Source organism: Buteo buteo, chromosome 4 (genome assembly GCF_964188355.1).
Source record: "Buteo buteo chromosome 4, bButBut1.hap1.1, whole genome shotgun sequence".
Taxonomy (NCBI): domain Eukaryota; kingdom Metazoa; phylum Chordata; class Aves; order Accipitriformes; family Accipitridae; genus Buteo; species Buteo buteo.
In genome coordinates this window covers 25,381,304-25,453,392 of record NC_134174.1, presented here as the reverse complement: position 1 = coordinate 25,453,392, position 72,089 = coordinate 25,381,304, and the positions used below count along the sequence as shown (strand labels likewise).

Here is a 72,089-nt window from a genome sequence, read left to right as displayed (position 1 = left end):
AGCACCGTACGCAACGCCGATTGCTTTAGAACGCATCCTATACGCTCAATTAGGCGGTATTGCTCAGCGCAGCAAGACCCGAGCCGCTTTGGTTGCATGAACTAATAATGGATATTGCTGAAGTTTACAGTGAAATATGGACATTTCGTTTGCATCAAACGGCGGTGTCAAAGGTTCTTTCGAGCACTCTGCTCAATGATTTCAGCGTAGCCGTTGATGTGAGCTCAAGTATTGTAGTACTTCGGTTTGTATTTCTGCAATCTTCACTTTATGCTGCAATACAACAGTGAAAAAAAAACCCAACCGTGAAACCATGAAAACACAAGATGAGCAATAAAAAGTGACACGTATTCCAAAAAGCAAAAGGAAAAAAAAACCCCAAACCAAAGAGGGAGCAGTTTACCCTACTATGTGTAGCCATATGTATTGGATGTTAGTCCTTCTGTCCAATGGGAAGGACTGTTCCCACAGACCCATAAATGAGTGGCACTGCTAACCTGCAAAGCTTCTCTAGTGGGTCCTGTGGAAGCATTTTACGATGGCACCAGCACCACAGACTAATACAAACAGGAGAAACAAACAGGAACTTTCCAGCCCATGAGACAGAAACTCAGGAGGCTGGAAATAACAAATTGTTTTTACAACAGTGAAAATGAGTACAGTGAAATTTTAGCTGCAGTTAATGGCCAGTCATTGATTTTCAGTTTGCTTAGAGAGTATACCTTGCTTAACACGGTTTAAAGGTCTGTGCCACATTACGCTAGAAGTCTCAGAGAACAAGACTGGCTTAAGAGGCCCAAGCAGGTCACGCCGTGATTCTTCTGAGATATAGTATAACAGTTAAAGGTTTTTGTACTGATGTCTTTCCTGTGGCCAGCTTATTCTCAGAAAAGCACATGGCCTAAATATCCTTGCGCCATCCTGATTTCTGCCTGCTTTAAGATTCTTGGGGCTGTTTGCAACCTTTGTGAATTAGAGCAGCCTTTGTGAATTAGAATAATCTCAATGTTTGCTAAATTTAGCATGAGGTAAGTTCTGGCCCCACACCAAAGTAACCCAGGATTGTGACAGCTTCAAGTTCCTCCTCCAAGACCTAAACTAACCTTCTCTTCTTCTTCTTCTTCTTCTTCAAATCAATAGGAATAGTGAAAAGCAGAGTGGAGAGTAAGGGGCCTGGGGTGTGGTTTCTTTTGGGTTTGATTTTTTTTATTATTAAAACTTAATTGACTTGTAGGTTTCTGTGACAAATAAAGTTCCCAACCAGATTTAGAAAGGAGTTACCAAAAATCGCATGATACAAGCAGCCAGAAACAGCGCCATTAATGGCATGGTCATACGAAGAGGCCCCGAAGTCTTTTTTGGATGTGAATATCCACTGCTTTAAACAAGTTAACTCTACAGACCAAGCTGTGATGACTTTAAATTTGTAGCTGTTCCCTTTTAATAATAGTCTGGCTTGTAAAATCGCTTTCTACAGCTCCGCCAGGAAGGTAATCAGAGGGAGTTGCAAAGTAACATATTCGTGCCTTGCTTTGTAGGCACGAAGGAGACCGCGTTCATATACGCAGTGACGTCGGCGGGCCTCGTGCATTCGGTGACGCGATCGTGCAGCGCAGGAAACATGACCGAGTGTTCCTGCGACATGAACCTGCGGCATGGCGGCTCGGCCAGCGAGGGCTGGCACTGGGGCGGCTGCTCTGACGACATCCACTACGGAATGTCGTTCAGCAGAAGGTTCCTGGATGTGCCCGTTAAGAACGTAACGGGCAAGAGCGGGAGCGGACTGGCGGCGATGAACCTGCACAACAACGAGGCTGGGAGGCAGGTATGTGTCACCGTTCCGAAATGGCAGCGACTGCTTGTTCGCCTTCGTTGACAAAATGGCATCAACCAAACGAGGCCTGTCCTTGACTGCAGGCACAGATGGGGCCAATGGCAAGAACGGCACTAACATCACCAAAGCATACTTGTACAAACTCGGAATCAGAGCTGGTTTTAAACAACTAACTAACTCAACTAACTAAACAGGTTAAAATAAAATCCACAAAATAAGAATTAGATCTGGAGTGCTAATCAGAGTTATCTTAAATAGGCATTTGATATTCTGTAGCAAACCCGAAATAGTCTTGTTATCAGCGTAATACGTTAGGAGTTTTTTCACTGATTATTCTGTTATTATCATGACCCGCATTTTTAATTCTCTCTAATACTGAATGAGCAGGCAGACTGGACACGAGGCATGGTTACCCATCCACAGTCTGGGGTCCGCGGCTGAGAGCAGAAGTCTAAAATTGCTCAGAGAGGAAATAGAGAGTTAACGTTTTCTTTTAAAAAATGGGATGGAAATGACACCTCTATTTTAAAGTAGCCTGCTGGTTAGGGCACTTGTCAGAGAAGTGAGAGGAGACTGGCTTCGGACAGCTCTTCTTCAGCGCAGAGGACTTCAAACCCACGGCTGCGGAGGAAATGTGGGTGTGGGGGTGTGACATTGGGTCCTCCTGTCCTGTTCTGCAGAGGGTGATAAATGGGGGCAGAAACAGAGAGCCAATACAGGGAGATGTGAGTCTGTAATGTAGTGCTTGGGGCTTACATCTGGAATGGCCGAGACCTGGATTCTGGTTCTTGCGTTAAAATCACTTTCTCTGCTTTACCTTGGAGTTTTTAACTTCGTAAGTGTTTAATGGCTCTCTCTGGCCCCGTAATGCTTTAAATCTGTTCTGCTCAGTGACAGAGCTATAACTAAAGAAAAGAAATGGAGACCCTCTGGTTTTGACTACACATATTGATGGACTCCATTGTAACTCAGTAATTTCCTGTAGCCAGAAGCAGCACCAGTGGGTTTTACTGAAAACAACTTTCCTATCCGCCGTAGACTGGGAATAGCCATAGTAAGCCATCATAAGAGCCATGGTGGTATCATTGCAAACTATTTTAATTTGAACTAATTTTTACAGTTTACAAGGTAATATATGCTATTTAATTTAATTAAGTTATATAGTTGGAAAACCAGAAAATCTTGCAGGGACATAGGCCCTTTTCAGGACTGAGGTAGAAGCAGCAAACTTTAAACCTAAGTAGATGCTGAGAACAGTTACTGTGAGTTTAATTAGATGCCAGTCAGCTAAATCATCTCCACGGAAAGGTGGTTGGTATTGTGTAGTAGGAGATGTTAATAAGAGGAACAGAAGATTAAGTGATTATTTTCTTAGGAAAAGAGCAAAGGGTCATTTATCACCTTTGTAGAGAGAGATAGTTGAGGGAGAAGGTAATAATCTCCATAAAATTATCTCTCAATTTCATGATTTTTCATATACAGTACAGATAGGAAATTTTATTTTAATACTCACGTTTGTCATTTAGACAGTGCCATTTTCTTGGATTACAGTGACAGTGGAAGTGTAGGGAAGAAGCCTGCAAGGCTCCAGAGGAACTTCAAAGAGAAAGAGAGATGTGATTTCTGTGTTTAGGCGGCAGCGACACAGGTCTTCTCTTTGGTACCCTGTTCTCTTGTCTGCCTTTAGCTTTATGTTAGCAGCAGCAGTAGTTTGCTGTCCTTTTGTCTTCAGTGACAGTGTTCTCTTATGATCTTCCCATACCATCCTTGTGCTCATCACTCATTCCTGCAGGCGTGCCAGGAGAACTGCCTGGGGTCCTGTGCTGTGAACTGTACTGAGGAACCATTCAGCTTCAAACCCCCCCCCCCCCCCAAACACAGACACACACACACATACACACACAGTGTAGAACAGCATCTTTTCTTTTGGTGTTGCTTTCTTTAAAGTTGGATCAGTTCCCTGATCTCATCTATAGCGGTCACACAGACAGCTGGACCACCTATGTCATGGGGACAGGACTGACTGGCAAAGGGGAAAAGTACGTTCAGCTGAAGATATCGTATTTTCAAACAGTGAGCTAAAGCTACAAGGGGCTGGAGGAGGTGGTTAAGCGAGCCTTCGTTTTCCATGAATAGTATTTTTGACAGGATCCAAGTTATCTTAGATGTGGGTTATATGCATGAAAATATAATTGATTCTGAGTCCACATCTTCAGTGTAATGCAACTGCAGTATCTTCTATTACTATTTATGTTGAGTGGTACCTCTTACTATATATAATTTCATGAAACCAGAGTTTTAGAGTAGGCTGTCAGTCTCCAGGAATGTGGTAGAATCTGGCCCAACAGGATCCATTAGGTCCTGAGGACCTTTCGGGGTTTCAGGCTTTTCACAATACTGAGCTCTCCAACAAGGCTCTCAAAGTACGCTGTCACAGGCTTATTTGGTGCACACGATACGTACACTCATTCCTTTCCAAACATGATGTTTTTTAAAAAAAAAACATCTGCTGCAAGCCTGAAAGGCCAGAAGATCCTTGTTTCACTGATTTTGTATCAATGGCGTATTTGTTGTTCATTATCTTGGAAGAAAATATGCAGAGTATTTAGTCAGCCTCTGTGCCTGAATATTTTGTAACTTAATGGCAAACTGTAGGATAAAGCAAATATTTTGACCACTGTCCAGAGCGAAAGAGAATGTTTACTGTTGGTACTCAGGACTTCTAGCAGCAATATTAGTGGAAGTAAAGTTTAGCCGAACTCTCATTTCTGTAGTTTCAAAATCCTTAACTAGGAGATGTTGGAAAATGTTGACCTTCATGTTTTGGGGGTTACAAGAAGGATGTTTTGCAATATATTTTGGTACCTTATGACCTTTTGTAATAAATACTGTCATGTTCCTGGTTCTGTGTCTTGCAAGAGCACTCTTCCAGGGACAATACTTCTGTGTTTGTTTGGAGTTGCTAGTGGAACTGGTATGTGCAGAATCCTCTTGTTCTTTTCCCATTTCCGTACAAAATGCTATTTTACATTTCTACATCTCGTAGTTAAATCCAAGATATATCAATTTTAAAACAGTAAGGATCCTTTGATTGAGTTGTCCACTGTTTAGGAGACTAACCTGAACCTCAGAAGATCCAGATTTCATTCTTTTTTCTGCCACGAGATAAATGTTCTTTATCTTTTAGCATTGTAATGTTCAGTGTGCTTAGATGTGCATATGTGAGTTGGGCACCTCTGCTCCTTATATAAAAGGGTGTTGGGCACCTCTGCTCATTATAGAAAAGGGTGAGGGCAGTCAGGCACTATGGGTTGACTTTTATTGTATTAGTATTTTTTTTACTGATAGAAGAATTCTGCTCAGTTTTCCACTTGTGGAAGTTTATTTGACTTGCGTTCTCACATTGAGGTAGCTTGGCTCATCCGAGAGTTTATTTTTACTGATATTTGTGGGTTGGTAACAGACCCACCAACAGTCTGCAACTGTTCTTAAAAAGTGCTGTACCCCCGGTAGGACATGTGCTTGTCTTCATAAACAGTCCTATTAGTTCTACCAGTGGCTTAAATTAGGCTGTTTGATTACAGGCGTCGGTTCCCATTGCAAAACAAGTACTGGCAGCCCCTGTCTCACAGCTGAGAACAGTGCCTGCAGAGAGCTTCGCTTGGAGATATTAAGCATTAATTAGCACTAAAGCATATACAAACTGTGATTCCACTGAAACTCTCCTTCGCTGCAGACCACTCTCTGCTTTCAGCCCATCCACCTCTTCTAGCCACACATTCCCACCCCACACCGCTCCCTCTGTTAATTGCATTGGATCGGTGGAAGGAAGTCAGTTTAAAAATGATCTTTTTTTCAGGTTAATTTTTAACATAGACCAGCGTTCAGCACTGTATCCAGTTCATCACTTAACCCTGCACTCTTGTTGTGCTAGTACCACTGGGGCAATAGGGGCAAGAGGAACCGCTCGGGTGGGCTTGTGGCCGAACACAACACTTGTGGATCCAGCTCAGTTCCACACCGATCGTTTCTCAGAAGCAGACAGTCGGTTTCATGACCAGCCTAAGAAAACTGAAAACCTGTCCCAGCTTGCACAGAAGGACATGTCTACCCACCGTGTTTCTGTGAGTAACAGTGCTCCTCTGAGGTTCTCTATGAAATTTTGTTCCTTAGGGAGAATCCTCTCACAATTTCAGGAATAATGGGAAAGATTCACCATGTGAATTGAAAGGTGTGAAACCGAGCACTGGTTGTGGAGTCAGTCTGGAAGTCATGCTCCCAGTAACTCTGTGCATCCCGGTAGCTCTGCTGAGATGCAGGCGTGCGTTGCGGCCACATCCCACCAGAAGGCTGCGTTGGCTCTATCAGCGCCGTCTTAGGTTTGCTTGCAAGAAAACAGCAAGAGAAGATACTTAGTCCCTAAATTTTGCCAGATGTTCAACTATGGGAGTTTGTTCATTGAAGTTCATGTGGCAGCCTGAGATCCAGCGGCATGTTTTGTGATCAGGCAAAGCAAGATGTCAGCTCCCTGTGCTGGCAGTAGAGGCAACCCAGAAAACTTGACCATCCTAGCAGCTGGGAAGCAATAGCCTGGGGTCATGCACAATTGTGATGATGCCATAAGTCATTCTAAAACAGAGTGCATCAAAGCTTCATGTGAGAATCCTGAGCAACACAGAATAAAACCACAAATGTTTGTAACTGCTGCGGATGTTCTTGGTGTTTCCACACTCAAACACATTTGTAGTTCTTGCATTCACTTGATCGTACGTACACTGCTAATATATGCTGGATTTTTATATTTTTATATCAGCCTGAGACTCCAACACGTTTCTGCTCCTGTTTAGAAACTCTGTCTCCTTTCAGTTTTCATTAATTCATCCTCAGAGAAAAACTCCGAGTGTCATCTGCTCGGCTACTTGCCCACATAGAAGTAACTCACCCCTAGCACCTAGCAGACATGTCCAGTGCTTCCTCTGACAATTTCTGGATCCTTCTGCCTCATCCAGATTTTACTATGCCTGATTCTAGCAGACTGGGAAGTACATTTCTTTCCCCAAGCCAAATTGTTTATTTTCCCTCTGTTGTTTCTTCCCTAGTTAGTGCCCTGTCATACTGCAGTGAAAGTGAGGATTGCATCTATAACCTTACAAATCTTATAGCACAATGTGATTTCAGACTACTTTGAGATTCTAGTTACTTGCCTTGATGCAAATAACTAATAATTAGAAATTGGAGAATACTATTAAATCCCTTCTGTTTGTAAATTGTGTGTAAAATTTATCTTTTGATATCGTGTTTCTCTTTTCCTTGACATTTTATTAGGTGATCTGTATTCTAACAAAGACTTTCTGTCTTTGGATCTCAAATTCTCATTTGCCTCAATCACTGTTACATCTGCATATTCTGACTACTCAGTGATTTCCTTATTGATAGATTCTTGAGATACAAGGTCAAGTCTGTCTATTAAACAGAAGCTAGCCTGTGAAGGAGAGAAGTTAAATATCTACAAGAATTACTGCTGGTTGATTTGCCACTGAAAGAGTCTGTGTGTGCTCTGGGGTGATGGTCTGCTTATTGCAGTGTTCTTATTTCTTCCAGGATAGGGACAAATCTCCAATCCCAAAAGCAATCCACAGCATCTGGAAATATCGCCTGTACTGGTTTGTAGAGTTACATGCAAATACCAACTCAGGCTTGTGTCAATATCTTTGGGGCAGAACGTGCCAGGAGGCCTCAACTCCCACTGAAATCAATGGATTTACCCACATTGGACTCGTCCCAAACTTCAGTGACCATATTCACTATGATGAAAAGTCCTCGTTTAACACGCAGGGTAGAAATAGCTCATTTTATCTGCTCCGTGCCTTGACTAGCTCTGAGACTGTGAGGATGGTGTTTGTGCTGCCTGAGCTACAAATAAGCAGTCTGGGACTTGAGTTTGTTTCTGGTCCGGCATAGGGTCAGTAGGGCCCGGTAGGATTTCAGGGCTCAGATCTCACTGCAAAATCAAGGCTTAGGAACAGGCACAAATGAAACTACTTTCTCAGGGGAAACCAGAGGAGGGTGTTAGCTAGATTTGTCTTCTGTTTTTTTCTTCGCTAAGACAGTTTGAGAAAGATACAGATTGACAGCAGTTAATGTTTGTGGGAGCTGTGGGCTAAGTGAAGGTTTAGGGTGAAATTTAATAAACATCATGAGGCTGGGAGGAGGGTTTGTCTTCCCCATTGTGTGGGAACTAGTGGTTCCTCCACAGAGGAATAATTTGAATCTGTATTTGCCTTGCTGCATGAGAAGTTTCAAGAGAAACTTACTATGAGTTAATTTAAAGTTTACACTTTCTGTTACATTTCCCAATTGCCTTGATAGTGGAAGTTAAATATGGGGGGAAAGGTTAGTAAAATGCAAGATGGTAACATGGGCTTTCCACGCCATTAACCAATGACCCATATGAGTCTACAGGATGGTTCCAGAAAGTACATTAATGGAAAGGTAAAACAAAACAAAAAGTATGATACCTTGTCCTTTTGCTGTATCTGTGCATGCGATGATTTTTCTGCACACTTTTCCAAACTCTGATGTGAGATGTGTCACAAGTCTAATTGTATAATTTTATACTATGACTATTAGATATTCCAGCAGGAAGTATTATATTGATTGTCTGCTGACTATTTGAGTTGTAGTCCCAGATAAAGAAAGTTACTGCTTGTTTACAGATTCCAGTTCCTCAAGGCTTAGTCTCCTGTAAACTGAGCCAAAATTCATGTGTGTTGCAAAAGCTTAATGCAGGCTGCAGATTCCCATTGTTGCTCAGTTATCATGCAGCCTAGTGCTCGCTTCTGCATGGGCATGGAAAAGTAGCCCATCTAAGGGCGTTTTAATGTTGGTAATAACTGTGGAAATATTGCAAAAACATCAAAAGCTATAAAAGTAATATGAATGCAACTATCAAATTGTGTTAGATATAGAGCCATTATGCAACTGGAAATGCTAGAAACCCATGATAGTACGAGTAAGCCTAAATTAGAAGAACAGGGCTTGATCCTGTAAGTGAGGAGCACCTGAGATTTACTCCAGAATACCCGAGTTGACAATACCTCTGCTGAGCTGAGTGGCTCCTTTGATAGACTGTCCGTGGAGTTCAGAGACGTGGGCATCCTTCTGCTCTTCCAGCACAGATCTGCCCCGAGGTGCCTCCGGGCTGCGCTGCTTCGGGTGCTGAGCCACGCTGGTCGCGCAGACACTGCTGTGCGGCCTCAAGCCATTCCCGTGGCCTTAGTTACAGACTGTGCTGGGAATGTTTAGTGATCTTGATGGTAGCCGCAAGGCACCCTTAAAAGGTGGCATAGACCTGCCCAGTAAATGTATTCCAATGTAGGAGCGGTGCCTTTACCTACCCTATCCCTGCTGCCCCTCCTGCTATTCTCCACAAGGGCTGTTTGCATTCCAGTGGTGGAAGGAGAGATGCAAGATGTGTCATTTCAGGTATTTAGGATCCTCCAGAATGAAAAGCCAGTCAGAAATACAAGCTTTTGTTACTGCGGTTCGATATTGCTATGTTATCGCCATTGCAAAGTGCAAACGCAGAGCCATTCTGAAGATCAGGCTTCTCATAGTGGGGGTCCAGAGTTGGAAACCTGATTCCTAACGTGTATCCTCCTGCACTCTGGCTTCCCCATCGCTGAAATGGCACCAATGGCAGCTGTAATATTAAATACTTTGAGACCTCTGTGTAACTGATGTCAGGCAGTATTCCTAATGAACGAAAGACCACGTCCAAATGTCATTCTCTCTTTGCTTTCAGGCTGTAGCAAAGCTGATGTCAGTGGATTGCCGTTGTCACGGTGTTTCTGGGTCCTGTGCTGTGAAAACTTGCTGGAAAACAATGTCCTCCTTTGAAAAGATTGGCCGGTTTCTAAAAGATAAGTATGAAAACAGCATACAAATATCAGACAGACTGAAAAAAAAGCTACGCAGGAAAGAAAAAAGCCAGCGAAAAATACCAATCAGGAAAGAAGACCTGCTGTATGTGAACAAATCGCCCAATTACTGTGTTGAAGACCAAAAATTGGGGATCCCTGGGACTCAGGGAAGGGAATGTAACCGCACCTCGGATGGACCCGACGGCTGCAACCTGCTCTGCTGTGGGCGCGGGTACAACACCCACGTTGTCAGGCACGTGGAAAGGTGCGAATGCAAGTTTGTCTGGTGCTGCTACGTGCGCTGCCGGAGGTGCGAGACCATGACCGACGTACACACCTGCAAATAAGGTGAAGTACAGAAAACAACGGCCAAACCGCCCTGCGCTGTGTGGTACACACAACTGCCACGGAGGCGGCAATTACTCTTGTCATGTGGGATTGCAGGGGGATCAGCCTCAGGGGAAGGGGTATTGGTATTGCCAGACACCGGGTAGTCCAAGCATTTGGCTAATGAAAGAGCAACCGAACGAATAGCAGCCTGCACATGGGGACAGCTAAAACAGCAAAAAAGGACTCCTGAGGACACATTTGAACATGTACCTCTATGAGCGGGGACAGACACTAAACTTTCCCAGTCTTTAATAGCCACAACGTCCTGACGATCCATGTGGTCGGTAGGTACAGTGCAGAAAACTCAAGATCTCGTTAGCCAGAGACTGAATGGACTAGATGGATCCGCTAGGTGGTTCATTTCTGCAGGCTTTAGGAAAAAAAAAACAAAGAGAAGGGAAACGTTCTGCTGTTGACCATGAAGCATTTGCTTTGCAACCGTTCAGAAAGCTGTCTTCTGCATAATATGCAGAAAAGCATCTGGTGCTGAGAAACCGGCATGACTGCAGAGAGCTGGGCACTGCCTGGGTGGAAGGGGAAGGTCCGTTGGCGCGGAGCAAGCGGTGTCCAGAGTAGAGGGGCTGGAGGGCAGCTTGATGGACACGAACAGTCTACCAAATAGCAACCTCGGGATTTTTTATAGGTTGTCTTTCAAATGCAGAAAGGACAGGTCTGAAGTGGGACAGAAATACAGTTTGGTATTTGAAGGAAATAAAATCCTTCACAGACATTTCCTTAGTATCTGAACACACAATTTGCGAGTCAGCCGGTCATCACCCCACTGTTGGACTGTATGCAATAACCTGCCACGTTCAACCATCTCGCTGGTGCTTCACCGTCATTTTCACAATTAACCATACGAGATACAGCCCAAAGAAATGTGTTGTAAAGTGAAAGATTTTTTTAAAACATTGTTTTCTCTTACAGTAGCAGCAGCTAGAACTTTTCATTAGGTTGCATCCTAACTAAGTTCAATGCACAATGTCATTTATGGATTGGCTTACACCACTAAAATATTTAAACTGTTATTGCTAACATTTTCTCCCCTTCCATATGTTGGCTTAATTTTATTTTACATCTGTGAAAGTTTGTTTATTTTTATGCAATGATTTAATGCCTGGCTTAAAAAGCATCATGTGAAAGGATTTCTGTTGTTTAAATGTGCAAAGACCTATTTTTGATAAGACAAGAAAGTTTATATTTTGTAAATATTTAAATTATGCAAGTTATGTAAAAGGTTTCCAAAACCAATGTGATAAGATTACATACAGCCTTTGACATCTGTTGGTTAGATATTTGTTACTATTGTAGTAGCCTTTAATAGATTTTTATTTGCATGTGCAGGGGGAAATTAGTCAGAGAATTACATAAATGTTCTTTTTATTACCATCAGGGTGGTTATAATTATTGCAGTTAATACACACTGATGAGAAACACTTACTATGATTTTCTAAATGATCAGTTAATTAATATTCTGTATACTTCTAAAATTCTTTTAAATCCATTTTACAAACAGTGAAATCCCAGCTCCAGCGGTAAGTGCAGAACTCCCAGTGACATCAAGGGCACTTGCAAAGGTTCACAATCCCTTAAATTGTTCCACACTAACAGTCAGTTTTTAGAAAGAAATCATCTTAGATGGTTTGGTTGACGATTTCAAAGTTACTTTGAGGAATTCATTTCCTAGTTGTCAATTATTTTCCCATGAAAGATGGTGACCAGATTCCCTGTCACTCTTTATAGGATGTGTGGTTCAGGAGGAAGCAAACACAATCTTCTGTGTTGTAGTACTTCACTGCCTTATGTGGAGTATCTTAGGAACATCAGTTCAGCAACTCAGCCAGTCCTTTATCTGCTGGTTCTTTTTGGACCTTGCCTCCACATTTGGCCAGTCTGTCTCCATTGACCTAGCCAGATAATTACCCTGAGGCCACAAAATCTGCTATCTATGGAAAGGCTGCTCAGCATGCCAGTCGCTGTCACAGGAGGATTCAACACCCTCCCTGAGAAAACTTGGATGGGGAGGATACATCCTGATGGAAGACCCTGAAGAGAGAGTTGTGAGCCCCGGGTTGTTCCCGTCTTCCAGCAACAAAAGTAAACCCACGGGCTCCATAAGCTGTGCCGCAGCACCTGTTGGCAGCGCGGATGGGACGTGCTACTGGTCACTGTTGATACGATGGTGTTGGAGAGACCACCTCTCTCTCCGAATCTGCTCTCTGTCAAGAGAGGTAAGTGCCTCGGTGCCCTCCGTGAGACTGCTCTTAGCAGTGCCTCCACTGAGGTCAGTGTTGAGGTCACCACCATTTGGTTGTGTGGGGCTCCAGCAAGAACCAGCCTCTGGGAGGTCAGTGTGGAGACCAAGATCTTCTCTTGAAGCAGCCCCGATCTGTGTCTCAAAACTACCTTAGCTTTTACCGGACCTAAAGGTTCTTCCATACTTGATCTGTAAAGTAAGGAAAATTGCCAATGTACTTCTTGGTACACCTTCACTTCTGGCAGGGGAGAAAATGGGAGAAAATGGTCCTGGACTCCTGGGCCTAAGGTCAGCGTCAGGGATGTGCCCAGGAGAAAAATCTCAGTAGGCTGCTTCTGTGGGTTTGAAGGGGAAGAGCGCTCACCTCAGCATTGCATAGAGATGTGGGGCAGCCAGTGCAGTCAGGGTGTCTCTTGCCTGCTTGGCTATCCAGTATTTGACACTGTGTTATTTTTGAGAAGACATCTAGTTCCAAAAAAAATGTCTTTTTGTTCTTAAATGTTGTTAATAAAATATTTTTTTCCTGGTCTTGTGGGAGGGAGAGTTTATTTTTTCAAAGAATGACAAAAGACAATGGAGAGAAGTGGCAACACACACGGTCTATGAAAGCTGCAATGGCTGAGCAAACAGGGTAACGGGTTTGAAGCTTCACTGGCAGCAGAAGGACTCATCTGGCCTCTGAGAAGCTGAAGAGAGCTATTTTGTGGGAGGTGGCATTACCCTTTGCACCGGGGGCAGAGTGCTGGTGAGAGCAATGCGGGCTGAGGGGCTGCTGCTCGCTCTCCTGCTGCACGAACGTCGGGGGCTTGGAGGGGGAGGCAGAAGCAAAGCTGAGAGCATTGGGGAGAGCACAAGTCCCTCTCTTCACCTACCACAGCTGAAACTGCTGTTTAATTTAAGCTCCATCGTAACTTACCCAAGTTAGATCCGTAAAACTAGTTCTGGATGGGCGGCATCTGTAAAAGCAATTCTGGATGGGATCAGGATACGAACATTGTTTTGTAGTAGCATCAGGGCTAAAGAAATTAGCTGACACCTATTGCAGTGTTTATTCCACAAAACTGCCTTTACTCCTTCCACAGTCCGGAAAAGCTCTCCTCGGGTGAGAGCGAGAGGGAGAACCATCTGTAGGACAACATGCCTCCGCTTTCAAAGAGGAGCCCACATACGACATAGGTGGTTCAGCTACTTTTGTGGGCGTATGGCACCAGGGTGAATTTCATTCATTCACTCAGTTTCATAGGGTGGGGGTTTTTCTCCCAGTGCTGGGACTCGAGGATCAAGGTTGTTGACTTTGAAAACAGCCTTATAATACTCTTGTATAGCTTTCCAATAATACATCCTTTCTGTTTGAAAGTAGCTACGTGTGTGCTTATCGGAGCAAGCGAGATTAGAAAAAAATTTGGAAAGAAATTCATAGTCTTGAGTGGGGGAAAGGTCTTATCTCAGTCCTGTTCCCTCACACTGCCCTTTTATGCATGGAGCAGCAGTTTGTGAAAAGTAGCAAAGCTATGAAAAATGCCACAAGTTTACTTTTTGAAGAAAGGATAATTGTAACCTCTTCTGAAAGTGAAAATGATATATGCTGTTTTGAAAACAGAAATGCATGTGCACTGGCTGCATATTTTGAGAACAAAGTTGTGTTGGCTGAAGTGCTGACGTACTCAGAGGAGTTCCTGCAGGAATACTGCTGGTCAGTCTGTCGACATGCCAGCCTGTGCATGCATCGGCACCCGAAGAACACCGTCTTGTCCTTGCCTGTTGGAGATCCCTTGTCAAAGGGTGTGTAGTAAATGGAGATCATCTCCATTGCTATCAAAATGCCTCTGTGCTGGGCAGCAGTTTTCAGTGAATGACAAGATGTGAAATGCATGTGTAACATAAACAGCAACAATTAGCATTGGTCATTCAGAGGACATGATGTTAAAAGGATGTCCACTTTGTCTGAGGTTTCTGACGGAGCTGAGATGCTTGATTTCATCAAAGGATGAGGTTTCACAAGAGGGCAAACTCGACCTTAGGGCGGTTCATCATAGATCCAAACTGTCATGGCTAGGTCATGAAAGTGCTGAATCCTTACCAACTGACTCTGCTGGCTAAAATTTATTAAAAACATGTAAAAGGATCATCCCACTGTGGCAGACTTCATGCCGAATGAGGCACTGTTTGTCTGAGCCCTCAAACTTTGGGTAGCTATCACACAGAGTAGAATATCAGGGAGTATCAGAGTGGAATAAATGTTATTATCTGTTCTAGATAACCTGCCAAAAATGCTGATTGTGAATCCTCTCCTGACTGTATCCCGTCTGTCCTGCCAGGTGATCTGGAGTCCCCAGATCTAGTGGTAGTAGTAATGGTGAATGTGGCATCATGAGTTTATTTTTTGTTTCACATAAGGATTTGCAATAACAATTTTTAGGATTTTAAACACTTTCACAATTTTTACTGTTAGTCGGCATGGGCAGAAAATAGCTAACAATAACTAACTGAGAAACAGGGCTTCACACCCATACGTCTAATGAGCATCACTAAGGAGGGTAGTAGTAGTATTCTGACTATAAATGGGAAACTGGGGAGAAATGACTTGCTTAACATAACTTACAAAAGCAGTGAGAGACCTAGGTTTAAAAAAAAAAAAAAAAAGAATAGGCAGGTCTGATCATCAACCTAATGCTTTGGCTACTTGGTCACTGCATTTGTTTCTCAGCCCACGTAGCCTGAAAACTGTGGTTTGCCAGGTCGGGCTGTACTGTAACCATCCGAGTCGTGACTACTGGGCAAGTCCTGCTGCAGAGCCCAGTACAGTTTCTCAGGGACAGGCAAAGACTAAAATTGCATTTCCTAAACATGGCCTCCTGTGGTTTGTATTTCTGGAAGCCAAACATGCTTTTTCCCCCACACAAATGACAAATTCATCCTGAAGGAAACAGTGCCTGTGAACCCCACGTTAATGCTGCAGATAATTGGTGCTAAAATACCCGTGCCTGTCCCAGAGTCTGCTGTTAGACTGACTCCACATCTGTGTGTTCCACAGGTAGTTCTGTTAAATAACTACTGGTTTACTCGGCAGAGAATGAAATGGGAATTAATCCTCTCTGGCCACTGTGATCGCTCGGCAGGGCTGGAAGTGTGGTGGCAGATGGGAACAGAGACTGCAATCCATTTCACCGCTAGCAGGTAATGCTGACTGGTGATCCCTCTGGCCGAGGCTGGAATTCGGATGCCAGGGCCGACTGCAAATGGATGGCCTTCGGTGGAGGGGAGCTATCACTTCGTTTGCACAGCAAAGAGGTGTAACAAGCATCTAGGAGAGTGAAGGCAGACATACACATGGAGTTTAGATGAACTAATTGAACTGGAGAAAGACGGAGAGAGACATTACAGGGTAGTGCCACATACCTTGTGAAACCTTCTGCTGAACCTCCGCCTGCAAGCGCGGGTACGGCTTGTCACAGGCTAAAAGACCAGAACCTATCTCAGGGTTTGGCCATTTGATTTTTCCTCTCAGCCTTGCTATGTTTATGACTATACAGTGTAATTTTAAATGAGCTGCACATTTTCTTTGGGGGTTGGGGGGGGTGTGTTTGTTTGGTTTTTGGTTTTTTAATATCAAGTTATGTGTGTATCAGGATGCCTTAATTAAAACGTTGAAATTTCTGATTGGGTAAGACTTCTATAGTCATTTTCCCAAAAGCCCTGAAAATGTGTATTTATTTGATTGTGGAGCAGAGTGAAACACATTTCATGGGCATTTCTGTTTTCTAGAGAAAAAGCCTGACACTATGCTAGGGGTTAAAAACAGACTGCAGTATTATTTATGTGGATGATGATTGATCTTCTGTGCTGTAAAGTACATTGTGCTTCCTGTCAGTAGCACAAAACCAGCTGACAAATGAAACAATGTCCCATTCTTTTGCATGGACCAATCTGCCCCATAATCTAAGAAATTAATTTGACACTCTATTGTGTCTCAGTATGTGCTAAATAATATTTTGACGTTAAACATACTTAGTTTTTAGAGGATCTATATATCATTAAGCAGAAAAACACAACAGCAAGACACTATTCAATTCCAGTTTAAGATGTGCTATTTGGGTTTTTAAAAAACAATTCCGGCTAGGCATTGCTGATTATGCCAATGGGAGCAAAACCAGAAGCTACCTGAAACTCAGAGAGCTAAGTTGTTAAGTTTTATACTTGCTGATTTTGGAGCTTTAGGCTGTAGTTTCATGGCAGGCTGGGTTTGCTCACCAGGTTGGCTGAGCGTGTGCTGAGGGTCCCTCCCCCCTGCCCTGACCCCAGCCCGTTGGTTGGTTTAATGATCTGGTTCACAGAAACACGCCACAAACAACAGATTTGGCTCCGTTTCGAGCAGCAAACTGCAGCAAGGACATGGCAGTGAGAACTCAGGGAGGTGACCAGCAGTAGTAACTCCTTGAGCTGACTGTGCTGCCAACATCAGAATATTGTCCAACTATGGTTTCACGCTTTGTGTGCATTGAAAACTCCAGGTTTTTGACGTAAATCAAACCAACGAAACCAAAACTCCCACAGCACAAATGGAGATTAGCTGACAGAAGTTCTGCAAACAAAGCAGCTAGTGAAATAAACACATTTTAGCGATTTCCATACAAGAGATTTAGGCAGAACCAAACTTTTGGGATTATCCAATGCTACAACTACCTCCTGTTGAAGTTTTATGATCCCTCACAATGTGCTAACATAGGAGCCCTCTCAGGAAAACAAGCAAGCCATGCACAGTAAGAGGGGTTGATGTTTCAGGGCAGGCACATTTTCCATTGATCAATGGTTTTATGGCACTACAACTGCAAGTAACCTTTTTGAAAAGCCTTCCTTGCTTTCAGTCACTCAGGACTAAACAGCACTAAGGCAAGACAGAACAGTACTGTACTCTGTTGAGACCATATTTGGGATAATACAATTTTGACCAATTAAATAACTTGAAATATTAGTTGGGCTCAGTGGTGGTTTTTTTTCCATCTGCTGATTGTCCCATAATTGCAATGCTAAGAAACCACTCTAAACCTCTTGCATTGTACTGCAAGATCAGCAAGAGGAACAGAATTAACCAGCTGCTTTGGGCTGCCTCCAGAGATCAGAAAGTTCCCACAGAGGATGGAGTCATTTCTGTGCATTTTACACATTAGACAACGTAGTTGGACTATTACAATGCTCTGTAATGATCCCTACCTCTCTCCATATATATTCTAAAGCCCTGAAAGTTTTCATTTTTACATACTTCAAAGGATAATAAACAGATGATGTTCATTTTATTTACTAATACGCTACAAAACACAAGGTGGAGGTATCTACATTGTGTTAGGTGTTTTCGAGGCATCTATGAGGACTAAGATATAAAAGCCATAAATCAAGACATTATCCACCAAGTTTTCCAATGGGAGGGATGACTCAGCTGCCAAGATCTGGGAACATGAGGCTGTACTGATAAAGACAATGCTGAAATATTCAAGGCCGAGGAAGATAGTCAGAGAGGATTGCTGCAGCATTTGGTAGGAAAAAACATTTGCAGACTACGTTCCACAGAAGACAGTACGCCCTTCCACCACCATCCATCAAGCTCAAAGAGGAGACATGATTCCTTTTCAGCTGGGAGTGCCTTTTTTCCCATCAATGAGGTTGTAGCTATATCCTGCTATGGACAATACCCTAAGAAAGGAACAGACCTTTTTGAGGGAACGGGTAATTACAGATTATAGCGATTTAAAAAGGATAAATGCAAGATTAAAGGAATTGGGCTGCATGCTATAGGAAGGAAAAGATAGGGCCAGGAAGAATGTAAAAGACATCTAAGACAACAGTCATCAATTTTTAACTTGTAAAGAAGTAATCATTAATTATCAGCAACAAAGATTTGGATGGTACGAGACAACCTACCTAGATGGATAGTTAAGCATACGAAGAGACATCTGAGGAACATGTTTTAACCTGAATCTGTGAAGGATGTATTAGATCTTGTTTATAAGGCTGAAAGGGCTGACTACAGGAGCAGCAAGAAGGAACTAAAAGTGGGTTTAAGCTAGTATTAAGATAATCAGAAGTGTAATGAAACATGTCAGGTAGAGCACATTCACTCTTGCCCTTCTTCATTTCTTCCCGTCCAGGGAGGCAGCAGCAGGAGGTGGCTGAGCCCAGGTGTTTGTGCCCTTTTGGCACATTGCTCAGGGGGCGAGAAGCAGGGTCTCTCGTCTCCCCAGTACAGCATCAGGAGCCACTGACACCTCGTGCTATCACCGAACAGGCTCAGAGCTGTTCTTGCACCTTCCTGCTTTGGCCTCAAAGTTCCCATCCAGTTTTCCAGGTTTCTTTTTCAATTTTCTTTGCTAGGACCCTTGTATTAAGGCTAGGGTATGGCCTTAGCCTGGCTTTACAGACGTAAAACTGAAGAGGATATAATTAATAAGTCGTCCCTTGCTTGGTATCCACCTCAGCAATGACCCAAGTCAGTTTAGGGAGCCCTTCCCACCCTTACACAGACAAGTCAGTCAACACTTATGTGGCAGCATTATTACTTTATTTCCCCTCCTGAAGTTATCCACCTGGCCTCTATTTTATTTATATACTCATTCGTGAAAAACACTCAGACTGGAGGAAATCCAAACAGTTGAGGAGATATTACATACACATCAAGCACTTAGTAGTCACGTCAACATTTGAGGGAACTAAGTGCCACAGTAAGACATCTAGAAAGCAAAACACGCTGAGCAAAACGAAGCTTTTTCCAAACTAGCACTGGGGAAATTAAAGCTGTAAAAGGCTCTGTTGTTTCCAGAGGAAAAGAAAAAAAAAAAAAATTTGATCATGAAAGACACTAGAGAAGATGCAGAGGGCATGTCAAGGCAAAGCCTCCCTTCAGCTTCTTTAAGTCTCCTGTTATCCATGTAAAACAGTACTAGTACAGCAACTGACAGCTGTGGTTTACAATGAAGTCATCTTCAGGTGGCTTGAATCCCAGGTGGGTGCTCCTTGGTGAAAATAAAGTTACAAGTTTCTCATGTCCTCCCCCCCCTTCTCGCAGCTGCACTTTGAGGTAGACATCCCCCACAATCTTTTTCTTTCTTTCCCTCACTGCTCTGTTCTCAAAAAGTCTGCAAGATGCTGCAAATGCTCCCATCAGCTTGTGTAGGAAAATACGCATCTGGAGGTTTGTCACACACAGGCACGTTCGTGTGAAGCTACCTGTAGAAAATGCCTTCATCTTTGCAACCGACTACTTCCTATCACCAGCTCTGGGAAAGACCAGGGAGGCCAGTAAAGTAATCTTTGTGCTTGAAAACTCAAATGAAATGCAGAGAGACTATCAGAAAATCTTGCTTCTTAAGAGTAAGCAGCAGAAAGTTTATCTCAACAGAGGCATACTGTAACTAGCCCACTCAAGGCAGAAAAGGTGGCATGACTCGATCTTGTGGCAAGTCAACAGACCACAATGATGGACAAGAGCAAGGATATCCCATTTGCATGGCCAATCCACTACGAGTTTTATGTACTTGAAGAGAGTCTAATTGTGATATGATACAGCTGTGAGGACATGGGTTGGAGAATGAGGAAGATTTCCATCAAAATCACAAGAATTAAACTATTTAAGTTACAAAAATAAACCTACCAATTTTACTGCTTTAAAATCCATTGTTTAAAAGGTTTGTGGCAGGTGCAACTTCAAGGGGTTAAGAGAGCCATAACATATTTACTCAATTTGGATTGCTGAAAAAAAAGGCACAAATTCAAAAGACACAAGGGCTAAAAGAAATTTGCCTTTAGTCTTATCTCCTCTCCATTTAACTTTGCAGAGGAAGTCTGAACTTTTTAATTTGATGAAAGACGAAATATTCCTTGGCATTCAAAACCAAAAGAACAAAGACAAGAGTTGTCCAGGGAAACTATTAATGCTGACAAATGGGTTTTTTTTCCTCTTAAGCCACTGCCAAGTAACTTCAAAATTATTTTGATATTATTCTGGATAACAGCATAACCAGTACTGGCCTATACACCAACAAAAAGGTATTTCTGTGAAAATTGCAGGACTTACACAACTAGTTTTCCACAATTGCCTAATGTTATGAAATAGAAGTTATTTTCCAATTGATAGAAACAGGGGGGTTTACTTTGATGAAAAAATATACATGGTTTTGACATGTCCTACACAAGAAAATGAGACATGTAACAAAAGCAGTTTCCGCTGTATAAGGTGCATTTATTGCTGTTCTAACATCAAACTTGAGGGAAAACCACATTATTTAACAGGCTACTTAAATGTACAGAACAACTCAATCCAGTCTTACTCTGGTATCACAGGTTATTTATTTGACTTACAAGGTAATTCCCAATATTGCTTGAAACTTTTAGTGCACAGAATTAAATTTGTCTTGGAAGACATCAACAATAATAGTACTTTGAGTGCCACTGTGTTCAACTCACACTGTGGATTCCTGAAAAATCCTTTGTGGCTTTTGCCCCATGGTATTAGCTAGAAGTTTCTGAAGATTATACCGGAACTCATGACATAAAGCTCCAAGAGATTACACCCAATTCTGTGTCAGCACCTATTTTCTGAATACGGACACCATCAGTTATACCATAGTAACTTAATTTCAGCAAAAGTTCAAGCTGGCCCTACTTAAAAGAAACAGAAGTTTCCAAAGAAAGCAATATTTTCTCACAGCTCTGATACAAGCTAAAGAGTAAGGCCACTTCAAGTTGGTCCATTTTTTTCCATTAAAAAAAAAAAGGATGAAGGAAACATTGTCCATTAAGCTTAAGTGTCACACAATGCATAATCCAAGATACAATGCTTTCTCTAACATCTCACCGTAAGAACAAATCGCCTCAGCTCACATTAGATGTAACAGGTAGTAAATGTGCACAATTGTGTAAGCTGAAACAACTCTCACTAGAAGGCAGACTGCTTTCTAACAGGCTCTTTGTGATGGGAAATTTATTCCTGAGGTTAGAACTAAAAGAGGAAGCTCTTCCATTATGCACATTTACTATGTGACTAGCCACTACAGCTGAAGAGCCATGGGTAGAATCAATGGCTAAGCAGCAGTACAAGAACTGCAATAAAACCCAAACAAGTTAGCCACAGTACTGCTGCTTAACATGCCAAGTCTCTTCTACAAAGTAAACATTACTTTCAAGTTAAGTACAAATCCTTCCAAGCTGCTTTTATATACCACGCACACTATTTATATATTTACTTTTGTTCTTCCTCTAATAAAAATAATTTCTATTGTGCTTCTCGTGGCATATCTGTGTTACACTATCATGTATTCTTCCTTTGCTGATTACTCAAGTTTTGATGGGGAACTACAAAATAAATTTCTGGAGCACTTAGTATTAGAATAACCAAACAGCTTTAATAAAAAGTGATGCTGCCATTAAAAAGGCAGAGGATAAAAAAAAATTAAAGCTCTTTATTAACTTATCACTAAAATCTACAATATTCCACAAAGGTTACATACTCACAGCAACATTACGCTGTTAAGAGGACAGTACTACATTTGTCAGGATCTGTTTGTTATCCACATATGCAATTTATTAGCCAGTTGATCTACAAGATATTATTTACCACAGGCAAACTAAATACTGTGCTTTTAAGAAACCTGCATAGAAATGATTTGATGTTTCTTTTATTTTGGACATATTTACAAAAAGAATTTCTAGGTGTGTTAGCAATAAATAATTCCAATATTCAAAATGTCAGTGCTCATGCACACACCGACAAGATGGTTGCATGCTTTGAAAATATCATTTACAGTACAGTCTCCTTCATAGCCCTCTCCCTAATAATAGCAGAAAGTGCATTTTTTTCCCATATTCTTTCTCCTTTCTTTTTGTTTTCATTTAGTCTTGCTTCTGAGGGATACAGCCTTCCATCTCCACAACTTCTGGCCAGCCTTCATACTTGTTTGTGTCCTTGTTGTTCTTTATATGCTGTAAATAGAAAACATCAATCTCTCATTAATGTAAAGTCATTTATCCTTTTGCTTTAACTCACAGCTTTAAAAGACATTTTATTTCCTTATTTTCAGGCCATGAACAAAGAGAAGACATCACTATTAGCCTCTTGTGCTTTGTATCAAATATAACAATCTCTCAGTATTCACCACAATGTAACTTCTCAGACAAGTGTATGCTAAAAACAGTTAAGCCATACTGGGAAAACATTTTTAAAATTTATTATGGATGTTTATTTAGGAAGAGAGACAAGCAAAGAAAAGACCAACTGCATTAAACCATAAACCACTAGCAAAAAATAAATAAGGATACTAAATATACAAGGCACTGAAAACAAAGTCAGATTTTAAAGAACATTATTTAACGTTGAATGTTCGCCTTTTTCGAAAATTAGGGGTTTATTTTTCCACCAAGCAACCATTTGCAGTCAGGTAAGACATTACTGCCTCCAAGAGTTTGCCACTGCTCCTGCACTAGTTCCCACCCCCTCACAAAGCCGGCAAAAGAGAACACACCTTCCTTACTCTCCTAGTACAAAGCTACCTTTAATTAAAGGCAACAATGACACATGTTGAATTGTAACAGCTAAAGCATGGGAATGTATTCTATTTCACAAATTTTGCTGTGACAGCAGTAATTTTTGACAGAAAAGCAAAGTGAACAGCTGGGAACACCAACACCTTAACCACCACTTTTCTGTTGGAGGTCTACCATTGTTAGTCCATCTAAAATACAAGTGTTGGGCAGTAAGTTTTGAATTCTTCGGCTTAATTGGATTCATTAAAAAGATAAATGATCTAGTTATTGGGATAATAAGATCTACCCCCTGTAAGATTTTTTTCTTATTTGTGAATCACCAAAGAATCTTTTATGTACATTCAAAAGGAGGAGGACAAGTCAAGGAATAAATTTGAAAATAACACTGTGTGCCACTACTGCAATAGATACCCATTGTGAACAAATGCATGGTATTTATAAAGCCTTTATTAATGTAAGCTGTTAAATTCCAGTATGTTATATAATCACAGACCTGTTCAAACGGACTTTTAGTCTTAATTCCTTTTCCACCACAGAAGACCCAGTTGTCTCTAAAGCCAAGGTTAGTAATAGATGTGCTTCCTAATTCAGCGATCAGCTTCCGTGCTTCCTCATTAAGCCTTGAACAAAACAGAGAAGTTCAATATGTGAATAAAATACATGCCCTTAGAACTTTCATTGTTCAATGGACCATTCATCTTTAATCTGATAAACACAGTTTAAGTCAGTCAATATTGGGCAAGATCCATCTTTCAAAATCAGATATGGCTAATTCTGAAATCACCTGATCTAACAAGCACTGCTCTTTAATCTCAAGGAACCAGCATACAAACCTATCAGTACACCAACAAAAGCCAAGAACCCTCTCCTGTGGGAATTCATACGTACATCTCAAGTCATGTTAGCAATTCTCCAAGCAACTAAAAAAGTCAACCTTTAAAGTAAACATTGTTTGCAGGCTCAAGCTGAAGTCTAGATAAAGTAAAAGCTATTTTAGATTAGAAGAATGACATAAATATATGAAAGAAGTTCTTGTCTGCTTGGGACAATTAATTCAAAATTCATAACCCACAGCACAGTTCAGTGCCTGTAGGTCCAACTTGGATAATTTTAGTATGGAAGGGAAAACGATTCTGTAGGATCATAAATTATCATTCCAAAACTTCCAAATAACAGCTCTTTATTTCTTCCTTTCAGTTACTATATTTGCCTGCTTACTAAACAAAACATACAACTTCTGATTATTACTACGTACTGAGATATAGTTGTACGATTCACTTTAGCTAAAATTATGAAAACGATTAGGTACTTTGGAGGTTATTTACACAACCCACACTTCAAGTTTCTAGAACATTAGGGCAGCTTATATTTAAAAAAAAATCAAAATAAAAATATCTATTAAATATGTTGGTTCTTCACAATTTGAATTGTTTTTAAGAACTGGCATTTATGATTACCATCAACCACCAGTGATAAGGTTTTGGCTAATTATGTAATATCACTAATAAGTAGTAGTTCCTGGCTGTCAGCATGAATGGCCCAAATTGACTTTCTTGTTTAGCTGATATTGTATCTACATACAAGCTTTCAAAAACATCAGCTGTGACGTGATTATTGAAACTAACTGTACTTATTATCTAAAACATCAAAGAAGGGAAAAAGAGCAAAAAGAAAAGCAATATGACAAATGAATAGAATAACAGACAGAAGATCCAGCCTTGGCATAAAGAAACATTAAATTGCTTTCTTCTCCTAAAACCTGTGAATGTACACTTAACTATTTACCGCAATTATTGCACATGGCAAAGTCAGGACTTTGTCATAGGAAAGCTGCTCCTGTATCAAAAATACTGACAAGTTGTGGATAACAAATTGAACCAAAAGAAGAGAAAAAAGGTACAGAACACATTAGCAAAAAAGTTAAATATTATTAAAACAACATAGGAAAAGGAAAAAAAAAAACCCACCTCTTTAATTTTCACTATGAACAGCAATCCTTTACAGCATGACTTAACTGAGGAGGAGGTTACAATACAAATTCTACAGTAATTTCTAGTATCTATTAAAGCTGACCAAAGTTGGGAAGGTTGGAAAATAATGCTTGAAGAGAAGTAAAACCTCTTAGGCTATCCCTACATTAATAAATTGAATAACTTTAGGGTGGAACAGTCCAAACACTGAGGCCAAAAAGTATGAGGTGCATACTAGCAACCTCTCAGACTTCAAAAGGAAGGATACAGGAAAAGCCTATTGGGAATGGTCTCTGCACCCCCGGAATGACTGAACTCTGTCTTGGAGTTGGTCTGAGAAGAGTGCTGAATGGAACTGACCAGTTTCCACCAGAGTATGTTCTCACAGTCACATTCCTATGTCTGGACATATCTGAATTTACTAGCATAAGACAGAATGAGCTATCAGCAATAGGAAAACAAGCACATCTCCAAAGAGACAGATATCCTTGGTAGCATATATTGAAAAAAAAAAAAAAAAAAAAAAAAAAAAAAAAAAAAAAAGAAAGAAAGAGGCGGGCCACATTCTACGAGAGCAGCTAGAAATCTACAGGGTCTTCAGGAACCAAGGAGGATAAGGGTATGGTTTAAAAAAAGTACAATGCCTGACATGCAAATATGTTCTTCAGAGCTATGAGAAAGCAGTTTGTTGGATGGACAATATGCCCTATGTTTTCTTGTTGCATTAACACCTTTTCTCAGAGGAGCAAAAAAACCAACTTTGTCTACTGATATAGCAATTGCTAATTAGTCAACTACTAATGTCTAGCCTTTTCATATTTTCAAACACTTGTACTAATTCTCCTAAAGGGTCTAATTTAATATCTAATTTCTTGTTTCTCTGTTGTTGGGATCACAAAAGTATACACCTAACAGTCCTCTCTATATATACATACATAACCCATTACACCTGGTTAGTTTTAATTTGATCCTTGTTGTACCCAAATCACATCAGCATTATAAAACTAATAAACTGAAAGCATAGTTTCAAATCTGTCATCTGGGAAGAACAAAACTTTATCAAAAGTGATTGTGTGATAAAGAACGCACTTTTTTCAGTATAAAACAGCATTTAAAAGTTTAAGCAGTATTTACTATATAAATCAATAACATACTTGGTTGCACCATCATCATATGTTCCCATTAACACTATCGTTCCATCCTGGATGGACTTCAGAAATTCAATAAATGGTGCCACATCTGAAAAAAGAGAGAGAACACAAAGAACTGTTTAATAACAAGCAACCATTCCATATTTAAACACCTGCAATACCTTCCTGCAAAGACATTCCTTCTAAGAGTATTTGTAAATGTTCTTACATATTTGTAAAAAGATGCTAAGTGGGAGAAAGATAAAATGCAGGACAGAACTCTTTCATTTTATAGAAAGAGTTTCATCCATATTGTGTAAAGACATAACCACTAGTGGGAACTACTCAGGAGAACAAGTGTATTTGATTAACCATACCATTCCCTCCCACCTCAACTATTTGTGTTTCTTTAAAGTTGCACTCTCCTCACAATTGCAAAGGTAGAGGTGAAGCACTCCCTTAACTATCACCTTAAACCGTCACAGCAAATGGAGCCTGGAGAAGGAGGAAAAAAAAAAAAGGAAAAAAAAAAAAAGAAGGAAAGAGGCATTTAAGTTGTTTGTCTCTAACCAGCTAAAGTGACTGCACCTACCTCCTCCCCACATGTCAAAGAATTTAGTGTCTAATGGTTCTCCTGTTTTACCTAGAGAAAGAGAAATATTTGGTGTCATCAAATATAGCCAAAATTATTTTACAGACAACATGCCCAACTCCTCCTCTTAATGACTCTTTCAGAGAAAGTGCTGCAGAAGACACCACGTAAATCAATTACTATGTTAACGCTTATCTTTTATGAAGATTGCTCCTTAAACAGCATAGTAGTTGGTGAAAAGGTGCAGGAAAAATTAAGAGGAAAAAAACAAAGATGCAAACTTCTGATTTTGCTTCAAATGGAATATAAAATAAAACAAAAAGCCCACAGCCTCTAAAACCAATAAAGATAATTCACTGCATATATTTGCCTTTTTTTCTTAACTTGTTTTTGCAAAAATAAATAGTACAGCAGTAGGTTGCCTTTAGTGCCACATGGAAAGTAAGAAAGATTAAAATTACACTGCATGTTTTGCTACAGACTGGAAATTCTTAGTTGATTTAAACATCCCGAACAAATAGAAGATAGTGGACAATATAGTAATCTCATTAGCTTTTTTTTTTTTTAACTATGCTGTCTACAGAGGCAGTATTTGATGGAAGGTAGAGTTTTCTTTTTAATACATACATTCATTTAAAAAGTTTCGAAGACAGGGAGAAAGATTGGCAGCTATATAATACACAGGTAGGTTATTTGGTTTTGAACAGATTGAGACAATTTAGGAGGGCAAAATAGGATTAGGTGAGTGTTGTTCAAGTCACGCTTTAGATGACGTAAACCTGAGTACAATCCAAAAATAACATGAATTTATACTGCAGTGAAATGACAAAGTACTATCTCAGTGCTACAAGGAATTGCTTCTTACACGTTAAAGACAAATCTGTGAGTACTGACATTCAGTTCAGCTTTCAAGGTGACACACAGGTAAATTTGTTTGGTTTTAATGAAAGTTAAGAATCCTGAACACAATTACATAACATGATGTATTTAGGGACAAGACCTATAGATATGGACTGATCAAATTTACTGATTTCAAACTAGGAAATAATGAGCTGGTCTTTCCATGTAGTAACAGAATTGTTAAATTTAAGTTTCACTGAAAAGAGAGCAACAGAAGAATTTAGTCTACAGAGTTTTATTAGTGGTGGCAACACACAAAGTCAAAAGTAGCAGCATGCATCTCATGTCTTTTTCCATTTTATATGTGCATTAGGAATTTATCTGATGACCGAAATAGTCACCACAGCACTGCACATTACTATTTTTACTACACATTTTTAAGAAACAAAAATGCAGTTTTTCTACTTTCTAACAAAAATGTGTAAGTGCCAAAATCTGACATTATGTCAGTACAAATATGCCGAATACTTCCTTTTCTGCTCCTGCTTGCCTTTCATCATCCGTTAGTATTTCACCTTAAATTTCAGAAACAATTTGAAAATGAAGACAATCTAATCTGCTCACTTAAAACGTCACTTACCATTGACCAAGGCCACATTTATTCCTCTGCCAACATTATTTTTAACTCCACTCATTAAACTGAAACAAAACAAACAATGTTACTTTTAACAGGGCAATTTTCTGATGTGAAGTATTTCTGGTTTTTAAATAGGAACAATCAAATTGTAAGAGATACATAGTTGAAAGACCACATGTTCATGAGTACTTAAATGAAGCAAAATCTCCTAGAACTAATCTATGTCCTCTTATGGCACCACTGAATTGAGAACAATAGATCAAATATCCCCAGTTGTATCCATTTCGTTTGATCACTTAATCATCTTGGTTTCAAAGTATGTGTGTACATTAGAAGTGTCACAAAAAATAAAGTGCTACTAATATATTTAAGAAAATTCCTTGCAGTTAAAAAGCCTGAAACAAATAATAATTTGAGGAACTTAGCACAGTCATGTAACCAACATTTTAAGCTTTTTTGTAAGCACATGATGAACAAAAATGTGTTTGAGTTTAAAAGCGAACTGAACAGAGGCATTTAAAATTAGTATTGCAGCATACCACTAAGAAACAAGAAAGTCAAAGCAGTTAGCTACTTGTACCTATAATAGGAAAACTAAATCCAAGAAAAATAGTTAATACACTGATGGGACTTTTCTTTAAAGTTTAATATAATCTTGGAGTACAGTTACACATCCCAATAAAACCGTTACAATCTATTACAGTAATTACTTGGCATAACTCAGAGCGGCAAAGGAGCTGGAAAGAAGAGATGCACTGTGAAAGGGAAGCCCTTCAGAGCTGTAAAGAAGAGCTAATGGGAATGTCAAAACTGTCAGCTAGGATGCTGTGCTGCCTTGGGCCGTGGTGGGTGTACCGCTCCAGTGGGAAGAAGCTTCCAGACCTCCTCACCCCTTTTCACTGGCACTGTAGAGAGATCTCTGCTCTGCCTCCAGGCCCCAAATATCCCAGCAGTAATATTTTGAAGCTCGGAGTAAAAGAGTTAACATACACAAGGAGAAATAGGAGTAAGGGTTGAAACAACTACATAAATTAAGGTAATGAAGAAGCCTTCAGCTGAGATTCAAGAAAGCATGTCAGCATAAGCACATAGCCGCACATATCTCATTAATTACAGACATAGTCCAACAGATGCTTTAATTCCATCCCGATCAGGATTTCTTTAACCTCCCTAGCTTGTTCTAGGAAGGGGCTCACATTTCTTCTGCGATCATATGATTTCAGGTCACGTCTGAACATCCATTCTAAGCAACTTTTCGGAAGGACCACATCCTTACACACACAGCGGCAACATCAGCTTTCTCATGCTAACTTATTAGTGATAATAGGCCTGAAACAAGAAATGTTCCATCACAGAAGCATAACAAAAATCTTCCTCTCTGATGCTATCTTTTGCACCCAGGATGAAGACAGAAGCCAAAATTTAGAGGAATGTCAAATTTCATAGACAACTATCACAGACACAGTATTAGCTAGTTCAGAGAGGCTGTAAAAGACTACCAGTTAATGCTAACTCTTGGCACAGTGACTTAAGTTTTAAAGAACTAGTAATCAGAGATGAAAGAGTCCATATTCTTCTGTTAGTCCTTTAAGTTATACCATCTGCCAAAAAATTCTGACTAAAATTAAAACTAATTCAATAATTTCTGAAACAGAAGACTTGACATTTTCTGCTGAAATGCAGAATTCACTTGGTTAGTAGGGAAGCATTCTAGCTACTGGAGGATCATTTCTTCTCTGATCACATCATTTTCATATCATGTCTGAACATCAGTTCTAAATGATAAAAACATATGGCAAATAAAGACTGAAAACATAAATTAAAAAGGGCAGTGGAGTTCTGAATGTATTACTTTGCTCATACAAAATTTAGTGGACTTTTAATTTACCAAAAAAGAATAAGAAATTCCTTTTATTTTAACTACAGAATTCTCTGTAAATAAATACCAGTCAAAAAAATATCCAATAGTGGGGTGACTAGATGCTGAAAAATCCACACATACATAACAAAAGTTATAACGGATTTCAGACAACAAAAAAAATTCTGCAAATATGAATACTGGAATGACTAGTTATTAAAGGAATGTAGTGCAACATTCTGCTATAAGGTTACTGTGGCACAATCATGCAACTGGCTTCTTAATAGAAGTAGTAAAACTGCATGGAGAAGTTGCTGGTAAAGTAGTATAGCAGTATCACCCCTTCTTCTAAAAAGGCCATGAAGTAGCAACTACAATATTTAATATTTTGATGACAACTACAGTTACGTTTTTTTCTTGTTTGGATTATGTCCTTCCAATATAGCAGAACAAGGCTATAACTGAACTTCTATATAGCAGAATTCCTGTTTCACACCAAAATATCTATACAATTAAAGACAAATTGAGAAATTAAACGCATTCTGAATTATATCAGCACCTTTAGTGCTCTCAAACTGCGTGACATCCTTATGTTTAATACACAGCAAAAAACCTACGTTGTAAACATCATTGACAATTTATGAAAACTTGTCTATGCTTCCTTGTCTTGGAAGTATGAAGAATAAAAAGTAATCAGAAAAAAGCATTTTGCAGGAGTGAGTTCACAAAATATCACTAAAAAAAGAGCTACTGAAGAGGAAATAAGTTCTTTCAGAGCTCTAAGATACTACTTTACACATTTGAGATAGCTTGTGCACTGTCTCAAACACTGCAGGCTGTAATGTGACAGTTTTCTCACAGGAGGGCAGCCGTTCATCAGTTTTAGAATTCCTCCAACAATTTACAATCACAAGTTATGGGAGCTTTTGAAAGAGAAATCAAATGTCTTATGAGCAAAGCAGGAGATAATATAAAATTCATCAAATTTTCCAGTGGACATTTAAATAGACATAACAAGTCCTCCTCAGAAGGAATTCAGAAAGATTTTTGCCAAGAGAAACTGGATTTAAGACTCCAATAGCTGTGCACTAAGGTGCACACTAGTATTAAAAGAATACAGGATTTCTTGCCAGCAACTACTTTCTTTTCATCACTTTCTTCAGTGAAATATCCAGTAGAGGAGGTTTTTTTTTTTTTGGACAGGAACAACAATCTCTTCTTAGTTAACCAGTAAGTGAGACACTTAAAAAAAACCCAACCAAACCCTACAAACCTTAAGTTATATTTCTTGCACTCCCACAACTTTTAATCAGTGAATCACCCTAAGTCTTCACAGATATTAAGCTAGGAACCAGAATAAGAAGGTAGCAAGTTTTGTTAACATCAATAAAATACCATGCAGAGAGATAGATAAGACTGTCCAAGGTCATAAAGCAAATCAGTGATAAGAATGGAAAGCAGAAACTAGCAGCTTTTCGTTAGTACGTGCCAAGGGTGAGCTCATGCTCACTTTGCACACACTCCCCAACTACACTGTGATGTCCCACCGCTAACGCACTCCTACACAAGTGAGGAAGCTTGAGCTAAGTCAACCTCACAAAAGAACAGCTTGAAATCTGAATGGTGCTCATGTTTCTGCTAATAATGCAAAGCAAAGAAGCTGCACGTGTTTAGCTGTCAGGGAAAAAAGTTCCTTTTCAATTTCGCTACATCTTAATTGCTAGATTTACCGCTAAAAATAAAATACAGTCTTCTCTTTAAGATTAGATGAATTATCCTATTTACTATATTACATGGGGTTATGCTGTTCACAGTGAAGTTGCCATTTCCTCTAGAATTCATTAGCAGTAACCGCTGTACATGCTATCTGAATCACTCTGTACTAACATAGCACAGGTGGAGAAACAGCTAAACTGGAGTAGTTTAAATGCAAACGGAAGGCAAAGGCTTGTAACTGTGACTGATATTAAAAAAAGTTGTTATACGAAGCCACACGCTCTGGGTGACAATGAGCAGGGACAACCTAAGAGCAAAGAAACAAAGAGTCTAAAAATAAGTATTAATATTCCCATTACGGGGATTACTGAAAGGTATTCAGTTAAATACTCTACGCACAGTATTATTGATAATACTGTGTTAAAAATACAGTTATTAAATACAGGACTTAAGCTCAAAACCAAACTGTGTTTTAAGCAGTTCTTTCTTCATATCACAATTATTTTAAGTTTATTAACTGTAGTTACTATCAGAACAATTAAATAACTACTGATCATTAAAATACTATTTTTCCCTTTTGAAGTCACCCTTTAAAGAGAAGTGGAAAATATGTTCTGACATTGGTACTATAGAAATAGTTTAAAAGATGCTTGCAAAAGACAATTCCACAGCACAGTTTTAGCTGATGATACTCAGAAGTACCAAGAGTAACTACTTAAAAATACAATCATTCACTGAATTATTATTAGAGGCATAAGAACAAGTTACTTGGAGGCAAGTTTGTATCTGCTTGACAAAGTCTAACTAATCCTTAAGTTTGTAAACCTGAAATAAAGCGTAAGCTATCTTGCATGTATTAAAATAGCATACATTTCTGCATTTATTGCAGCGTATTATGTGTGATTCAGAGATTAAGTTATAATGCAATATAATTTTTTCATGTGATCAAACCATTGGCAAAACAAAACCTACAAAGAATCATTTAAACTACTGATTTTATGTGCAAAGTGATCCACGACAGCATTTGAAAGAGATACTTAGAGACAACAGGTAAAAATACTTACACATTATCTTCTACACAAATTTTAGGTCCAACTACATTTGCTGCTCCACTTGCCATTTTGAATGCAAAATGCTTTTCAGGACAAGCTTTAGAGATCCCACATTTGTATCTTGGAGGTTTTGTAGCTTTCAAAAGGAAATAAAACAGGATTTTAGAGACAGCACCATGGGTAGGCTAACAGAGAAATATCAGTTATTTTTCTGAAGGCATTCAAGGAAAAGAGCAAAGACAAACGGTATCTTATCTGCAGTTTCATAGCAGCTTAAAATAATCTAGGTTCCTGCAGCACCTCATTATTCTACTTTGTGTTCTTACCCTGCTGCTTGCCCTGGCACTGTCATCAAAAGCCACAAGACAAAACTACAAGTGAAATGCTGGCAAAAAACAGACTTTACCCAAAACTTAGGAAAATCAGGAAAAGAGGAAAATTAGTTTCTGATTGCATTTGAAATATAATTAAGACTTTTTTTTCAACTATGAAAATTCAACAGTCTTTCTGTTATTAGCAAAAGCAAGTCACAGCAATAACACATGCATATGAATACTCACAGCGTGCAGCTGCATCCAGTGCTGATCTAGCTAAAATGCAAAAAGAAAGTTTTACAAAATGTCTGCAATAAAATATCCTATAAATTTAAAACCTTTCTGTACCCCTATAAAACCAGGTTGGTTGAAATGAAGTATCAAATAGATCTGAACATTATGTTCCAATAAAAACATTAACCTTTACACAGGAGAAGAATATGACTCTCCGACCGACACCAAGATCCATGGAGATACAAAACCACCAGGGATTCGTGGGGCTTGTGGGCACTAAAGTGAAACGAATTCCCTTCTTACAGCTTCACTAGGATGGGGATCCTTTCACATAACACTGGAAGCCTGCAACTCAGGTGTATTTGAACCCAACCATTCATGACTCCCTTTCTTGGGATAGGAAGAGACACAAGTGACCTCATCATGCGCATTCCTACAATACATCTGTAACACTTAATGACACCTGTGTCTCTTCAACAATTATTAAAGATGCCTCTGATGACTGGTTCAGATGTCAGCTCACACTGCAGTAATCTGGAGTTAAATGACAGGAACCCCATCCACGTACCTAAAATTGTGGGGTTTTTTTTTTAATGAAAAGCCACTTTAAAGTTGGTTCAAAACAGACTCTGAATTTTAAGTCACCTCAGCTGCTAATCCTTTTCTGTGTAGAACCTGGGCACATCTGAAGTGTTTTGATTACTGCACATTCAATTGTACATGGTAATGTACCTGTGCAAGCAAAAAAGCCCACCCAAAACTTAAATTTTGAATTGCTTAAGCAACAGAAAGGCAGAGTGCAGACTTCCAGAAACATCATTCAAGTCGCCTAGTTTACAACTCCAGGCTAAGACTGTAAGTACCAGTAAACAGAAAAAGCAGTAAAATTATGCACACTTGGCAGGCAAAAGAATCAAACTGATTAAGAGAGCAGGTTAAATATTTCATACAGAAGATAACTTAATACACACATTATATATGTATAATACATACGAAAAATAAGAACAAGTACACACATTAAAAATAAACACAGAATTCTTAAGTGTAAGAGCCTAAGTCAAGCTCAAAGCAAAATGAATATGATATACTTGATTACGGCTCAAGTAAATATTAATAGATGTCTGGAGAAAACAAAGTCATCACTTACCAAATATGTGTCCTAAGTTTGCATCCATTTTTATTTCAAACACTTGAGATATGACATAAAATGTCAATAAAAATATTGCTACGACTACTACCAACTTTGCAGCACCTATTCAAAAGCAGAGAAAAGTTTAAAAAAATTATCTGCAAATGGTAACATTAAGTTTACCAAAATTAACTACATGAGAAATGTGTATCAGATTACATGAAGGGGAACTCAGAAACAGGATGATAGTTTGTGGAGTCACTAAACAGAAGTAATCTGCAAGAAATGGACATTACAGCATAGGATGCAACTGAACCAGTCCATCAGGTTACTCCACCAAATACATACCCTGCTCTCAGCTTTCTCCAGCTTCATGCTTGTCTGATACCACAATACACCAACTAAGCTCAGCAGCCAGGAGAAACCACAGACTTTTCAGGAGCAATCCAGCCTAACAAAATGAACTAAATTAATCTAACTGGCTGCTGTCCAAAGGGGAATTCCCACCTCTCCCCATTCCACTTCCCTGTTCTCAGCCATGTGTACCCATTTCCTTACTGTTCATGAATACTCTTCCCCCTCCCATCCTCAAATTGAGCTACCTCTATTTTAATGGATGGCCAAGACTGAGTGATTAGGGATCCATTCATACACTGTAGCTTGGCTGCTTTGGTCAGTCAGGTCTGAGCATTACATAAAAAAAACCAAAAAACAAAAAACACAAACACACCCCCCCCCCCCAAAAGAGCCTCCTCTTCAACAAATTTAAATTACTGACCTTCAAAAAGCAAGTGTGAAGACTCAAAAAAGCTAATTTAAGAAGTAATAAAAAGCAGTACCTCTCCTCTTCTCCTCTTAATATGCTGAAGCCTCAGGTAGCTTGAAGTTTGACAAGCCTAACTTTCTCCAATGCCAAGCAGTCAAACTACCGCTTGGGAGAAGTGGCTGGAAGTGCGTAACCACAGAAATTTACATCGGAAGTGAACACCTGGGTGTATGTGGTACTGCCATGAACCCCGCCATTTTTTAGCGTAATTTTCAATAGATTTTTACAGAATACTCCACTCCTAGCTTTTTGTAAAATAGTGAAAGTAGAAGTTAGGTGAGGAGGGATCTGATCAACATCCTGCCTCCCTGTCTCACCCCAGCATGTCAAACGATTTGGAAGAAGCAACCTTACGGCACGCTTCTGTTTCTCAAATTGCCAGCCAAATAAATCCTTCAGAAAAAAACCAAACTTATGTACTCTGCAGATCTCAGACTGGTGCTGTGATGGGCTGTTCAGAAAGCCTTAAAATAGACAGATTACTCAGCCTTCAGAAGGATGAGAGATATTAATCAATCCTTCCAAAAGGCTAAAAAAAGATAAAGGGATAGAAAAAGAAAAGAAAGATGAAGAATGAGATACAACTTTTTTGTTTGCTTGTAGGTCAGTCTTCCTTCCCACCTTCCCTTCTCATGTGTGTGAGCACAAACATACTATGCAAGAAAACACAGATGCAAACTTAATTTTAAAATATTATGCTGGAACTCCCAAAGATTATTGCACTTAAGGGAAGTGAACCACGTGGAAGCACTAGAGAAAATAGATGATCTGAACATATGTTAAGAAGTGGAGAAAAGGTTTTCAAAGCAACACTGCTTAAAAAGACAAGATGGTACCAGATTTTGGAATGTGTCATGTAGCAAGTGGCACTTGGAGCGCATGTTGTTTCAGTAGATAGTAGGCAAGATGAATGAGAACTGTGTCTGAGCACTAATCATCCCCTCCACTCTATATCCTGAGGCTTTCAACTGAACTGCAAGCACTCCCTCTAAGGGAGATGTTAGAAATTTAGAAAGTTCTTTTAGCACTGGAACCAAAACCAGCCTGTTTGCTACAGGTTAAACATTCCATAGGAAATGCCATATATTCTTTGTCTGTGGGTTTTAGCAACACAAGTAGTTAGATGGAAGAAAAAAAAAAAAAAAAAAGAGGTTTGGAAAAGTAATTTTCCAGGTAATGTAGCCATCTTCTAAAAACTGCAGCATTTTCCAGTTCTTTATCAGATTTACTTTAGCAGTTGCTCCCAGTTATACATATTGAAGTTAATAAAACAACTTTAGAAGTAGTGACAAAAATCAGGACTAATTTCATGCATCAAGAAGGTTATGCAACTCTCTTGGAAAAGAAGGTGTCATTCTCTCCTAGAAGAGCCAACAGTTGCTCTTTCTGCAATGTAACACTACAACTATTGATAAAAGTGCAATGCCTCAGAAACTCAATAACAAGGCTATTCGACTGCAAGGAAATGTCTAAAATAGTATTTTGTTGTAACGTTATATCAGCAAAGATCTCATTTTTACAACCACTACAACTTCTATCAAGTAAAATCAGTTTCTTAAACCCTGTACTAGAGCAACCTACCTCTATGAAAAGGCTTCTATAGCTTTCAAACTCCCAGTAACTATTCAGGAAGTTTCAGACACGATATTATAACAGTGCATAGCACTTTTGGTTGGGGTGTAAGGCAGGGAAGAAATCGCTTAAGACATCAATTGGCCATTTCCTATTCCTTCATCATCTTACAGAATTAGCAAAGTATGTCAAGTCATGGCACCCCAACCAGTCACTGTGGATCAGCTGAAGCGTTTTAACTGCTTGCTCTCAGACCATCCAAAATTCCAAAATGAGTTTCATTAAACAATTAAATGGAACAGCAATGCCTGTTACGCCAGTTAAATTTATTTTACAATCTTATTGTCACAACTTGTTAGTGCTGTCTATAGGTATAGCACTGGTTTCACAAGTGACAGAAGTCTGATTTTACTGAGCATACACATACCTGCTATTCTCATGTTTAAGTCTTCAGCCAGCTGATGACACTACTGCATTAAAAATAGCCACCTAGGGAAAAAGAAGAGCACATCATTGTAATTACAGCCAAATAAGCACTTGCGTGACGAGTTAACAGTAAAAAAACTCATATATTTTCTATCCAATAACATTAATTGATTGTCCTCAATACCTACTACTTAAAGCTCACAGTAAAGGGAATAAGATTTAAGATGGATTTCTGATGTAGTGCTTTCATTTGTTACTCCATGAAACAAGTGTTCTGAAAAACCATTAATTTAATTCATCAAATCAACTACAAACTCCATTCAACTTTCAACCCCTCAATCTGTGACATAAGTATTTATCGGTGCTGTATCTAAGCAGTCTTTGGTTTCCTAAAGCTACGTGCTATAAGTCAACAACTCCATCCGCATTGCTTCAAAGTCCTAGGAACTTTCTGATGCAAGTTGCTACCTGGCAACATAACATAGCAAACTATGCTTTGGAGAGAAAAGATTTAAGCATTTTGGCCTTTAGGCTATGCATAAACTGCATTCAATGGAACCGCAAGAAGGTTATTCTAGTACTTTCATCTATGCATTAGAGAAATGTAGTAACGCATTTGTCACTCATACAGCATCCAGAAGATTCACGTGATGGTCAATGGTGACAGAAGCACCAACCCTAGAACTGAGGCTATTTCAGAATAAACCGAAAACCACAGCCAATGAGCAAACACCATGTAAGCTCCCAAACATTTTTTTCTCGAGAAGAGCTTGCCACCACGTAAAGTCAAAACGGGCCACAGACTCTACTCAAAGGTTACCACCACCTCCTCCTCCTCAAGCAACCTCTCGTCCCTGGGCTGTACCAAATCTCTTGCCCTCTGCCTGCAGAGCCACGGCTGCTGCTGGCTCTGCACCACAGTCGTGCTCAGCCACGGTGGGCCCACGCTGCACTAAGCCTGGACATCCCCTCTCTCGAGTTTCCCCCTACTCCCGATTCAAGAAGCGCAGGGCGAAGATGACCGTGTACAGCCACTTGGCACCCCCCCCCAGCACTGACGTGGCATCCATGCAAATCAGGTTTGGCAAACATAATCTTTACTAATGAAACACCATGTATCTATTAGAAACAGGCAATTTGTTTTACAACATTTAAGTAGATTAAGCATGTAAAAAAATTTTTTTTAATAAACTGAAATTAGAATTTGCTTGAAAACAGTATGCTACCTGAACTGTTCTATCTCATTTCTTCTATTCTTACCAGCATAAGAAAGAGCCCTCAGTTACTTTCAAAAATACATGAGGCATTCAGACAAACAGCAGTCTGTAATCAGTACTTCCCTTCCAAGTGAAAAAAAAAAAATCTATTTCTGAATTTGCATTTTGCTGCATAACTACTTACATTTAATATGACAAAAGAAAACCTATTGACATTCAGGGATCTTATTGGATCATCTACACTAAGGCCGAATTTGAAAACATGTAATAAACTATAATTCTAATCCAAGTAGCCATCCCACACCCCCATGACAAAAGCTACAGCATCCCTAACACTGCAGTCTTATGTCATGATTTTGAAAACCTTCAAAAACATTCTCTTTGAAATTATTTGAAAAACTATTCTTGTTAGAAGTCAGGAAATGCAAATCATTTAGAGAAGATCACCAAAACCCCCATGTAGTTCTCATGGTCTATGCTAGAGAGGAAAAATTGATATTAAACAAACAACCTTTTGCCTTCACTTAACTCAGTATCTGTAAGTTCAGTGATTTGTATCCAGATCCTCTTTGCCAAAGACACAATCATTGTGCTCTATTGCTTAAAGTTTCCAAGAAAATGGTCAGCAGAGAAATAAACAGGAAAACCAAATACAAGTATAGAAATATTTATTTCTACTCTCTGTAAGAATTTGTAAATAAGTATCAACGAAGTCTGAAGAGCAGACAAATGTTTTGAATGCTAAGGTTGCACTACAAGGGAAATCTCATAGCATATTATGGACACAATATATCCATTATATTTATAGCCACATGTATTAATATATAACATCCTGTTTCAGTGAAAGGCTAGTATTTATCTGTCTTATAAGAAAGGCAAAAAGAATCTGCCAGGGCAGACAAACTCATTTCATTTCAAAGTCTGTGAACAGAATCATTCTAAGCTACTTTCTCTCCGCTCCCCATCCCCAGAAATATATCAACATTAAAATAACCACTGCCTGTAGTTTGACCAATCATGAGCTTGTTTTAAGTCAGCACTTAAGAAAAAAAAGTTTCATCTTTTTTACTATAAACAAAACCACATAATGAATTTGAAGCATGAGAGCAAGAATATAAGAAAAACCAAAAAGCAGAAACTAAGAGAAACGATCACATGATCCAACCTTGACTGCAGAATGCCTTTAACCCAGCACCCCCATCCACCCACCTCCGTGATCATTATTTGTTGCAATCAACAAATACACAACAGATAAGATGCATTTTTGTGTGTGCGAAATGTTTTTGATTTAGAAAAAGTAAAATGAATATGTTATGCCACAACTTGAAAGAAATTTTTAAAGTGATTCTTTTCCTAAATTACAGCATACCAAAAAATGGTGGGGTTTTGATCTAGAGAATAAACACAGGAATGCTACAGTACAGATGAATGTTGCACAGCATTTTCCAGCTACAAGCAAATAACTTATGAATGCCAAGTCCTTTTCCTATGCAGTATTATCTTAGAATTTTTTTTTTTTAATTCAAGACAGAACAGGCATAAAATAGGACAGCCCATGAGCCTTTATGAATGCTTACAGACCACTACTCCACATCCTTAGTATTAGACCTCATAACTGAAATTATAGAAGTGATATAAAAATGGATTTGGAATTTCTAACAATGCATATTTTAGGATCATTTAAAAACAAAGAACACAGGACCACAACTGAGCTTCAGACCAGTGACCTCTCAACCACGGTAAGCCATATTCAGATCCTGAATAAAGAGCACAAAACTACACAAAGGTTGTGGTCTACAGGCTGGTAGAGTCAGGCCTGTTGTCAGTAGCTGGCGAGCATTTTTCTCATAAGGCTTTGATGATGCTAACCTTCAACCAAGCCCAGCCAGCCACCACGCTGGTCTAGCAAGACGGTAAAATTCCACTATGTAAAGCTATGAAATATTGAATAGTAGAAAACAAAGAAGAAGGGAATGCTTTGTTAAACTGATGTGGAAAGTTCTCTCTGAACTGGCAGAGCATGATGGACTCAACAACAAAAGCAAGAGAAAACCAGCAGACAGGCAGGAAGCTGGTGCTACCATATTAGCACGTTCAGAAATTGCTCCTTCAGCACAGCCGAGCACACGAGATGCTCAATCCCCCAAGAATAGGAAGGAAAAGGTAGGCAGCTCACTGAACCAGAGAAGACAAGAAATTAGGGGTCATAAATCCTTTTTGAATGCTGACATGTCATTGCCCAGTTCCCTGCATGGAGTTGCATGCCTGTCCGTGCAGACAAGGGTTATTTATTCTGGATGCAAACTACTAAGGAGTGGATATGTGGAAAGACAGTTGGGAGCTGAGGTTACTGGTTGCTTTTTTCTACTCCACCCATCCTCGTGCATTGTATTTTGTCCCAAGGCAGGGGCAATTTCCAGATGTTGCAATTTACAGTGCCAAAGCTATTCCAAGCAACCCCCATGACGGTCCAAAATGCTACATGTAGGGCAACCTAACAAAAGTAGAAGAAAAACAGAAAACAGCAGTGTACAGTAAAAAAAAAACAGAGGAGAAAAAAGGGCTTTCCCCCCACTCTGCTCCACTTCTTAATTAACTTGCATGGGGAGGACAGACTCAACACATCTGACAAATTTAGTACATACGTCCACATAGCTACTGCACATATTTTGATACATACTAAAACTTGGTTCAATCAGTAGAGCAGCAGATACTTGCTTTTAGAAGTGACCTGTGCCTCTCAAAGGAACCCTGTCAAGTACTTCACACAGGAAGCTTATAACTTCATTTAGGAAAACTAGGAGCCTACAATCCTGCCAAGCAGATCATTGTCATGTTCTATTAGATGATATAAAGTTTATAGCACACCAAGATTGAGTTCTTTGTGCTTTCATGTATTAGATATGATGGTCATTAAGCAAGATTTCTTCATAGAATCAAGGTGCAAGAAGCAATTGAATTGAAGTGAGTAAAGCAATTGATAACATACACACAAACAGTTCTTATTAATACTGCCATGCTGACGCAACACCGAATGAAGTCCAGATTTCAGTCCTGAGCTGAATGCAATTCAATTCGATCAACTCTTTATCAGCCTTGCTCAAGACTCCTGCCCAGAGAGGGTGCCGTGGGACACACAGGGTAGGGCACACAAAGCTTTGGCCACTTGCAATGTACTTCTGTTTATAAGGGTTTTTCAAGTACTATTGTAATAAATGTTTTTACGGATAATAACGAAACATGCAGATTAGTCTACTTCATTCCCAGGTTAATAGTATTTCCATCAGCAATTTGATAGCGTGTGTAGATTATACTTATGAAACCGGCAGACAAAAACAAGCAAATATGAAGCAATAATTTAGAATGTCAAGATAATTTTGAAACTGACATTAGTAGATTAGAAAAAGGTCCCCAAATCAGCAACAATATTTAATAAACCAGAAAGTAATACACTTCAAAATGGACTTTGAGTGCAGCAAACCAGGCAGCAGTAATGAAGAAAAGGATCCGAGAGATTATAGCAGCTCTCTAATATTGCAGTCAACAATGTGGTACTGCTGCAAAAGTGTAACTGCTCGTCGTGAACTGTACCAGTAGGACTGTTGTGTGTGAAACAAAAAGCAATTAGTCTGCTCTGCCGAAACAAAAAATACTCTGCTCTATGTGCTATCTGGACTTTTAACTGAGACCCGTATGTAGTTTTTCCTAAGTCTATCTTAAAGCATAATCCCCAAATGGAAGGATCTAGATAACAATTACATGACCTAAATAAAACAACTAAGGGCTAAAAGAACCACGTTTGCTTTCCAAGAACTGTGAAAGCAAAGAGAGACGTAAGGAACAGATACCTTTGTCTCTTACCTCCAAGATATAATACAAAAATTGTTTTAAAAGGTGCTAAGATGGACTGTTCTCAATATCCACGGGTTGCTGTTTATCTATTTGTAGCTATAAAGTTGAAGAAAAACAACTTTCCAGCCACAAGGATAAACTTGAAAAACAAAAGATGACTAAGTCATCATAAAAGTCTAGAAAAATACAAGAGACAGGTTTTCTTAACCTAGGTAGTCTATAAGGTGTGAGTTAGCATCCCCTTTAATATTAAACTCACATTTCTACACCATTATATGCAAATCTGTACCCAGATATGTAATACTAAATCTCTATCAGCCTGAGATGCTATGAATTAAATTCAGAGGGAAATTTTTCCCCCCAAACAGGATTTAAAAGTTTGTATACTTTCAGAAATGGTCAAGAATGTTATACCTGTTTTTATCTGCATTTACTATCTGTTAATATTAATAGCATACCAAGTACACTGTACTGGAATTAGATAAGCATTCAAAATTACTTAGTACCAAAAGGAAAAAAAAAAAAAAAAGCTTGAGCTTTTATTTTTATTTCTGAGTCATGAGCAGATTAGGACGGTGTTTATCTTCTGCAGCACAAAGTGCCTTCCTCAATGAGTAGCAGATGCATTTTTTTCTTCTCAGAGAGCAGCTTAAAAAAAAAAAGTCATTTTACCTTTTTGTACCTGGTAGAATGCAATCAGTGAAACAACATTGTGTTTAATCCAGCCTCTGTTAATAAATATTTCAGTCTGCTGTTTTCAGGCAGTTCAGAGCAGCAGTGCTTTTCTACTCAAAATTACACAGTGAATTGGATATGTCATGGACAGCATTAGCTATTCTTATGTGAGCTCTGGTTTTAAACCAGTGGTTGTGCCAACCTGAATTACATGCCATGGACTAAACAGCTGAGACAGTCGAAATCATTCCAAGTCTAAATCTGAGTAGGAATCTAGGCTTCCAATACGAGCATTTATTCAAATACAAGATGCATTTCCTTACCCAGATGATTGCTTACCCTTCTGCTAGACTATGCATAGTATTTTCACCATGTTTACAAAATTAATCTTATTTGAAAATGGTGACAGGCACACATAGAAAAATATTGCATCTTTTAAAAAGTAACTACTATAGTTCAATTTTATTGTATAATCATGCACCATTTGTGTCTTCTAATGACACCGGCTGTGACCCAAGTAGTTGTTCCCTACAGGCACTCCTACACCCATATGAATGCTTTGTGGTTATGGCAGAACTCCACACAGGCAAAAGGTTTGTCCACACAGAACAACTTACAGGCTCTCAGGTATGTATTTTTTTTTTCTTTGAGACAAATACTACCATGAAGTCTAATTATTAACTTCTTACAAAAATGATTCCACTTGAATTGTATTCTTCCATATACATGTGAGATTCAGCTTGGTATTCTGACAACACTGAATCAGACCCAAAGTGTTTGCTTGTTAAAATGAGATTTTATTTTATTTCTATCAACTGCAAATGAAACCCAAATAAGTTTAGCAAATAAAATCCAAACTTATTCCAAAATTAAAAAAAGGTAATTCAGCTACCGTTGCATATCCTGTGTTGCAAATACTGCTATGTGGTTTCACTTCCAAGAAAGGAAATACACATGAGAAGCAGCATTATGCCAGAGTGGTTCGATACCTGATGTGCAAAACAAATGCTTCCCAAATGACGTGTCAAATCACTGACCATGCAAGCTTTTGGTGGTGGCATCAATCCAGTACTTCCACCTTAGGCAACACACAAACTAGGCAGTCTCAAACACAGAAAAATTCTCCTGAATCCTGGGAAGCCTGAGATGAAAGTACTAAGGCATTCTTCCCACTGAGAATGAAACTCAATCCACATTCCTTTTGCAATTAAAACAACAACAAAAAACCAAAACCCAAACCTCATAAGCACCCAATCCATACTTAGGAGACTCTTCCCAAATATTACACGAAATTCACTGGCCCATATATTTAAAAACAGGATTTAATTTAGTATCTCTAAAATCCATACTATTTATGTGAGATAAACTGTACTATTGCTGCTGATGTAACTATTGAAGAGAATCTTAGCCCTGTATTTCATACAGTTGGATAAAATCACAGAGAAATTCAGATAAATAAAATCCTCAAGGACAAACTGCTGAACATCATTCACCCACTTGCTTTTCAACTTCATCAGAAGAGTACATAAATCTCACAATAGAGATTTAATAGTGAGGTTTAACATTTTCTTCTGTCAAATGATGAACAAACCTTCATAACTGAAGCACTGCTGCAATTACCACCTGTTCAAAGTTCAAACCCACTGATTTGTTTTCTGTCATTTTTTTAAAAAAACAAATTACCACCTTGATTTCATAAGAGAGCAAAGTCTGTTCAGTCTTTCCACGACAGGAAGGAGTAAACAAAGCTTTGCAGCGCATTTATCCACAAGATCACCAGGTCTCACTTGAAACAAGGTGTTTCCAGAATTCAGTAGACATTTCAAATGTACAACAGCTTTCACATCTTTGTATCAATAAAAAAAATACCAAGCCTGTTATCAAAATAATGCATCGCTACCATGCATCTTATCCTGCCCCATAAACAATTCTCAATAGAACTACCGTGCAAAAAGGTTATGGGTTGGAAGAACAATACATACATATAATTACTATGGCTTGATATAACCACACATGACCACCACAGAAATTTATTTGAGGCTATGGTTACAGTGCGTCACTTCACACTGGGGCCCATTTTAAATAAAGGTAGCAAGCAAGCAAGCAGAACAGGAAAGGAGCGTTACAGAAACTTCCTCTATAGGTCCAAGCTTACTGCAGGAAGACCAGTTTGCTCCTCCACACTATTATTCTCCCCAAGCACAACCAGACTCTAGATAGTAGCTTTAAGATGTCAGAACGAGATCATCATCTTATGAGCGAGATTCATTTACTGCACAGACCGCCACATCGACCTCGTCACAGAGCTGCACACCAGGACACCAGACTCAGCAAGGCACGGAGCTCCTGTATACTTTGCAAGGCAGAGAGGATCAAGGGTACACCAACAGTAGCAAGGGACGCCATCACACGCTGCTGCCAAAAAAAATACTACGGTACTACCAACCATTTAAGCTTCTTGAACAAAAGCTCAGCATGATCTAAGGCTGCACGTTGGAGAGGGGTTTTAACCTTTGCTCAGTAGCAAGCTGATCTCACCAGGAAGCTGGGATGTGCCCCGGGGGAAAGTTCTCCGGGGTGACAGCCACCGCTCAGAGCGCTGTGGGTATCTCTCCCTCCTCTCGCTCTAAGGGATACCGAAACTCCCGCTCCACCAGGGCCCCTTCTCATCCACACACCTCCCACGTGAGGCAGCAGTCTGGCAGGGCTTTGGCCCTTTGCAGGATAGAAAGATCATGCCGCTGGCCGAGTGAAGTACCTGGCAGAGAGAGCATCGCACGTCAGCTCTGGGGAGAAGGGGTAGCAGCAGCACAGCAGGCCCAACACACAGAGAGGCCATGCTATGCCTACGGCACACCGCAGAGTGGGATCGTATCGCAGACATGAGACCGCGGTCGGTGCTGCACGATGCACTCAGAACCACAGGGCTCCTGTGGCACGGGCAAGTCATTGCTACTGGTCCGTATTAGCACTGGACAGGCCATCATTTGTGAGTGATGAGGTGGAAAACACTCAGAAATGGAGAGGAATGGAGTCCCTTGGGAGGCAGTCCTGAAGGGCAAAGGAGTCCAGGAAGGCTGGACATTCTTCAAGAAGGAAATCCTAAAGGTGCAGGAGCAGGCTGTCCCCATGTGTCAAAAGATGAGCCGGCGGGGAAGAGGACCAGCCTGGCTGAACAGAGACCTTTGGCTGGAACTCAGGGGGAAAAAAGAGCGTTTATGACCTTTAGAAGAAGGGGCCCGCAGCTCAGGAGGACTACAAGGATGTCATGAGGTTATGCAGGGAGAAAATTAGAAGGGCCAAAGCCCAACAAGAAATTAATCTGGCTACTGCTGTAAAAGACAATAAGAAAATGTTTCTATAAATACATTAGCTACAAAAGGAGGGCTAAGGAGAATCTCCATCCTTTACTGGATGTGGGGGGAAACATAGTGACAAAGGATGAGGAAAAGGCTGAGGTACTTAATACCTTCTTTGCCTCAGTCTTTAATAGTAAGTCCAGTTGTTCTTGGGGTACCCAGCCCTCTGAGCTGGAAGACAGGGACAGGGAGCAGAATGAAGCCCCCATAATCCAAGGGGACATGGGTAGTGACCTGCTACACCACGTACACACTCCCAAGCCCACGGGACTGGACTGGATCCACCCAAGGGTACTGAGGGAGCTGGTGGAAGTGCTCACCGAGCCACTTTCAATCATTTACCAGCAGTCCTGGCTAACTGGGGAGGTCCCAGCTGACTGGAGGTTGGCACATGTGATGTCCATCTACACTGAGGGCTGGAAGGGGGATCCAGGCAACTATAGGCCTGTCAGTCTGACCTCGGGGCTGGGGAAGGTTATGGAGCAGATCATCTCGAGTGCCATCACACAGCACGTACAGGACAACCAGGTGATCAGGCCCAGTCAGTGTGTGTTTATGAAAGGCAGGTCCTGCTTGACTAGCCTGATACCCTTCTATGACAAGATGGCCCACTTAGCGGATGAGGGAAAGGCCATAGATGTTGTCTACCTAGACTTCAGTAAAGCCTTTGACACCATTTCCCACAGCATTCTCCTGGAGAAACTGGCTGCTCATGGCTTGGACGGGTGTACGCTTTGCTGGGTAAAAACCAGGCTGGATGGCCAGACCCAAGGAGTGGTGGTGAATGGAGTTAAATCCATTTGGTGTCCAGTCACAAGTGGTGTTCCCCAGGGCTCAGTATTGGGGCCAGTTGTGTTTAAGCTCTTCATCAATAATCTGGACGAGGCGATCAAGTGCACCCTCAGTAAGTTTGCAGACAACACTGAGTTGGGTGGGAGTGTTGATGTGCTTGGGGGTAGGAAAGTTCCACAGAGGGATCTGGACAGGCTGGATCGATGGGCCGAGGCCAACTGTATGAGGTTCAACAAGGCTCAGCGCTGGGTCCGGCACTTGGGTCACAACAACCCTATGTAGTGCTACAGGCTTGGGGAAGAGCTGCCAGGTGGAAAAAAACCTGGAGGTGTTGGTCGACAGCCGGCTGAACATGAGCCAGCAGTGTCCCCAGGTGGCCAAAGCGGCCAACAGCATCCTGGCTCGTATCAGAAATAGTGTGGCCAGCAGCAGCAGGGACGCGACTGTCCCCCTGTACTCGGCACTGGTGAGACTGCATCTCGAATACTGTGTGCAGTTTTGGGCCCCGCACTACAAGACAGACATTGGGGTGCTGAAGCGCGTCCACAGAAGGGCAACAAAGCTGGTGATGGGCTTGGGGCACAAGTCTTATGAGGAGCGGCTGAGGGAACCAAGGCAGTTTAGTCTGGAGAAGAGGAGGCTGAGGGGAGACCTTATCACTCTCTACAACTACCTGAAAGGAGGTTGCAGCAAGGCAAATAATGGTTTCTTCTCCCAAGTAACAAGTGATAAGACAAGAAGAAACGGCCTCAAGTTGCACCAGGGGAGGTTTAGATTAGGTATTAGGAAAAATTTCTTCACCAAAAGGTTTGTAAAGCATTGGAACAGGCTGCCCAGGGAAGTGGTTGAGTCACCATCCCTGGAGGTATTTAGAAGACGTGTAGACGTGGCGCTTAGGGACATGGTTTAGTGGTGGACTTGGCAGTGTTAGGCTAACAGTTGGACTTGATGATCTTAAGGGTCTTTTCAAACCTAAATGATTCTATGATTTTATAAGGAAGTCAGTCAGTCGCATGATCATTAACAGCTCTAGAGTGACTCACTTCTTCCTACTGAAGACATGAAGACACAGCAACAAAAATTGCAGCTCTGGACTGGTTTCTGAGCATGAAGGGATTAGAACAAAGATTCATAACCTACCTCCTGGCTGGGTGCAATCTTCCAGCCACCAGTACCAAACATGTAAGCCATGTCCGAGAATAATTAATTTCACATCAAAAAAAAATTCTAGGGGCAATGTATTCTTTTCATATACTTATGTATATATATGCTTTGTATACTTTTAGTTAACAATTGGTACGCAGGCACTAACTAAAATCCAGCACAGCCATCTTCTATATCCTTTGAGATTTTAAGATCTAAGAATCATCATAGGTGAGAAAAATTAAAGTTACGTGGGATAGCAAGTTACTGCATGTCATCACGTATGGAGATATTTGCCATGTTAAGTACATGTAAACTAATTTGAGGAACAGCATGCCTCAGTGACAGAAGGGTGCTTACCACAGTGAGCTTACCACTGAGACTCTATACACAGCTGACATGAAGACGTTGATATGCAATCACTCTACACTGCAACAACTCCTGATGCCATGCTTCTCTGGATCATGCAGTTATAGGAGAAATTCACTAATTTTTACAGAAATTCCTGTAATAAACTTCTGCCTGAATCAATTCAAACGCAGTTCCAAAATCATTCAGGTGTCACTGATGTTCAGCTGACCAGCAAGCAAACAAACAGACATGGCAGTTCCCTCCGCCACCTCACCTGGTACTTGCAAGAATATCTGGGCTGATCCAAAAGCAGAAATAAGTGTCTGGGAGCAGGTCAGCAGCTTTCTAGCAGCGGTAGGACTAGCTTATACCAGCTTAAATGTTTGTGAAATGACGACCCAACTAACTGGTGATACCAAAACAGATCAAGGAAAAAACCTCTTTTCCACTAGGAGATGGTTACTTTCTCCCCAGATAAAAGAAAACTGGAGAGATGGTGGGAAAAGGGAAGTCAGCCAACCAGTAACAAGAAGAAAGCAAGTCTTATGAATAGAGGGGAGACTGTAAGTGTCATCTATTTTGATATTAATTAAGATTTTAACTGGACTCTTATGAGAGCTACCATGTTTTTGTACATATAAAAACACATTGTGCAACTTTCTGCCATTAAAACTGACTCAGCAGTGCACGTTAAATGAAGGGCAGAGTTTATTCCAGCAGCTCCCTCTGTCCTGATAGTCTTCCAAAGCTTCTCCCCTCTCCCACAAAGTCTCCTCCATATCTTCTTGGCACTGAGCTCCAACAAGAGCTAGAAAAAGCTAAGTTGCAGCTCTGTCTGCAAATGAAGTTACAAACTATTTTTGTATCATAGAAATATGGTACTGTATATGGGGAGCAAAAATAGTTAACAATTCCAAAAGAGTAACTTGACATCTCCCTGTGAAAACTGAAGTGTGACTGGATTTCAGGAAGCCTGCGTAAAATATTTACTATTGTCATCAAATGACTTGGAGTACTGAATAGGGATAAGCTTTTTAAATTTGTGGACAACATCAAGATGCAGGCAGATGCAAACAAATTACAGGGCAGAATCAGAACTACAAATTATCCAGAAAAATATTTATTTCTTTTAAGGAAAAAAAAATAATCCTCGAGTCCTCTTGGGATACATATACCATTAAGAAAAGCATGACAAGGCTATGCTTGGATTCCTGGTTAGACACAGCTTTAGACTATGGAAGTAGGAAGCCAGGGACACCTATTTATAGGTTACAGATGTTTTAACACACACCCAAGTCAAAAATTCTGGTGCTAAGAAATGAGGTTTCAAGCAGCAATACCAGTTTAAAGTTATTTCCTCATCACCACTCTTCGGTGTTCTCACATCACTGGGCCTCAGGCCTGGACAGTACTACTAGAAAGCATGAAAATTCATGAGACAGGTGAGCTCCCCTGTCAGGTTGCTCCAGCCCAGGCCACATGATTTTGCTCACTAAGGAAAGCTAACCCAGTAAAAGAGAATTAATATAATTTCTGCCAGATTAGCATACAACTTTTATGAGCGCTGGGAGGCAAAGTACAGCAGCATCAGGCTGCTAGATTTGCTCAGCCATCTCATGAAGTCTCAGTGTAAGACTCTAAGATTTCTGACAGTAGTGCAGATTACATTTTTCCTAAAGTAATCCTGAGAATTTATGGACAGTCTTGGTTTCAGATCAATGTGAGACTTCCCAGAGGGATCCTTCTAAACTGTGAAACAAGTACAATAATTTCAGTGCTGTTGACAGCAAAACGATTGTCACAGGGTTGTGCAGCTGGCCACTGGCAGAGAAAACATGCAGGTTTACAATAATTATGCCTTAAATCCTACACTTTCTCAGCAGATTTTAGTGAAAAAGTCAAAACTGAACATATATATCACTTACATTAGGGCTCACGGAGATACTGATTGCTAGTGAGTGGTAAGACTTGCAGCCCTTACACTCACATGTCAACCCTCTGACTTCACTGGGACTGCAGGTTTAAAAAACAGGACCCAAGTTCTATTTGAGTAACAACTTCTCTTTGAACAATTTAAATGTTAACGAACAGGTTCTCTGTGTTTGCTGTGGATTCATCTTAGGGACACCTAATCTTTAGGCTACAAAATAATCTGTAAGCAAACTGGTATTTCTGCAGCTTACATAGTACCAACCCACCTTATGATCTTTCAGAAAAAAACCCCCCTCCCTTTCCCACACAGTATGCTAATATTCCAAACAAAATTGGAAACTAAACATTCAGGAGTTCACTTTTTAAATATTAGCTTGCCAAAGTTCCACTAAATTCTCAAAGTTTGTCTATATTATCACTCTTTTCTTAAAGCACTGAGAATTCTCATTAACTGTAGAGCACGTATGCCCTGAAGCACTAGGGCTGCACCGAGAGAGGCTAGGGAGTAACTTGTGGGTACCCAGGCGACTTTTGTAACTCTTTACTGTGCACTCTTACTGGGTGAAATGGTCAAGACTGTTGGAAAAAGATGGAAGCAATGGCCTGCAACAAACCAGGTGCCTCCTCCATCCTGAAGTGCTTAGATGTTATTACACAACAATACCAAGCTATTAGCTTGTGAAGACCCTACCTGCAGGCTTAAAGCAAGTTACAAAACTTGCTTTACCACAGGGACAACTATGCAAACCAACAGATGAAAGATTTCTTCATACTTAAAAGAATCGGGGGGGGGGGGGGGGAGAATATGCGCTAATGAAGCCATTCATACCTTGATTAGTTTTGCAGCCTTTAGAAAAAAAAGACTGTTGTACACAGTCATTAACCAACCATTTCTGGTTGTTTTTTTTCCTAAATAATTCTCCTATTAGTATTAAATAAATACTTTGTTAAGAGAAGAGGACCAGTCAGCTAGGTTCACCAGCAAAGAACCACCACGGGCTGTAAACCTGTGCAGTGTTACAGGGCACACAGAACATTACAAAGAATAGCTGGTATATGCAGAGATCGTTACAAAAATCTGGAATTATTACGTTGTCGTTCAACCTCTTTTACATGTGAGAAAATGGAAAGACAAAGAAATCAGGCGAGTTACACGGCCCCTCAGCAGCTCAGGCAAAAACACAACTTAAGATATGGTAGCACTTACCTACCAAAAAACCTATTAATGTACAGAATTACTACATTTTTTCCTGCCTCCACAACTCAGAGGCTAGAAACTAAAGAAACACAGACTGATTCGACAAGTATCTCTCTGCAAACCTGGAGGCACAGTACCTTCTCCCTCCTTACCAGCTCACGACCGTCCTCTGTAACGGGGTCTTTAGTTAAACGAGAGTTGAACCTTATAACCCACCCGCCAACAACGCCCGTGACCCGGTACTCAACGGAGAAAGAGAACAAAACCACTGAAAAGCAGCATTTTCACTGCGCTAAGTCTTTGTTTCAGCGGCAAGAGGCTGCCTACGCTGCAAACACTTCACTTACTTAACTGGACGGAGGCGCCCGGCTCCGCCGAGAGCCCCGACACACGCAGCCCCCTCCGCCCCCGGCCTCCCGACCGGCAGCACCGACCGCTCGCACCGGCACGGGGCGGAGAAAGGCTCCTGCCGCCCGGCCGGCCCCGAGCCCCCTCGCCGGGCCGGGCGGGCGGAGAAGGGGAAGGGAACGGGGAGGAGGGGAGGGGGGGAGTGGAGACCCCTGCCCCGGGGAACGGGGAGGAGGGGAGACCCACGCCCCGCTGGTTGCTCCGAGGGGCCCCGGGGATGCCGCCCGCCTCTTGCCCTGACCCGCACCCCGCCTCACCCCTCCCGGGGGCAGCTGCGGGGAAGGGACTTCCCCCCTTCCCCCTTTCCCTGCGGGGAAGGGCCAGGCGGCCCGAGGAAGTCGCACCGCCGGGGCGAGCCGGCAGCGGAGCCAAGGGCGGGCTGCCCCGCGCGGAGGAGAGCGATGCGCCGCGGAGCCGGCGACGGGCTGCGCGACGGGAGAGGAGGGGAGGGGCGGGGAGCTCGGGCGCCTGCCCCCCCCCCAGCCCGACGGAGAACGCGAGCCCCTACCTGGGCTGTACCGGCACGGCCACGTCGCGCACCGTCCCCGCGTCCCCTCGGCGGCCGCGCCGCGCCGCGCAGGCTGCCCCGGCCCGCCCGCCGGCGACGGAGCAGGAAGCCGAGCCGAGCCGAGCCGCCGCAGAAGCAGAGGAAGGCGCGGAGGCGGCGCGCCCGCCCCCTACCGGTGGCGGACCGGGCCCGGGGGCGGCACCGCCCCGCAGCCGCGCCCCCCGCTGCTCCCGCCCCCGCCGCCCGAGGGGCCGTCCCGGTTGGAGGCGCGCGGGCTGCGCCCAAATGGCGGGGCGCCTGAGGCGGCGGCGCCTTCCCGCTGCCCCCCGGGGCGTCTCTGAGTGCCTCAGGCCGGGCGCCGTGGGATGGGCGCAGGGCGGGCTCCTGCGGCGGCCCCGGGGGCTAGCGCCGGCGGCTAACGTCCTGGGGGGAGCGGGGCTGCGGGCCCTCCCCTGCGCCTGCCGGGTCCCCCCTCCCCGGGCCCCGCTGTCCGGCGGCGTGAGGAGACCGGTTGCAGATCTGTCCTCGGTGGCAGGGCGCGGGCGGTTCGCGGGGGAAGGGCTGTTCGGCCTACAACTTTTTGGGTGGTTCGGTGAAGGATAATAGGCAGAAAGACGCCTTCCGTCTGCGCGTCCGCAGCCCCGCGCCCGCAGGTGAGGGACTGAGGGTGCCAGGTGTGCCCAAAAGTCGGCCTGGTGCCCCGGGCCGGCAGGGACTGGCAGGCTGTTGGAAACGTCGATGCTTGTCTTCTTTCCTGTTTTGTACACCTTTCCCCTCCCCAACGCACCAGGAGTTATCTCCTGTTACCGAACATAAAAGGCAGTTTCTGCTTTAAAAAAAAAAACAACCAAACCAAACCCCACAACCCACTTTTTAAGAAAAAAACCCAACTTTTTGATCAGTAGGATGCAGCTGATCTGTGTTACCACATAAGAAAGAAAGGTAGTCCCTTCTTAGCCTTGGCTGTGCTCTGTGTGTCTGCTGGTTTTTCCTTTTTTTTTTTTTTTTTTTTTGGCACTGGTATTCCTCTACCCCCACCGTGAGTTGGTGTAGGTGGGGAGATAAGCTGGAAGGACACCATTCATCTTATTGTGTGGAAAAAGATTTCTGTTGGTCTAACTCCCTCAGCTGGACTAGTGCTGGGGTGGGTATAGAAAGTGCTGGGGCAGCAGACAGCCAGATTCAGTCAATTCCACTATTGTCAAACCACAAAGAGAATATTTTTTACAAAATCAGCGTGGCACTTCTCCTAGCAGAGAACAAAGCCGCAGCTAAATACAGGGCATATTGCACATCATCAAAGTCAGGTAGACAAAAGGAAGTTTCCATGTCTTATTTTAACCACATCTGGTCAACAGATCTTTCTTTTAATGGCTTTAAAATAACATACTTTGATACCAACTGCTCCTCGGTACAGCAGGATTATATGAACATCAATCAAGTAATTTCTTTAGTAAATTCTCACAACACATTGACGTTTCAGGCCTACTGTAATTTCAAAATGAGCAAAGAAATACCCAGTGGGAGCATTGCTCAAGAAAAGAAAGTCTTTATAGCTTTTAATTCTAAATGATGATCCAGATATATCTTAGTCTGACAGTTATTTCAGTGCTTTAATATATGAAATTTCACCATGTTCCCCTGATTACTTACTAGGTGACACTGTCTACATAGCAGACTAATCAGGTCAGTACGCTAAAGGAGGCTGGCTCCTTTGATAAGCAAATGTTTGCAATAGAAACAAACATTTTTAAAAGATTACATAAGTAGCACTATCAAATTATTAAAAGAAGGAACAATACTATCTGCACAATAACCAACACTTCAGAATACATCTGTATCAAAGTCAAAGAAATAAATAAGGCTTGAGAATGGCTAAGATTAAATCCCGTTAATTATTTACTTGGCTGAAAGGGTGCCACAACGCACGCAGGGTGGAGAGTCACAATTCCCTGGAAATGTGGCAGCTGGCAGGAGCCCAAAGAAGAGGGGGTATGCCAGTCCCACAGTGTCTCAAGAAGGCTCTGGTTTCCTCCTTTTCTCTTTTTTTTCTAATTTGCCTTATAATTTTCCCTTTTATCTAATTTCCTTTTTTTTTTTTTTTTTGTAATTTGCCTTATAATGAAATGGCTGTGGCTACTATGTCTTCCATAAAAAGTACAAATAATATCTATACCTGCGGGAGCTTATTTTGCTTTTTATTATTGTCTGTGATGAACTGACCATTTTTGCTTCTGTAGATTAAGAAATTTGGTATGAAACAGAATGTGTTTCATAGCCACATATGTTCTAAATGTTTCATCATGATGTAATGTGTTCTAAATTTACAATTTTAAAATCCAAAATACTTTATTTAAAAAAAATAAAACAAAATAGCTTGGTTTTCTCATTACACTGTTAAACTCTAAGAAAAACATATACTGTAACTATTTATTCTGCAAACGTCAGAAACCAAAGTGTCTTAAGAATTTGGGTACATTGGCCCTGAACAAAGATGACCTTGTTGGCCTTACTTGCACCTTTGGCAAGTTTCTTTGCTAGTGTCTCTAGCATTTGACCTGAACTTACTTTCTTGTCTCTCTCATAACTACTAATTTTTACGAAGTGAAATTATAGCACTGCACTATATTTATTTTTTTTTTTATTGAAAATGAAAACATTTCCTTCCTGTAATTACAGGAAAGCTAAAAGTGATGCATGCCTTATTTAGCATCCTAGGGCTAATGGGGATAAATGAAAACAAAGTAAAATATAGAAGCAGACCCTTTCAGGTGCTTTATCTTTAGGCTGTTGATTATTGACTCTGGTTGTAGATGTTCTGCTAATCAGTCATCAGTCTTGCTGCTCAGTTCTGGTATTAAAGCAACTCCTGGTGGCTTCTTTTAAAAGTACTTTTTACCAGTAAGCCTAAACTTCACGGTTGTATGCTATAAACTAATACTTCTGCCCTAGCAGATCTTTCCATGGCATTTTGAATGAGCCAGCCTCAGACTGCTGGCAGAGACCCAGCTCTCCAAAACCTGGAATATCTGTGGCATAAAAATTACTTTTCTCAACACAGTAGCACAATCATAGTGCACTTATCTTTGCATTTGGTAGGATAAGTATTACAGTGCTGTGTTAAATAAGATGCAAACCCTAGGCTATCTTTTAAATATTATACAGGAAAAAAAAAGAAGAAGAAGAGAGAAGAAAGTTACTTAGAGAATGCTGCAAGCGGTTTGCCTTGAGCAATTGGAAAATGTGATTTTCACCAAGTTGTGAGTCGCTTAACTATAAATAGAAACTAAAATGTATAAGCACAAGATGAAGCCCACTCCTCTCTCCTCTCCTGCCTTTTCCAAACACGTGAGAACATGTATGAAAAAATCTTCCTTAAAATGACTTTTTTTTAGCTTTCTGACTGATGTTATCAAGTTTTATATAAACAGTATGGATGTGTGTCTGAAAGAGAATGTATTATTTAGTGTTTGCCCTATGATGTAGTAGGTATTTAAAATAGATACATTCTAATTTTTGTGACTTCTCCCCCTGTTGCTATCAGAAGTCAATTTGCAAGCAGCCAAAATATCAGGTCTCTGGAATGAGAAATGAGTAACAATGAGTAACAACAGATAGAAACAATGGATATGGAAGTAATCCAAAAATCTGAGTCCAGAGAATGGATTTGAACACCTCTGAACCTTTCTTGTCACTGATGCACTGGTCCTGATCAATATTTCACAGATACATGCTTTTTCTGTAACGTCAAAATAAACTCCAAGTCCAAGCATTCCCAAACTTTCAGATTTTTCTTTCAGGTTTCCCCCCCCCCCCCGCCTTTATTTAGGTCTATTTTTATTTCAAGTGCATATGATTATGAAAGGAAATCCGTTTGTAAGTGAGCAAAATTCCACTGGAGTCAGTATAATTGCAATTGCTAAAATAATGTCACATTTCAACCACAGGGTTTCTTATTTCTTTTTCTGCCCTGTGAGTGCATCTAGTATTGTTTAACTCTTACAGACTGACAATAGTAGAGACCAAAGTCTTCTGTAAATTATATATGCAGGATAGGTTAGAGGAAGCTTTCTATTTTGGTTGTTAAAGTACCTTAAATGTTACAAGGGCTATTCCTTGTGTATGTTATTCTATTCATTCCTTATGAAATACAACGTTTTTTGTGAAATCGGGCAATTTGGTGCCAACGAGCACAGGATATTCTGTCATTTAGACAGAAGTGGAAGGTGGTAATTTTCTTTTGCCATATGGGACTCATAAATATTTGTCTTAACATCTGGTACATAGGTATTGGTGCAGATGCAGTGAAATATTGCTAGCTTGAGGTCTTATGAGCAATGTGTAATGAGCTGGAGACCCACACGAAATCTGCACACAGTGATAACAAGCAAAATGGCAATATTTTGCAAAACCTCCAATCTGTAGATGTGGATATCTTATGGTTCCCATATATGACATTATTGAATCTAAGCAGTCTCCCAAAGAACTTCAGAGGTCCTAAAAATCAGTGCATCAGTTTTAGATGAGGAGCATCTCAGGAACGCTTCCAACTGAGACTGTACCCATTCAGATCAAGAACAAACATCACCAGCTGGAAACTGTAGATGCCCTGAGACAGGCGTGCTGCTAATGGTATTGTTCATGAGTTGCACTGTGAAAGGTCACAAACGCCACTCTGAACATCCTGCGTTAACATGAGAGCTCTTCTTTTCCGCACAACGAAGCTACGCCAACTACAACTCTTCCTCATAGGAAGCATATAAAGATTGCTTCCAAGCTTATTAATGCTTCATTTCAGCAAGATATTGTCCTGACCCATAAGCTGTCAATGAGCTCATACCTTTCCCGAGGCAGAGCTCCGTGCATCCTTGCTGCTCTCTCACAAAAAGGGCAATTCCTCCCTCCCCTCCCAGCCTGTCCTTGGTAAAACACTTGTATCCATCCATTGCACTGCCCCTGTTGTGTGAGCTATCCCACTACATCACTGTGATGCCAATGAGATATTGTAGCCCTGCAACTGCATTCAGACCTCTAGTTCCTCCTGTTGGTTCTCCGTTAATGTACAGTCACTTCAGATAGGCACCCAGTCATGCTGATTTCCTGGAAAAAGTATGAGAGCTTTCCCTGTAATGCCATACAGTTGGCACTTCCCTGATGATATGCATTTGCTTAAGTTGACCTCTTTCATCCTGTTCTGTTGATTACACATCACCCTGTACCATTTCCTTGCCAAAGTGGTCCACCACTTTGTTACTTGATTGTAGGTCGTCATCTCCCTCCCTTGTCATTCCTGGTTTAAAGCTCTCATTGCCACATCGGCCAGCCATTTGGCAGAGTTGCTTTTGCCCCACTTTGTCAGGCGGATCCTGTTTCTTCCTAGCAGCAGTTGACCCTCAGATAGGGTCCTATTTTCATAAAAAACAAATCCATGTTATTCATGCCAGTTGCACGATGCCAGCTGGTGATCTGCAGTATCTGTCCAGTCCTCCTCAAGTCCTTCCTTTCCCTTCTCTGGTGGTTTTCAAGGAGAAAACATGTGAGGTCAGGCTCAACTGGTGCCACTGCTTTGCTGGACACCGTCAGCTGCTACCAGGACACTCAGTCTATTTTGTAGGTGCAGATCTGCAGATGGAGCAGGAGCCTTCCTCCTGTTGCTAGAAGCCACAAGCTTCCAGCCTTCATCATAATTTTTCCTCCCACCTGTGTAACTGCATGAGCAATGTGCTCTGTTTTTCACAACACAGCTCAAACGATGAGAGAGGATTTGATGGACAGTCTCTCCATGTCCACCCACACCTTAGTGCTTAATCAAGATAACAACTCTTCCTGTCTTACCAACATATAAACCATTGTCAGTAGTTGTCATGTCTGTGCTTTTCTAGTGGAAAGGAAAGAATCCCGTCTTGTGAAGAAACTCTCAGGATGATGGGCCAAAAAGACAGAGCAGCTCAGCAAAATATCTGGGGGGTAGAGCCCATACTCAGTTGGGCCCTTAGGTGCTACTGTAATAAAAAACCATTAAATCCTATGTATCCAGAAATAGAAAACAGCCCGTATAATTACAGATTCTGCCAGCTCACACAGTTGTCACTAGAATGGAATGACCTGACCCCATCCTTCTCAGCCTCAAGTGATGAGTAAGATAAAAAGTGCAGAGACATTGGTGATCACCCCATCCCTACTGTCGTGCTTGGCTAGACCACAGAAAAGAAATTGCATCCTTAGCTGTAGATTGATAGGCACATCTCTGAAGAGGGGATTCTAGCTCTAACCACAGTGTTACAGAACTGGTAACAGAGGCATCTGACTGACTTGGAAAGTGAAAAAGAGAACTTGGACAGCAAGCACACTTTGTGTGAAGCAGATCCAAATGCAGCTGGTTTTAGGCCAAAGGGATTTATCCAGAGATCAGACTACACTGCATCGTTGCCCAGCTAGTACAAGCAGCTTGGATCTAATGAAAGGATCCCTGTGGAATCTCCAGGAGCAGACACCTGGTGATGCAGCAGAGCTTATGGCTCACCAACCATAAGATCACACTGTAAAAACAATCTCTTCAAGGACCAGGAGATACGGTACTCTGAGACTAAAATACTGATGCTGTGGCAGTTTGGCCACTGAGTTTAGATGGTGTTACTTTGCAGCTGCGGGGCGAAGAACCAGAACTGCGAAGACTTCTGGAATGACTTGGAAGGTGTCAGCTCCTCAGTTAACCCGTATGCCTTCTGATACTGTTCATTTGCAACCTTCCCACCAGTATTATGCCTCTATGGATCTCACTGCTGTTGCTGAGAGTCTCAAGGTAGCACAGTAACATTCAGTGAAATGCAAGCAGACTCCTGCTCTGCCTGCAGCTAACCAACCGTTATCTCAAAAGCTCTTCACAGTCCAGCTGGGGCAGAGGTTCAGGCTTGCTGAGCGATAAAACAAATGCAGCAGGGAGTTTCTGTTCATCTGTTCACAAGCGTGAGCGTGGTGGTTTTCTGAGCTCGGCAGTTTAGGAAGAAAAAAATATTTCTCATTGATTACTTCCTTCTGCCAGAGATGACACGGCCACTGATACTCAGATGTCTTTGAAGAAGGCTTCTCTCAATAGTCAAAATATGAGAAGCAGCCAATTTTAACAACAGTCTCATTAAGCAAGATACCTTGTCAGACCTGACACCTCCTGTTTGCAGCAGGGCACTCACTCCTGATACATTAGCACTTCTAACTGCTTCCCATGCTGCTGGGTTCAATACTGTACAAGCCTGATACTATAGATTTTCTGACAAAAGAACAATATGGCTTTCAGTGAATTTTAAAAACATATATTCCCATATGATACAACTACAGATAACTTGAATTTTAGTCCAAATAATGAGACTGGGAGAATGCTTGCTCTGTTTCACAGTAAAGTGCTGTACAAACAGCAGAGGAAAGAAAGAGCTCATGAGGTACAGGAAGATGCAGCTTGTAAATAAGTCAAGGCAGGCACCCTTTGGTGCTGGGGTGTTTCCTACTCTGCTTTTGCTGGGTCTGTTCACCCAGTTTGTTAGGCTTGTGTTCAAGTCTCAACTTAAATACTAGCTTGTGGATTGTCCAGACAGCAAAATCTCCTAGATCCCCTCCTGAAAATGCAGAGGGGCCCGCCTTCCCGAGGAAAGCCAGCTTCTTCAAGCAAGCATGAACTTCTTCCTCCATCAGGTCCGCACAGCAGGCCATGTCCTGTCTTTTGAGCCTCTGTCTCTGTAGGAAATTTTCACTAGTTCTAAAGGATGTGAGATTGTACATGCGCCTGCCTGTGTAATCACACAAAATGGCTTGCACTTCTTAAATAAAGTACTAACAGCCCTTTCTAGCAACAATCCCAAAACATAAGACAGCAATTTTGGGTTTTACCATTTGTATTTGCCTGAACGTGGTTTTTTCTTGGGTTTTTTCTTCTTTTTTTTTTTTTTTTTTTAATTTTGTCAAAAGGAAAATCTATTTAGTACTTTTTAAAAAGATAATCTAGGCAAGACTTGAATTCTAAACTTTCATGACTTGCAATCAGTCTTTTATCCTGCAAATGGAAACAGCATGAAAGGAAAGGAAAGGAAAATAGTGGAGGAGTGAGAGTCTGTTATGCTGTTGCACAGTTAGTTTCTAGACAGGACATATTGAAGCAAAAGTCACTTGATTTACACTAGACAAAAGTGTTACTGTAACAGATTTGTGTTACAAAGCATCCTTTTGGTGTACTTTCCTTCTTGAAGTACTGTATTTTTGTTAAAAAGTCACTGAAGATGTGTCTCCCAGAACACTGGTTTAAATTATCCCTAAATCCTTTCCTTTTAGAATACACCAAAACTGTTACTGTTTGATCAGATAAAGTCACACATAGTTTTCATAGAATATTAGGAAGAAGGTGAAAGGGACCTTTAGTGGTCACCTAATCCATCTTTCTATTTCCCGTCAGAATCATGAACCTTTCCTTACAACTGTTGCTTTATATTTATGTTCTCTTCATCTGGTGATGGAGAATCTAGTTTCCATAAGTGATCCATACCATTACCTACCTATGCTTATGATCCCAAAGTCTAACCTAAACCTTCCTTGCTGTAGTGCAAGCTCATTTCTTCCTCTTATACACAGTGATGGCAGAGAAACAGGTATTTGCTTTGCCTTTGCTATTAGTTTTTTATGTGTTTGAAGACTTCTTTTTCTGTTTTCTCTCAGCCTTCCCTAAACAAAACAAGTCACGCTTCCTCTAATCCTTGCTCACAGATCATGTTTTCCAGACTTTCAGTCTCTTTCTCTGGATTACAATTTCTTTGAAACATGGTGGCCAAACCTCGACACAACTCTCGTATTTAGGCATTGCCAACATAAAATTATCTGTGGCACACAGTACTCTTACATGATGTTTTCTTCCATTTTTGCCACAGCAATCTTGTTGACTGATGTTCGGCTGTGGCTGTGTGTGACCCCTACATCCTCTCCTGTGGAACTGCTACCCTGCTGAGAGCTTCCAGGCCTATATTTATACAGCTGATTTTTCAAACTCTGAATTGTAGCCTGTCTTTTTTATACCATTTTGGCTTTGTGTCATGATCTTCTTGAAGTTCATCCTGTTCTCTAAAGTCCTTACAGGCTTTGCAGATTGGTTGTGTCTGCTTATTTAACAATTAGTTATTCCATCAGCTGGAGTGTTAATGGGAGTAGTGTTCTGTACCAGAAGCAGGACAGACTACTGGGGATAGCACAGCACAAAGGGATTTTGGCATTATACAGCTGAGTGCAGCTGGTTTTTTTTCTGTCAGTGTTGCATCCATGTCATAGCAGTTTTCTCTAAATCTTGTATGCCAAGATGTCTCCTGAAAATCTTATGAAAGGCAGAGTCCACAACCCCACTACCATCAAGGCTCCTGTCTACACGGCTTGTTACCTTGGTTAGGTGGCTCACCTAAATAATTTTATTCTTCTTTAGCATGATAGGGCCTCTGATGATTACCTAAGGAAAGACATTTGGTCTTCATGGTATTTGAAGTAATGTTTCTTCTTCATTAAGAGAATTTTGATTGATTTCACAGCAATTAGGCGGTATCTGCCCACCTAACCACAGAACACATTTATAGTCACAAGATGACTGTTATTTACATATTACCATTTTTAAATTGAAATAACCAGAAAATCCTACACTTTTTGAAGCTGCTTTTGGGGGATTAGATTTTATTTCTTGCAGCACTATTACAGGCTGACTAAGTGAACAGAAACTGCTTAGAGAAACATATACCAGGATTTCCATAGGAAATCTTCCCTTCCTGTATTTAAGACTAATCTGGTATTAATGTGTATCTTTAATCAGAGGCAGGCCTCTAGTTCAATTAATCATGCAAGGGCTGTTCTGAACTTAAGAGCACTTACGGGCATATAAGAAATGTAGCAGTAGGGAGCAATTGATTATCTTTTGGTAGCAGCGTGCTTCACTTGATACAATTTCTCTAACTGAGGCCCCAATGATGGAGCTGGAACTTAGATTTCAGCCAGAGGGAGGGGTTCCTGGAGTAAAACCTCAGAACCAAATGCCACTGAATGTTCAGAGTGCTTTGCTCATTAATCTGATCCTACCAAATGATGTGGGAGTTTAAAAAAAAAGAAAAATCTATAAAATAGCTTTATCTACTTCCAGCGGAGAACAATCTGGCTAGAAAATTTCTGATGAAACATTTTCTCATCAGGATATGCCATTCATTGAAATCAAAATGTTCTACGAGAGAATTTCCATTTCTGACCAATTTCCAATGGAATCCAGGCAGGTTGCCAAGACAACAGAGCCTGCCAGTTTGCCTGTCTGTCTTCTCAACAGCCCTTCTGGCTGGTTCTAGGGGATCTTGGGCTTACAGACTCCTTCACTTTGGGGTTGACAGAGTGCTGAGAGCTGAGAAGGAAGGACTCTCCAGTTTATGGCTTCTTGGCAATCCTGATTCCCCAGACAAGAAGAGGGCGAGGCTGACAGGCTGCCCTAGAGCTGAGGCACCATGCCATTAAAAGACTCAACACTCCTTGGTTTCATTCCAAATTTTGAAATATTAAAATCTTCTACTGGAAAAAAAGTCTATATTTCTTCATGCTGCTCTAATGAGTCTGTATTCCTGATCAGAGCCTTATACTGCAAGACAGTGCATATCCATTTTTACAAGCTGTTGTATGCAATTACACAGATATTAATGGGGCTCTGGCAGGCCGACTACGCATAGACATATAAGTGATAAAGGTCACACCTGAACAAAGACAAGGCAGTAGTGCCTGTGGTGATGTGGTTACCTAACACTGCCATTACTAATGCTTTTCTTCACAGTACTTAACAACTAATTAGTTCTCCCAATATATCCTTGAAGTACTAATAAGTAATATTCCATTTTAGAGGCAAAAACCTGACATGGACATGTTACTGCTTTGCTCAGAACCACAAAACATGTCAGCATCAGCAGGTTTACTGTTGCACAGTCCAGCATATTCTGTTAGAGTCTTAGGTAACCTAAAATAACTTCTTTTGTGCCTTAGATGATCATCCAGTTCTGTCTTCAGCCAATGAAAACACCACCTTCCCTGCCTGTTCTTTCCACTTTTCATATTGTCGTGGTTTCAGCTGGGATAGAGTTAATTTCCTTTCTAGTAGCTGGTATAGTGCTATGTCTTGGATTCAGTATGAGAAGAATGTTGATAACACACTGATGTTTTCAGCTGTTGCTCAGCAGTGTTTAGACTAAGGATTTTTCAGCTTCTCATGCCCAGCCAGCAAGAAGGCTGGAGGGGCACAAGAAGTTGGGAGGGGACACAGCCAGGACAGCTGACCCAAACTGGCCAAAGGGGTGTTCCATACCATGTGATGTCATGCCCAGTATATAAACTGGGGGGAGTTGGCCGGGGAGGATCGCTGCTTGGGAATTAACTGGGCATCGGTCAGCAAGTGGTGAGCAATTGCATTGTGCATCACTTGTTTGGTATATTCCAATTATTTTATTATTATTATTGTCAATTTTTTTTATTTGTATTATCATCATCATTATTATTTTCTTCCTTTCTGTCCTATTAAACTGTTCTTATCTTAACCCATGAGTTTTACTCTCTTTTTTTCCCTATTCTCTCCCCCATCCCACTGGGTTGAGGGGGAAGTGAGTGAGCGGCTGCGTGGTGCTTAGTTGCTGGCTGGGGTTAAACCACAACACACATGCTAGTCTTACAATCAAGGGGCTTATTCCCCTTACAGCTCAGCTCACAGAGGGAGTATGTGACTGTTTCTTATCCACTTCCATGGGATGGCATCGCCTCTGTCTCAAACTTAGCCTAACATGGCAACATGACCTATGTACTGATTCTGCTGTTGGCTTGGGGATCTACAGGAAAAGGACAATAGAAAACAGCTAGGGAGATGGTAGTGACATAAAAGCCACGCCAGATTTTTCCAAAAAGGCTAGTTGCTATTCATGTTATTCATGGTTGTTTGGCATTCCCACACTAAAATGTTTTGGGAAAAGCTCCAGTATCCCTTTCATGATGCACAATGTCAAATATAGAAAAATATACAGTTAGAATTACTAAATGTAATGAAAACTACTAACAATCAGCTAAATTGGGGTAATGTGTGGCCTGCCAAATAGCAGAGCTTCAGTCCAGAAAGACCTTTGGAAACTTGATGATTGGGCCAACAGAAACCTCATAAAGTTGTAAGAGGGGAGGTGCAGGGTTCTGCACCTGGAGCAGGATAACCCCATGCACTGAGAATTAACTGGCTGAGTAGCAGCACTGATGAAAAGGGCTGGCGGTGGGGGTCACAGTGGATGCTAAGTTGAATATAAGCCACTAACATGGTGAGGGAGTAGGAGCATGTGATATACAAAGCCTGAGGGAGTTTGTTCAGCCTGAAGAGAAAGCCAAGAGAGTATTCCAATTGCTGTTTTAAACTGTCTAATGAGGGAGGGAGGGCTTAAAGATAAGACAGAGCTAGTCTCCTCAGAATTGCACAGCGAGTGGACAAGAGTCCACATTCAAGACCTGCAGCAAGGAAGATTTCAACCAGATAGACAGACACAAAGCCCACAGTGGGAGAGATTAAGCACAGTGGGAATGACTGCCAACAGAGGCTCTGGAATCTCCTTCTTTGGAAATACACAAAGCCTGGTTGGAGAAGGCCCTGAGCATCTTAACCTAACTTCGAAGCCAGCCCTGTTTTGCACATTAGGTTGGACGAGGTGATCTAGAGCAGACTTTTCCAATCTAAATTATTCCATGCTTCTGTAACTGTGCTCTCATGGTGAGTAAGACAAACTATACTGGGCTCTGTCAGGAGGACACTGGTCAGCAGATCAGTGGGAGTTCTTATCACCCTTATTCAGAACTGGTGAGGCTGTCTTTGGGGTGCTATGTGCAGGTTAAGGATCACCAATTGAAGAAGGATGTCAAGAACTGAGTAGGACCCACAACACAGGCAAGGGCTTGAGACACTTGACGGATAAGCCATAGTTTATCAGCTAGCTGATTAAGCTTAGTTTATCCCATAAACCAGAGCTTATAGGATTTAAGCTTGTTCACTCTGGAGAAGAGGAATCTCAGGGGTGATCTGATAGCAGCCTACAACTGCTTGCTGGACAGCTACAAAGACAACCATTCCAAACTTTTCTCAGCAGTGACAGACATCCTGACAAGGAGTGACAGCCACAAAATGCCAATTGGGAGGTTCTGTTTGGACATTAGGAATAACTTTATCTCTAGGAGAGTGGCTCAGCAGAGAAACTGGTCACCCAGAGAGACTCTGCAATCTCTGTCCTTGCAGGTTTGCCAGTCCTGACTAGACAAAAGCTAGCTGACCTGATTTAATGTTGGTTATAGTTCTACTTTGAGCAGGAGGATGGACCAGTAAACCCCCGTAAGTCCCTTCTAACCAACATTTCTATGATTCCATTAAAATTATATTTTCTAAAATTCTGTTTTAATAACATTAAGTACAATTGTCTAGCTGAAACCAAGACCTCTGGAAGTTTGTTTATTGCAAATAAACAGCATATCAGGGTAGGACATACTGTGAAAAAACCCTGTTATGTTGTACTCATGATTTTTCCTAACCTTTTTTCCCCAAGTATATAGTACTAGCCACTGTCAAACACAGAGCTAAAGGGACCATTAGATTGACCTATCTATTAAGGAAAATACCAGTTCCAGATTCCTAAAGAAAAGTATAAAGGCTCTTCCCAAAACTGTAGAACGTAAACATTTCCTGAAAGTGATAAAAAGTCTCACTATCTTCCTAGTCAACGGTCATGGCCGGTAGACACAGTGTGTTCAGATACTGCCTCTGAGCAAGCATGAAATCCTGGCACTGTGCAACATCCGTGAAAGTTTTCCTATTGATTTCGGCGGAGCAGGATTTCAAGCAGATAGTCTTAATCTGCCCATTTATGAGACTGTAAGACAGTGGTAATTTACCACTCACTTGACTAAAATTGAAAAGTATGTGTATTTTTGAAAGTAAACTAAGCAAAAAGGTGTGCCTTGTATAAGGATAAATATGTATTGGCGAAGATGAGGCATTGGATGGATTCACCTTTGACTACTTACCTAATATGCTTTGCACATAATAAATGTGTTTTAAAATATCCTTATTTTTGCCAAATATACTGCCAAGGGATGAATAGGGGGGAAATTCTGACTCCTTTGAAGTCATGGCAAACTTCCCATTGCCTTTATTGGCCAACACCTTGTATGGACATAACTGTGTGAGGCACATGAAATGAAATTTTAACAAATGTGAACAAGAGTTGCTGGCAGAGTTGTATCTAAGACCAAATGATCTGTTATGTAGTGATTAATCTTTATTTCCTGCTTAGTCAAACATCCAGTCATGTTACAGGACAACAACTACTATGCCATAGATGGAAAACACAGAGTGACTGGGCAGCAGATGAAAGGCTGGTGTCTTAGCCTATCTCAAAACTCAGGCTCTTCTTTCTGTCTGTCACAGCATTCTTAGGTTAACCCACACTCAAGTTTCTTGCCTTAAGGATTATCTTATTCCTTGATTTTGTTTCCAAAATACTGGGACCCCAATTTAACTCTCATTGACTTCAAAGTGAGAAGATTCACTCCCACTGTGGATACACTTTCATCTACTGTATTGCAATATTTTGTATTTAATGGACTATTTTTAAATGAAATTCCAAATCTGTAGTTATACAAAACCTTTGGGTGGTTGTCATGGTTTAACACCAGCCAGCAACTAAGCACCACGCAGCCGCTCACTCATTTCTCCCCACACCCAGTGGGATGGGGGAGAGAATCAGAAAGAAAAAGGTAAAACTTGTGGGTTGAGATAAGAACAGTTTAAGAGGACAGAAAGGAATAAAATAATAATAATAATAACAATAATAAAATTAAAATACTAATAAAATAATTGGAATATACAAAACAAGTGATGCACAATGCAATTGCTCACCACTTGCTGACCGATGCCCAGTTAGTTCCCGAGCAGCACTCCCCCCAGTTTATATACTGGGCATGACGTCACATGGTATGGAATACCCCTTTGGCCAGTTTGGGTCAGCTGCCCTGGCTGTGTCCGCTCCCAACTTCTTGTGCCCCTCCAGCCTTCTTGCTGGCTGGGCATGAGAAGCTGAAAAATCCTTGACTTAGTCTAAACACTACTGAGCAACAGCTGAAAACATCAGTGTGTTATCAACATTCTTCTCATACTGAATCCAAGACATAGCACTATACCAGCTACTAGAAAGAAAATAAACTCTATCCCAGCTGAAACCAGGACAGTGGTTTTGAGTCAATCTGAAATTTATGTATCTTTGGGCTTCTGCTACTATTTGTCTTCGCTTGCTTTGACAGTTCTCATTCCTCTGTATGTTGCAGTGCTTGGGAACTCCATTGGAAACTATTCTTCCTCTTGGATAGGATTTTTCAGTCTTATAACCTAACACTTCTCCAGAAGACAAAAAAAAGAAAAATTGGATGCAAGAGTTAGAGAAGGAGTTAATTTTCTTGAGCCTTCTGCTTCACTCCGTTGAGTACCCAGCCAGTCAGAAAAACACAGATGAAAAGGCATTTTATACATGTAAAGTTAAGTACAGGTCAATCTGGCACAGAGTGGGGAACCCCACTTAGAGAAGTCAGAGATACCAGTATAAGATTAGTTACACCTATGCGTATCATTTCAGACATGGGTTTCCAGTCCAATATATTCCCTCAGACTTTCTATTCATAGTTTAGCTTATGCATTGTCTAAACAGTTTCCAAGCTGTCTGAAATAATCTAAGAACTTAAATCAGTTTATTTGTAATTTAAATGGTCATCACACCTGAGTTACGCTGCGGTCTGGCATTACGAGTGAACTGGCATCGTGACCAATTTGGAAAACTAGTCTGCAGCACTGCTCTGCCAGGCGTGCAAGCTCTTACTTTACCCATTTTAGCAGTAGGCTTCTGCTTTGATGAATCACCTTCTGAACTACTGGGTTTTTGCCACTTGTCAAGGATTCCTAAGTGTCTGAGTGTCTGTGTGTCTACAATTCCAGGACATACAGCCACTTCTCAAGTGCTTACTTGTGCTATAGTGTGTAGGCACAGCATGAGAGGTTTGTAGCATATGGGGCCCACTGTACAACTGATTTGCACATGCACTGGAAGTAAGACACATTTTGAACACTGATTTTGCAGCACATACGCTGAAGTTCAATTCGCATGTGCATAATAGCTCTAATGCATCTGGGATACATCAGGCTCCATGCACATGCAAGCATGTATGAGCTGTCTTAGTCTGAAGGAAGATTACAGGGTTAGAGTAGGCAGAGTTGAAAAGATGATGGTCTTTCTCTGGCTTCATTGGACTCACTAGCAGAATAAGATGCCTTCCAACGCATTCCTGTAGCATCACTGGTTTTAGACAACACAGATCCTTTCCCCAAGGCTGCAAGAGAGTTTCAAATCAGAGGGCCAGGGTGCTCATAGCTGAGGAAGAAAACAAGAAATATTCTCATCTCAGCCTCATACCTGGGTAAAGCCTATGTAAAACTTCACAATTACGGATTCTGAATTAATGGCTATGCATGAATTGTTACTTCCTTAAAGCCTGTGGTAGTGCAGCATGACCTCCCCCCCAGCCTGGCTGGCCAGGATGGACATCTGCCACGTGGCCAGAGTGAAAAAGATATGGCGTATGAAAAGACACTGCTGTGGCTATCTGCCTTACATACTTAATGGCAAGTGTGTAGGAAACTTTCTCAGAAGTAGAACCGTGCTTCTTATAAGGACATGGTGCTATCCTTTTATCCCAGTGCTTTGAGAGCTCTCTCATGCAGCGCAAAGCAAGGAACAGAATGTAAACCTGTAAGTCAGGTATCAACTCAATAAAACAAACCAAACCAAAAAATTAGGCTTCACTGCTGAAAGCAGACAGACAGACAGCTAATGCTGCAGTAGCTGCTAAAAACTAAAAGTAATTTTGTTTTCTTCGTATACAAGAGAACCACTAAACTTTCCCACAGAGCTTCCTGAGTCTGAGCAGGCGGCGCACACGTATGTATGGTACAGTGTATTTCCACTAGTCACTTCCATTGTGTAGAGAGGCTAGTTTTGAATAAGCTGAGCAATAGTAGAGGGTCTTATCACAAACTAATATACTTCTTGCTTCTCCCTTTTTGCTGCCACAGGCCTGTGAATTCAGTAGCGGTATTCACAACCACACCTCTACTCAGAGATAACACTTTCTCTTGCAAGACGCAGCTATTGCAACATCGGTAAATACCATATTTTCCCTGTTAGCTCAGAAGCAAACTATGACACAATATCAATTCAACCCTAACTGCAGTGGCTTGAGGTATGAAAGTCTGTACAGGTACAGGTTTTTCCATGTTGTTTTGCCAAAGTACTTCAGCCATGGTGTAGAGCTTGTAAGCTGTTCTGATGCTGAGTCTGGGCTGAACTGAAACTGTCAGCTCAGATGATTTTTGTGATGTAAATGCAGACCTCGTGTGAGAAAACTGCCTCAGTTTTCACTTTAAACTACAGATTAAAAAATAAATTAGTTCAAATGCTACTGTACCTTTAAGATCTTCAAGCTAAGGCCTTGAGAAAAGAAAGATATCTAATTAATTTTTTAAAATTGTTTCTTGAAGAAAGGATTATTAATACAGTGGTAACAGGTTACAGCATTTAATGCTGTAGCCTTGACATTTCTTATTAAATATTTAACTGCTGGCAACTGTGTACTTCACAAGCACCTGTGAAAATGAAACCTGTTTTTTGGGAACACAAGGTTGATAGTCATAAAATAAAGATGATGACATGGATAAAAAGAAATATTATAAAGTTGTCACATGATTTGTTAGCTCCAGAACAAGATTTGAGACGTTTTGATATTTACTTGAATATATAATATTTTTTCTGTGGGTCCAAAGGCTTGTAGACTCACTGGAATAAGTGCATTTAACTAAAAAACTGGGTTTTTTTTCAGGATTGTATGTAAAACGCTCCTTGTATATTTAAAGCAGGCCATTTCTGAAATATGGTGGTCAAAATAAAGCAAACAGGTGAAAAGGTGGAGAACTTCACAAAGATAGCAACACTGTGCACCTTTGTACCCAACCTCAGTATAATTTCTTTTACAATGGCACTTTTACAATAGGAAACATCTGAGTCATTTTGCTTTTGAGAGCTAAAAGTTGGTGCTGATCAAAGTCTCTGTAGGAATTTTACCCTGGCAAGTAAATGAAACACGGCAAATTAAGAATTATTTCTCTAATTCTTGCATTAAAGTGCTAAATTTTTTTCCACAGGAATAATATGAAATATGGTAAATCTAGTAAATTGCCTAAGCACCTACAGAGCTCTTTTATTATGTATTTATTATACCTTGCACTTCTCTATCCATATTTTGCTGCATTATATGGGAGCATTTCAATTTTGGTTGTAAGGAAAGCCTAGTAACACCTAGTTTGAACAAGGAATACTCTGAGCTGCTGAGGAGTAACCTTGGCAAAGACTACGTCTCAGAAAGAGCTTACACAAGTCCGTTTCTAGTTATTTCTGAGGACAGCAGTTTATTATTTTCTCTTCAGTATATTCAATCACTTGAATCAGTGATCACTTGAATTTTCCTAGTAAGGGCAGAAATACCTATTTAATGTTTGATTAAACTGGCTGTAGTCATCTTGAGTGAAATCTCAAATGAATAAAAAGTGGATGAACAAAACACTGATCACAAATAATGACAGTATTACATACTTGGTATTGTCATGTTTGAGCACCAAAATAGCATTGCCGCCTACATAGCTAGAATATACTAGGTATATATAAAAGCAATTTATATTCTGTCTTATTCTTTCTTAATAAATAATACATACAAAATACAAAAACCTATAAAATATTTTACATCAACAGGCCTGGAAGTTGAAGACCTCTGCTCACCCCAGGTGAAAGTCAACCATTCTTGAACCAAGCCTCATGAAACTGGCTTTGTGCCTAGTGACTGTGGTGGGAGTGAGAATAACTGTTTTGTATGTGTTGCTAAGTCATTTAGCGTGTTCGCCTCAGTTTATCCATTTGAAAGAAAAAGGGAAGGAACTCATTGGTACTTCACAAAACATCACACACCCCCAAACACCGCTCGAATAGAGTGATGAAAGCCACATGAGGATAGATAAGTGCCATAAATTGGACTTAGGGGGGAGCTGCAGGCTCTCAGGCAGTACGCGCAGACGCTCACTGCTCTCTGCTCCTGCGAGCGTGTCTCATGCCTGTCCCAAATGACAATCCCTAAGGAGCAGGAAAGATTTCATTCTCCGTCCTCTGGCAGTGCTTTCAGCTCTTCTGTTGAAACTGCCAGCACAGATGCCAGTTAGTGGCAGGAGCAGTGATGATTTTGTGATGAAGACGTGTGCCTCTTGGGAGCTGGATGAAATCC

At 40.9% G+C, this 72,089-nt stretch overlaps 2 protein-coding genes across 3 annotated transcripts in view; one reads left to right on the top strand and one right to left on the bottom strand.

Moving 5' to 3' along the window:
* WNT16 (Wnt family member 16) overlaps positions 1-12,930 on the top strand; it is a 13,891-nt gene extending 961 nt beyond the window's left edge. The window contains exons 3-4 of the mRNA XM_075026803.1: positions 1,539-1,825; positions 9,639-12,930. Of these exons, the coding sequence (XP_074882904.1) occupies positions 1,539-1,825; positions 9,639-10,103 (752 nt within the window). The 3' untranslated portion in view covers positions 10,104-12,930. The remainder of the gene's footprint in view (positions 1-1,538; positions 1,826-9,638) is intronic.
* An 8,845-nt stretch (positions 12,931-21,775) lies between these two features.
* Positions 21,776-52,816, bottom strand: FAM3C (FAM3 metabolism regulating signaling molecule C). Of its 2 annotated transcripts, XM_075025005.1 has the most exons (10): positions 52,665-52,816; positions 37,231-37,292; positions 34,424-34,528; positions 33,289-33,318; positions 32,741-32,864; positions 28,106-28,164; positions 26,626-26,676; positions 26,058-26,142; positions 23,427-23,553; positions 21,776-22,372 (listed from the first exon to the last, which is right to left on the bottom strand). In XM_075025005.1, exons 2-10 carry the CDS (start codon positions 37,241-37,243, stop codon positions 22,283-22,285), a joined length of 684 nt encoding a protein of 227 aa, XP_074881106.1. In that variant the 5' UTR covers positions 37,244-37,292; positions 52,665-52,816; the 3' UTR covers positions 21,776-22,282. The 2 variants fall into 2 exon arrangements, with proteins under 2 accessions (XP_074881106.1, XP_074881108.1); XM_075025007.1 differs by lacking the exons at positions 37,231-37,292; positions 52,665-52,816 and adding an exon at positions 34,754-37,095.
* Positions 52,817-72,089: the final 19,273 nt, after the last annotated feature.

Coding starts and splice junctions, on each gene's coding strand:
- FAM3C (XM_075025005.1), bottom strand. Junction 32,865..33,288: donor ACTGGATGCAGCTGCACGCT/GTGAGTATTCAT, acceptor TCCTTTTGAAAG/CTACAAAACCTCCAAGATAC. Junction 22,373..23,426: donor CTAAAAGTCCGTTTGAACAG/GTCTGTGATTAT, acceptor TTCTATTTACAG/CATATAAAGAACAACAAGGA.